The following is a 72089-nucleotide window of genomic DNA, read 5'->3' as shown; positions in this document are numbered from 1 at the left end:
TTGACACAAATCGATAAAATAATAAGATAATATTTTTTTAGAAAATTTTATGTAAATATATGGTCCAATTAAAATTATAAATTAATAATTTATATGTATACATATTTTATATAAGTAAGAACCTATTATTATCTTGTTTGTTTTATATTCACAATGAAATATATTTATATTTTCTTAACACTTAATATATTTTTGATGAAATTTAGTAATAATATATTTAAAACCAAATTTAACTTCTATGCTATATATATTATACACCAAATAATATAATAAAATTAATATAAATGTAAAATTTCAGAAAATAACAATTAATTTCTATACACTAAAATTAAATATTTTTATTTTAGAATAAATATATCTTAAAATAAAAGTCTAAATAAGGAATTTTTTTGTAAATTATAATCTCTATAAATTAATAAAATTTCAAAGTCCCAACGTTATTAATTTATACAGGTTCTACTATATATCCAAAATTTATTAATCTATATATATATATATATATATATTTGGAACATTTCGCATATCTAATTTATGGAACAGACTTCATAGGGGATATGAGATCCAAGATAATTACTCCTGTAATGTATACAAAATCAGTGGAAATAAAAAAATACCTTCCTTATTTTCTGTAGTGTGAATGGCCAAAAAAATGAACACTTGTAAACCAAACAGGTATATTTATGTTTGTGTATTCTATTATGGACCAAATCATCAAGAAGCTCAAAACATTAGTATAATATTGACTAATTTTAGACAAATTACCAAAAATATCACATTCATAATATTATTTTTCATGTGTACACTAACCATTTTTATCCTCACTTTTAATAAAGAGTAAAAGACTTTTATAACCATATGATTAACTAATCTAGACTTATGGTTTAGAGTTGAAAGGTGATGTAGGATTTTTGGAATGTGAAATTTAAGATTCTAATAAATACTTAAAAAATTCAAAAAAAAATAGTTAAAAAATAATTTTCGATTTTCAAAAAGAAGTTTTGAAAAAAAAAATTTATAAAAAGTTCGAATTTAAAAAAATATATAATTTGAAGACATCAAAAAAATATTTTTTCTTGTTTTTCTAAATTTATTATTATTATTATTTTTTAATAATTATTTATTATATATATAGAAAACAAAGTATAAGAGTTTTTAGCCACTTAATGAAGAAATTATTTTTGAAAATGTCTTTTTAACGGAGATAAATATGAATAATAATACAAAAAAGTGGTAAACATTAATATTTCTCCTAATTTTATCAAAAAAGTATATAATAATTGTTTTGTAATATTTTATGATGATTATATTATTTTAATGGCACAGCTCTCAGAGCTGGACTCTCTTCCTCTCACACGCATTTAGTGTTCAGTTTACGGTTGAAGCAGCGATGGTTACACTTCTCCCTCTCGGTGGCTTCTTCGTACACTCTTATCATTTTGTCCATTTTCTTTTCACTTTGTCCTTTTTTCTCATTTTTGGTTTACATCTTTATATTTTAAGTGATTTTCAAACCACAAATTAATCAGCATTCATGCCACGTTGGGTACGATACTGGTACTGTACAAATGTTACAGGCTTAGATAGGGTTTAAACTTCATATAAATGCCATGGGTAAAACATTAATCAAATCCAAAAGTTGGTCAAAACATATATGTAAGCTATAGTGTCAGGCTCGCTATTTAATGCATTGACAAGAAAAATCATCCAGTGTTTACTTTCTTGTACATAGTTGTTAATTTCCATGTTAATGTTTTCGCATCTAGTTGGAAGTTAATTTTGGCAAATAATCAATGCGTAGAACAGTTATTCACCCGAAAATTGTGTTCAGAATTATAGTATTAATTATTAAATAAGTTTGAGTCAAGTGCAAAAACTCGCCAGTACCGAATCCCTAAACCCTAAACAACTTTTAGCACTACTGCTAGTGCTAACTGCTAAGTGAGATTTGCAATATTTTCAACCTCGACTCGCATGTTGAATAGGCCAAGCTAATCATTTTATGAATCAACACGGTCTAACCAGTTGAATCAGATATACTGATTTTATGTTTCAAAATTATACAATTAATTACAATAAAGTATATAACTATTTCCCTTCAAAACTTAAAAGTATTTATGATTAACTTGATTAATTAATATATAGGTGCTAATAACGATAAATAATACTCCCTCCGTTTCATATTAAGTGTCGTTTTAGAGAATTTTTTCCATTACAAAATAAGTGTCGTTTTCGATTTTCAATGCAAAATTTAGTAATTTTATGCAAAATTTATTTTTCTATTGGTTGAAATATGGTTAGGTGTATAGGTAATAGTTGTTTTTTTTATAGGAAATATACAAAATTAATTTTTTTCTTAATCCGTGTGTCGAAACCTAAAACGACACTTATAATGAAACAAAGGGAGTACTACTAATATGGAAAAATATGACCTAGTCATATACCCTGGCTAGTTTTGACTTTTGAGTATATAACTATTCATTTTAGCTTCCAAAATTTTGGTGGTTAACTATCATATACTTTTTCTGTTTTAAAAAGTACGTTTTAGAGTTTTCACACATATTAATAAATTATTTTAGATTTTGATTAAAGATACATTATTTTTTGGTAATTAACTATTTATCACAATTTTTATTCAGTTAAACTTCAATAAACACAATTAATTTATTCGAGGTTTACAATATATTACCTAATAAAAATGCATTACAAAGGTAAAAATATTTTTTGAAATAATATTTATTCTAAAATATAGATCATTTTATAACGATAAGAATATAAATGATTTCTAAATAAGTTAAAATAGATTATTTAATCTTTAATCAATAATTATTTATATTTTATGATAGACCTGTATATAGTCCGTTCAAAACAACAAAATTCGCACATAGTACTAGCATTTAATATTTTATAAAATTTTCATTAAGATTTTGAATAAAATTAATTGCTATTCATTGATGATTCATTGTGTATATAGCCAAACAATTAATTTTAAAGTATAAAAACTACAAATAAAATTCTAAAAGGGTCATTATGTAGTGGTCAGTAGTCATTTATACTACATACATAATTTATTATGTATACATGAAGTTGTTAAAATAAGTCCCTTCAACATACATACGCACAACGGGCACATGTGTTCGACTTCTTATAGGATAGGCAGGAAGGTGGAATCTCGAAAGAACAGATTTGAAAGGGCTTAGCTTCATTTAACTTAGGTTTAAGCTATTATTTAAAACCCGAAAGGAGTAGAAACCCCAGAATATAGGAGACTTCTTTTGGTAAAATTGGAAATATTTTGGATCTTCATTGTTTGGTAGTGGATCTTCATTGTTTGGTAGTCAAAAATATTTTGGACGGCTCTCATATCACAAGATTCACAACAAAACTCAAGTTGACTGTGAAAAGAAAACCCACTTGAAATGGTATATCAATTACCAGAAAATGGAAAACACTTTTCAAAATTTGTTTCAGTTTTCAATCAATATTATTCATATAAGTATTTGTCAACACATGTATAAACAGCTATATCATCTTACAAACCGGGAAATAATAAGAAAGATATAAGTTGTTAAGTAAACAAATTTGTCATACTTGAAAAACTTGTATGGTACTATATATGTATTGATTTTAGTGTTCTATAATGTTGCTGTAAGCCTTTTGTTGAGAAAATGTTTTTTTTTTCTTACAGTGGTGCAAGTTTTTCAAAGGTATCAATATTGCATGCTGAGCTATCCGGTGCACATGTATCCCGAATTATCTTATGCGTGCATGGTCTAAGTTTACGCGCTGAGCCATAGGTCGCTCTATCCACTGTCACAATGGTCATGTATCTTGGGATGAGTTACGTTAGGAACTTAGGATACTTAGATGCATTCCAAATTTTCTATTTATATATTCAAGCAAAATTGCAGATGGGCTCGACGGATTTGTTGTAATCAGTGGCAGATCTAGGAGAGTTTATAGATGGGGGGCACCATCCAGTCTGGCACCATCATAGAATTTGAACTAGTTGCGGGCACTAGCATAGGATTTGAATGAGTTATAAACCATTATCGGGAAAACGGTAATTTCATATTTCATACCCAACATATTGCAATATGTTCAATTCATATCCGACTTATATGGCCGTGCTAAAACATACATGAACTTTCAAAAAATTCAAATAACATACCTGATGTTTATTTTCTTAACCAAATCATACCACAATTACCACATCAGCTGTCACATCATCTAATTTTGCTGATTTGGAGCTGACGAAAATGCCACATGCACATTTTTTTAAGTCGTTTTATAAAAATATTTTTCTTAGAAAATGTAAAATTTTATTATTTAGTGAAATTAACAAAAATAATTAAATAATTAAATTTTAATCTTATATAAGAGATAGATTTGAAAATGTTTCGATCATATCAAAATACCGTCCTTATAAGAGTTATATATGTGTTGTAATTATTCAAATTAAATGCTAGTATTGCAGTCGTGTTACTCTCGATTAATTATGGTTGTGTTTATTTAAAATATTTATGATATGTTAGTTTTACTAAATGATAAAAATTTATAAATTTTACATTTTCTAAAAAAATATTATTATAAAATGATTATTTTGCTTTTTCAAAAAAATGAACAAGTGGCATCTTCGTCGGCAAAATTAGTTGACGTAGCATCTAGCTCAGAAAAATTAGATGATGTGTCAGCTGATTAGCTGAGGTATGATTTGACCAAAAAATAAACATTACGTATGTTATTTGAAATTTTTGGAAGTTCAGGTATGTTTTAGCACGATCATATAAGTCGGGTATGAATTGAATATATCGCGATATGTTGGGTATGAAATGACCGTTGTCCTAACCACAATCACAAGATTCGTTAAGAAAATAAAAAATAAACCGGGGGCACGTGACCCCGTTGCTACCATACGTCCACCATTGGTGGTAATCAATACTTTATGGTAGTTAGAGCATCTCTAAAAAGACTCTATATTTAAGAGTTTGCAAAACTATATATTTGAAGTTTCAAAGTGTTTTTCTCCAAAAGCAAAACTTCAAATTTAACTTCAAAAATATTTATAATTTACACTATGATCTTCATATTTGTCAAAATTAATATAAATCCATAAAAATTTTATAAATAACTACCACATATATAAAAATATTACAGTAATATAAATTGATAAATTCTTACACTAAAATATAAAATTATAAATAGAAATACATAATTAAATATTAAAATACAAGTAAAATATCACATATTCTGCAAAATTATTTCTGTAATGCTCCATCTTCGGTTACACAAAATTTGCTTGGACAATATTTTTGAGGTTCCAGATAAAATTTACTAGACTATTAGTGTTGTTGTAATATTTAAATTTCTGCAGTAATTATGTCTTCAAGTATCTTTATTAAAAAAATTTATTAAGTTTATTTTGTAATATTCTTATTGTCCAATTCTAGTTTAAAAATATATAAATTTTAATTTAATTTTAAGTGTAATATTTTAATTTATAAAAATAAAATAGAAATATTTATGATATACAAAAGTTATAAGATTAAAATAATAAATGAGAAAATACTTAAGAATCATAAATATGATGTGTAATTAGTTATAAGGATCAAAATGAAAATAAAAAGATGAAACTTCAAATTTAGAGTTTTGAATATTGAAACTTCAAATAAGAAATTTTAGTTCTTAAAACTTTAAATATGAAGTTTTGAAATTTCTTTTTGAAAAGCAAAAAACTATATATCTGAAGTTATGAAATTTCTTTCGGAGATGCTCTTAGCCCGTCCGGTTTTTAATTTGTAAGACTTTTATTTAGTAGGTTAGGAATTTACACGTCGGATCATATACTATAAATGTTTTTGTAACCTCCAGTATCTTTTTTATTTTTTAAAAAAGTGGTCATCAAATCATTCTGAAAAAAAAACATATCCACAAAACGTTTCTTTTCCTCGATTATATATTATATACACTAGGGGCATCGCTTGTGGACAAAGTTTTTGTTTCATCTCAATATTTGCTAGGGTTATTGTAGTTGTGAATTTTGCGTTTTCAGTTGTTTTTCAAGTTGTTTTTCAAGTCTTTTTATTGTTATAGGGTTTGAATTGTGATGATGAATTCTGTATGCATTGTTCTCCACTTATGAAGTACTAAACTGTGTCAGTAATGTGATTGATATAGTTTGTGGTGTTGTTTGCTGTGTCACTGAAACTTATTGTTTGTTTGTCTTTTTAATTTGTTTCTTTTACTATTAAGAGTACATAAATTATATTAAAGTTGTTGAGAGTACCTTTTCTTTCTGGATATTTTTTCTCCAGTTTAGTTGTGTAAGTTTTATGTATTAAGTAATAATTTTTATTATCCTTATTATGTCTGTTATATGTTTCTTTTTTATTTTTAAACGTTTTGCTCTTACCGAACCTTTAAAACAAATACATGAAGACTTGTAGAAATAACTATAAAATGTGTGACAGTTCTGAGTATTTTGGCATTAATGAGTTTTAAACGAATTTATGTATTTCTCATAAGAAGACAATAACATTGACCTGTTGACATTGGACATGTAAGCTGTTTTTATAAGACAAGAGGAGTGAGCAGGTGGAGATGTTGTTGCCGTCTTTGTGTCTGTCGGGATTTTATCTTGTATCTTCTGGTTTGGTTGTGTTTGTTTCTCTTTTATTTGATGGGTAATATGTAAACAAAAATCATTGTTAGTTGTATTCATCAGAGTTCGGTAATCTACTCTGTTTTTTTGTTTAGATAATTTCACTGATCTTGGTTGTCGTCTTCGTCTTCTTCTTTGCGAAAGTAAGTTTATAAATTGTTAAATAGTTAGCCGTGTAGTTTGTATTTGTTTAGTTGACTCGATGTATGTGTTGTTGAGTTTTAGTTGAGGTGATTGATTTGATATATTTGTTTTGAAGTTTATTTCTAAGATTAGACAAAAAAAAAGAGGTGATCATTAATGATTTGTCTTTTTTGGAATTCTAATTTTTGGTGTTTTGATTGTTTGAGATGTTGTGGTTTCTTTTAAACTGTAAAATAAATGTTTGTGTAAAATTAGTTTGATAAGTAAGGAAGATAAATAGACAACCATATATTTTGGGTAGGAAATATTTTTGATTATTGATTTTAGCACAATATAGATAATAATATAAAGGGAATTGTGTGTTGATTGTTTCTTACGGATCAGATAACTACTCGGGTTGTTTCTTTGGTAAGGTCAGAGCCCTGGACAGAACGGATTTGCTCAACCACATCTGCGAGTTTAAAAATCAGTTATGATATCGAAACATAATATAAACTCAGATGCAATATGATAATATAACTGGGAGTTCTAGGTTTGTGTTCGCAATCACTTGGAAATTGTCAAACAATCTAATTATGACTGGAGATTGATCTTAGGAGCATCCGTGATGACTTCATCAATAATAGTTGGTGAGATGAAACAAATGAGGAATGAATGATCAGTTATCTTGTACATGCTTGAGCACCTATCAACCCCAAAACGATCGACTTACACAATGGAACCAGCTTTCAAAGATGGCATGTAATGATTAGCACGTCCGGCGGGAATAAACTCATGAATCACAGAATCTGCAAATAATATTATTCAACAAAGAATCAGGAAATTAATTCAAAATAATCTATATTATTTTCCTTCCCTAGGCCCGGCCTACAGAGAAAGCCGAAGAAATAAGGGTTTCCGACCTTCATAAATATATATTAGTTTCGACCATCAATGTACAAAGTATCCTTTAGTTTAGTGGTATAAATGTTGGTGTTTATATCTCAATAACCCGGGTTCGAGCCATAAACTTGACACTTTTTCACACTTTTTAAAAGTGGGACCCACAAAATGCTGACGTAGCGCGCTGAGGAGAGAGCAAAAACTCAATCATTATAATATAGACTAGGTAATAATCCGCGCCTTGCGCGGAATGTGATTATTAGTTTTGTTATTTTTAATAAAAACACATTAAATCTGTTTAATCTGGATATCGGTTTGTTTTCTGTTTTTTTTTTGGTTTTTAATCTCATAAAATATAACTATTATTTTAAATTAATATTTATTTTGGTTTATTCGGTTAGAATGTTTGATTTTTTAGTTTTTTTGGTAAAAACCAAAATTACTATTATTTTTTTATTTTCATGTTATGAATTTTAGATAATCGTCATATCGAACCAATCGCTTCATATCATCGTTTGTAAACGGATAATAGTTCAAGAAAAAGAAAAAAAAATTATTAAGACAAATCATTTCACTACAATTTTGTCAGTAGCGAAAGAAGCACTAAGAAAAAAACAGTTCACCTTCCAAGAAAAAATATACTTCAGTTATGGTAAATACTTAGTCACAAGTTGCTCACATCAAGGTGCTCACATCAAGGTGCACATGTATGTGTATGTAAAAATATATAAAAATATTTGACAAATATATAAAGATATTGTTAATTAATATTAAATTTCATTTTTGTTCAAAATAATACATGAAAGATAAAATTAAAATTAATTAAAAATTAAAAAGGCCTTGACATTAGTGAATTTTTTTCATATAAAGAAAAATAAATTGTATCTGTAAATAGAGGTGGGCACATATCGAATATCCGGATATTTTGAGGCATTCATGTCGATTCAATCTTTAGCCACATGGATAGTCGATGACTCTGATATCCGAAATGATTTAGAATTTTAAAGAATATCTGATTTGATCCGTAGATAAAATAAAATTTTAAAAATAAGTAAATTTTTTAATAATAACATTTTATTATAAAAATAAAAATAAAATATTATTTAACTTTTTAAATTTTAATACGTAATATAATAAATTTAATTCATAAAAATATTGTAAAACTTATATAAACTATAATATATATAACATATATATATATATATAACATATATATATATATATATATATATAATTCTGTACATATATGTATATATATGCATATAACAGATCGAATTAGATATTTGTTCTTAATAATATTGGTATTTGTGATTTGCTTTTTTTTTTATATTGTATTTTAGAATTTGATTTGTTTCGTAGAGGTACGGATATCCATTTTTTTTTGTTCAGATCAAAACGGATAACGAATCAAATCAAAATTTATAAATATTTTGCCCAATTTTATCCGTAAACAATAAAAATAATATATATATATAGTTTAGCTTTTGATTCGTTATTTGTTTTGATTCGAACCGAAAAATCCAAAGTTTTATTGGAACCATGCATGTGAGTTTTATATTAAAAAATACGAAATATATAGTGTAAACACATTTATGAATATAGTGTGAACGCATTAGCCTATTTATTATCAAATCATTGTGAGGTTGCCACGTGTCTATTATAGTGTGAATGCATTTATTACGATCATTCTTCTTTAGTATATAAGTGATTACATTTATTAGTCGGCTAGAATCGTTTACAAAATCACCCAACATCCATATTCTGATCATCTGATGTACATTAGCCGTTAGCCTACAAGAGTTAAGAAGACCATTTATCTTCTTTTTTTTTTTGAAACACTGAAGACCCTTTATCTATTCCACTTGGTTTATTGTTTATACTGTTTAGACGACGAACCAAAATATAGTCGTTTGTCAACTATTTTCAGGATAGCTGCTAATTGTTGTTTTTACGTCAGTAAATTCTTTTTAAATTTGAAATAGCAGTGTAATGTAACAGCGACAACTAACGTCAATGATATTTCTTCTATATATACTACTAATTATCTGTCCCAAAACTTCTAAAATTGATCAAATACAATTACGAGTCAGATAGATTACAACGAAACATGTAAATTGATCAAAGTGTTCATGGTTTATTGGCAGTACAAGAAGTTTATTTTCTTGTGTGTTTGGATTCTAACCTCCTTTAATATGAAAGATTTTTCTAAAATCAAAATCTACAAATGCTGACTCGGAATCCAATAGAGATTATAGATTTAACATCTAAAACTTTCAGTATTAAAAACGTAATTTCTCAAGTTTTCATACTATTAGTTGGTTATTGTTTTAATACGGCAATCATTTTTTCTGTTGTTGTCAACAGTCGTTTCCGTTTAAATCTGAAAGAAACAAACATCGTTATGTAATATCAATGATTAGAGTCGACTATTCTTATCATTTAGATTACTACTTGATATATCAGCTTTGATGACATTGCTACAATGCTACCACGCATAATATGAGTATATATGGGATTGTGTTTCTCCTAAATATGTTTACATTTAGATGCACTTACCGGCAATTTCAGTACAAGTCCATCATTATGCCAATGGATTAGTGTTAATTATTCTTATCCTTTATGTTAGTAATTGATATCAATATTGATAAGATTGAAATCACATGTAAGAGGAGTATTTATGGGTTAGTTCCCTCGTAAATGTGTAATTGACGTTTAACGACATCTGCACCAGTCTATCTTTCATTCGTAAATTGATATTAACAGATTGTGATTTCATATTAAGAGAGATAAGCAATAGTATCATAGTTTTTTTTTTTGGATAACTAGTAGTATCATAGTTCTCTGGTGACATATAGCGTCATATGATAAACATTTTGACCCCACACACTTTGAATTTATAACCTGTTTCAGATTGGCACGAAAAGTATGGTACCTCTCATTCTTATTTACTTTTTTTTTTGTTTGTTATCAAAATTCGTTTTTTTTTCTTTTAATCATTTACAAATATATTTCAATAAATTATTGATTAAGCGGTTATATCAATGTTTAAATTATTCTGAAAATATGGAGGATGTTATGCTAAGTAAGTGAAGTCTTTTTGTCCTCCAATATTAATCTACTCTTTGAAATAGAATCTTATTTTTATCTACCATTAAAGTTGTCATTTAAATTTTGGACTGTTTCAAGTTTGATAGTATATTACTTAATTTATAGACCATATCGAGTTAGTTCCAATATAATTATATTAGACATTACTATTACATTAAAACCGGACAACTTAAATTAAACCAACAATCCACTCTATCTAATCTATTAATTTAGGGTCATACTATTAATTAATATGACATATTTGATTATTTACATTAATAATAAACCAACTTTAAATTTAAATTTTTATTTTTTTAATTATAACAAAATCTGTTGAGAAATAATCTAACAAAATCTTATTAAACTTTTAAATATTTTATAAAATAACACATTAATTAATTTCGTAATTAGTTGTATAATATTATTATAAATCAATGTTAGTTACAATTTTATTATAAAACAAGAAAAAAAAGTCTATACTATTTTTATAAATTTATAAATATATTCTGTATTATATAAAATTAAATATAAAAAATTATATTAAATAGGTAAATTAAAAAAAATTCTTAAATTGTTTCATTTAAATAAATGACCACTCATCATTAAAATTGGTTAAAATTCGTAAACTATATAATCTTTTTATACAAAAATAAATTTATTAACATAGGTCAAACTTTTATATCTATATATATATATTATCTTTTCATTTATTTTGAAACTCTCTACAATATATTGTTTAAAAATGTTTATATACAAAAATATAATAACCTTTAGTTCATATACTATTTAAAAAATATGTTATTAGAAAACTATAAAATTTTAATAAATCATTCAAAATATTATTAAAATATCAATTTTTAATTATAAATGTATTTTAATTTTAATTATAATAAAATCTGTTGAAAAAAAATCAGAAAATATTACCCAAAATTCAATTTTTTTAATAAAATAATTTATTAATGTAGTAACAAAAACAAATTCCAAAGTCAAAAATAGTTGTGTAATTTTACAAAGTTTTCTTGACAAAATATACACTTTTGAAAATAAATATTCAAACTCAAAATGATAATATTTCAAATTTTACAAAAGATAAAATCATAGATAATAAAGAATAACTTTTTGAAATGCACCACGAAAAAACAAACTATATATGTTGTAAAAATTAAAGTAATCTAAATTTTTGAAATCTTAATTAAAAAAAGAAAAAGAAAACTTGATAGCATAACATGCAAAAAATATCCTATATCAATAAAATTTGCTAAAATAATATGATAGATGTTGATATGTATAAAAGTTACGAAAATAATAGGGCTATATTATTTAAACAAAATAGTGCTTTTACTTATAAATCTCGTAAAATACTAAAATGATATATGTTAAAGTATATTTTTTAACACAACATATAAATATTTATATTAAACATATATATTTTCTATAATATAAATAAATAAATTTTAAAAATGTATTATATGTAAAATGTATAAATTAAAGAAAAAAACATATTTTGCAGGAGGTTCTCTATTTGGTTATTTCAAATTGTTATTTTATCGTAACTAATGTATTAAACAAATCCCTATATATTAATAATACCGAATAAGAGATATAAACAATAATATTATAGAGTTACACAATATATAACGCTAAAACAGAAATATATATTTAAATATTTGTAATAATATTAAATACATTTATAAAATAAAAAATATTTGTACGGACGTGCGGATCAAAATATAGTCGACTCAATAAGTCTATGTAACAGCACCTCCAATTGGAGGTTCTACCCATTGAAGTTCTAAACTTGTATATACATATATGTTTGTATATATTATATATGCATATGTAATTATGAGGTTCATTATTTTAAGGAAAACCCAACCCAAAATTTTTAAACTTTCATGTTTTAAGAAACTTTGGATTGGGTTTCTCGTAAAGTATTAGATCCCACAATTACACACATATATATATATATAATATATACATACATATATATAAAAGTTTAGAACTTCAATGGATAAAACCCCTATTAAAAGTGTTCTAAGAGTACATGCTAGTCTTGAAATTTGAGTTTTACTATACTACTAAACAAAAATAGAGAAAAATGAAAAAAAAAAAAAGGACCGTTAAATGAGGAATTAGGAGAAGATGAGTGAAGTCTATGAGTTTCGAGCTCCCCAACTAGCAACTACCATCTACCGACTACTGTTATGATTTGACGGAGATTGATTTATAAGTTATAAGTCACATCGGGCCTTGTTGTATTGGAAAACGTGATAGCCTAGATATTCCATGTGGGTTTTATATATAATAAACATCCATGTTTGCATATGTATATGTATTGTTCCGGAAATTTTGTACACCATACGTATACACCAAATGATATTATTCTTTTGGCGATAAGAAACAATTTTGGTCGGTCTACAGATGTGCGAGTGTCTGTATTACATACAAATCGATAGGAGAGGTGTTAAATGGTGCAAGTGGGGTGCATTAGATGAACGGGCGCTTTCTGATCGTTTGGACTTGGACCCGATCGACGACAACAATCCACCATGCACTTCACTTTTGTCCGATTACCTACCAGCTTTTGCCACCGGCTTGCCCCTACAATTAATACATACTTTATGTATATGCATCCGTAATCCACTTTCGTATAAAGTAGATGCTTAAAAGTATTTTCATTGGATGGGATACTCTTTCAAAATATCGCATTTATGTAATGAACATGACTCTTTCAAAATCTCATTTATGTAATGTAATAATATTCATACTTTATATGTAATTTTACTATATAAAAAATTTAGGAAGAAAAAATTAACTTCAGGATGACATATATAAAAATAGGCTTGCGGTTATTTCAGGTCGGTAGAAATCTCATTGAAGTGAATCGAAAAGTTTAGGTTTGGTTTTTGGTTAGTTTAGTTTCAAAAAAGAAAATTGTGGTTAGTTCGGTTAAAATTTTGGTTAAAATTGAATAAAATTTGAAAAATTTGGTTAATTTTGGTTAGTTCGGTTTGGATTTTGGTTAGTTTGGTTCATAATTTTGGTTAAGATTGATATTGTTTGGATATTTTTTAGAATATCAAACTAACCGATTACCGAAACAAACTGAAAACCGAATTTCGTTACCTAAATTTCGAACCGAAGTAACCAAAAACCAACATTTTCGGGTCAGTTTGGTTCAGTTCGACAAGTTTGGTTTGGTTAAAAACTTCATCCATATATAAATTATATTTTAAAAGTAATCTTACGTTACCTCAAATAATATATTCATTTCAGTCATAATAAAGTTAAGCTCCACTTCGAATTGAGAAAATCGGTTCTATTTGATTTGCAAATTCTTGCCATCTTCAGCTTTTAGTGTTTCAAATAGATCTCATTTATTTTGTTTGTCGTGGGCTTAAGTATGGATGATTGGATTCACATATAACGGTTTTCATGGAGTTTAAAACGGGAAGTAATAGTAAACTTAATAGCTCAGCCTCAGAACAATAAACCAAAAATGTTTAGTTATGGGCTTACTCTAGGCCCATAGAGATCCGAACATTTACAAAACATGTGTGTTTATATCCAGAAAATATCTGTACAGCTTAAGTTCGGAAACACACATGTCGTTTCCTTCAACACCCATCTGTCAAAGCATCGTAAGACGTGGCGACACGTGTGACGAGACGGCCTTTAAGCCCTTACTTGTAAAACAAGTCCTCATCTTCTTCTCTCTGTCGTTCGTCGGTGGTATCACTACCGTTCATCGTTTTGCCGAAGCACAAGAGATTGAATGAACATGGAGGGAGCAAAGAGAACTCCACTGAGCGCGAGAAAGAAACACAAGAGGAAAAGCAAGAGACTTGTCAGGAGTATCGTCACCTACCTCAAGTCCGATGCATACTTGTACGCTCCTCTGTTTTCCGATTTGTCACCGCTCCCGCCGCAGATACATACGCCTCCACCGTCTAACTCCGAATCTTCTAAGGCGGAAGACTTGCCTGTTGCAGGTAATATAAGATGGTTCTTGAGTTAGTGTAGAATGTGATGTGATATTGTCGGGACCGGCCCTGAGCATAGGCTGGTGAGCATTGGCCTATATCCCTCAAATTGTTTTGGAAAAATTCACATATATATATAATCTCCAAATTTGTAAAAAAAACAAAAAACAAAATATATAAACATTTACTAAATTGTCTATACTCTAACTGTTGATGGGTGTCAGTATTGTGAATATTATATGTACAGACCGATGAACTCGCCTGGTAATTAGCTTAAAGATGAGAGCTTTGTAACACATTACTAGGCATCTTCTCTCTCTATGAGAGGGTATGATAACAACCACCGTAGTGTTAGTATATAGATAGGTGAATATATAAATTAGTTTTGTTCAGTATAGATTAGATTCTGCATTGGCTCTTAGATAGATTAGACTGTGAAGCAGGTACATCGAAAATCACGAACTTGGTTACGATGGAAGTATCAACCATGAGGGAAGATAACAGGAATCTCAGGTCAGACACTGCAGACCATGCATTGCATAACGGAAGGATCAGCTCTTCGAAACGATCACTTGTCATCTTAGACGGACAACGAACTGGAGTAAGCCGTTGAAACAGATCTGTCACCACTTTTTTTTGTCTATTCCAAGTATGTTGTTCGATTCCCCTAATAATGTTATGTTAATGGAACTTTACTGCTTAGTAACACTCATAGTCTAATCATTCACCAGTGTCTAGTGGAATATTTACATGGAAGAAACTTATGTCTTTATGTTCTGAAGACAGCCTCGTGCCTACTATAAGCTAGACTAGGATAAGAGCTGTGTACTTTCTCCAAATTTTGTTTAACATTAAACAAGACAAGGCTGCTTGTCAAAATATCTGTTAAGGCTAATGAGAGTAGTACTAAAATGTTTTTTTCGTTGTTATATGACAGAGGAAAAGACGGTGAAGCCAGATCCAAGGGGAGTTCCGATCAAGTGAGGTTAATGTGTAGACATAATAGCCAATGTAATCATTGTAAAATACAAATTTAATTAATTAGATGCGATAGTTACAAGAGCTCTTGGAGAGGAGAAGAAGAATAGGGTTTATCGTGTGATTGTAAAGCGTTTCTTGTTGATAAGCTTTTTAGGAAGTGATGTATGAATGAGGATGACAAAGATGTGTCCTGTCTGAACATATTGCCATGTTACCCTGTCTAGTCTTTCATAAGTAGTTGTATGTCAAGAAAACCGGAATAGTTTGATTTTGAAACAAACCATTTTAAATATATTTATAATTATTCAGATTATTGCACTTTCTTTTTCAGCGTCTGTTATTTACTGATATTGATCTACCAAAAACATAAAGTATTACGTGCAAAACTTACATTTTGAAGATGAATATCTATTCTTATCTTTTAAGGAGTTGAAACTAAAACAGTAGGATCCAGAACCAATTTTGTGAAAATGGTGAAAAGGACCGAAGCTGGAGAGGAGAAGAGGAAAGGGTTACAAGTAGTGATCGTGTGCACGTGAGGTTCATTCAATTTCAGTGTCCCACATCGCAGACCCTTCCCATCTGTCAATTCCACACGCATGCAAGAAGACTTATGTATGCGTTGCGTGTATGCATTACAATATTCATTACTGCAATCAAAATCAGAGTAACATCAGATCTGTCAATTTTACAAAGTCTCCCTAGTCTAGATTGTTTAGAAATAATGCAAAGCTAGTAGGCGGAGTAATCTGAATAGATAGGACGAGATATATCGAAATACTAATACACAAATGAGATGTCTATCATATGACACGATCGTGTTGGAACATGCCCATGGTTAGGGGGTAACCATGAGCCGGCGTTGACTACGAGCTAGTCAATCATGTGCTTGGGTCGACAATCTATTTAACAAATTAAGGGTCAGAATTTTGACAAAAACACTTGTGATTTTACTAGTTGTTGCATTTGTTACAGCATCTTTATCCGTGCAAAATGAAGGGTCTCTTAAGCAAAAAGTACCGGGGAGCCCACAAAATAACAAAAATTGTATGCCTACGAGCATGATTATCCGGGGTCCTTAGTGGGTTTCTTAGTGCGTGGACCCCCACAAAACCATTAAGTATCGGTTACAAAAACTACTAATTAAGAACCGATCTTAGTGAATTTGTTACACTGTTCGCGGGCCCCACTGACAAGTGGCAGCCCGCGATTGGTTTGCTTTTTAATTTTTTTTTTTTTTTTTTAAAAAAAAACTAAGATTAGGGATAATCATGGCCTAAGTCACCAAATAAGAGACGTTTTCGGTGGGTTTTTTCAACTGTTTGCGGACTCCACTGACACGTGGCAGTCCGCGATTGGTTTTTTAATTTTTTTTTAATCAGACAAAAACGAAAAGAAAAAAAATTCATTAAGGGTTTGTACGATAATGATGCTCTTAGAGCACCATTATAGCTAAAATTGGTTTGGGTTTCTAAATTTTTTTTTTTTTTTTTGTCTGATTAAGAAAAAGGAAAAAAAATCAACTGCGGACCGTTACGTGTCAGTGGGATTCGCAAACAGTACAAGAAACATGACAGAACCAATTCTTATATTGCGACTTCTGCGACCGGTTTTAGTGAAATCCGCGGGACCCACTCCTTAAACAAACTGGTTTGGGGACGGGGATGATCATGGCCTTAACACGTTTAAGGTCACCGATTCAATATTTTATTTTGGCATCCACCGATTCAATATTTATGATGGGATTTTGAACTTTTTTACAAAAACTAACAATTACCACCCAAAACATTTTTTTGTTTGGGGGCCCAAAAAGTTAAATCGGCTCTGGATCCTGAAATTTTCAAAGTTATAAATAATTTAATTGAAATTAATACAAATCCCCTATATATTAACCGAAGAACATTTGAAAAGATGTAATCTCAATTTTGTTATAATTAAAAAAGACCTCTTGTTTATGTGTCAATCAATTAGGTAGTTAAGTAATCCTACGTGTCACTCTCACATTGAAATTGAAAAACATGTTGGTCCAATTCGATTTTTATATCTCATTAGAAACATTTAATACAACATGATATTAACTAAAGCAAGGTGGCTATTTATTATATATTATTTTCTTAAATAAAACGTATGGAATTACATAATGTGATTAAAATATATATAATTAATGATTTTAAATAGTGAAAATTTGCTAATAATCTGTATGATTTTTTTTTGGTTTTGAATACCCTTCCCTTCTTGGTCAATATGTTATATTTTTATACTCTTTAGAAATTGATTTAATTTTTATATTGAATAGATTAATGGAATGCAGAAAGAAAATAAGTAGAAGTCAATCTACATCATATATATAACTACGGTAAGCCAGGGTAAGCCCGGGCTACGCCCGAGATTTTTGCTTAAATTTTAATATAATTTTATTTTAATAGGTGTTTATTTTAATATATATATATATATACTTCATATCGTTTAAATTTAATTATATATCATATACGATAGATAAGATTGATTGTTTTGATTTATTTATTCTAAAATGATTGCGAATAAACAAGAGCGATCATTTGATTTATATGTACAAGCCAATTTATTACATAATAGTAACTGATTTCTTAGTTATATTTAATATATAATTATTATTTTATTATTTCATATTATGCAGAAAAGTATAAAATAAGTATAAGATCTGCACAAGGTGCAGATCTTAACGTAAGTATGTATCTCTATAATAATTTTTAATCTTAAACATTTTCTAAATCTTAGGCCAAAATAAAAGAAAGAAATGAGAATAAACTCAAAAATCAACATTTATATCGAGAGATAACCAAAATGACACAAAAAGAAGAAAAATATCGAAGATAGATAGGATTGGCACGTGAACGTAAACTTCTCATAACCATAATTAACTTTTAGTTTGCTAAATCATGATATAAAACCGAGCTGATATAGTTTCATTGTAACCAAATAGTAGGCATGAGATTCTTCGACCTAAACGTTAGGTTTTTATGCGATAAATAATTCTTTGACCTAAAATATTTTTAAAAATGAGATCAGTTTATTAGTAAACAAATTATGTAATTAACAAAAAAAAGTTTTTAAAAAATTGTTTAAGGGTCAAATATATTAATTCGATCAATAATTTAAATTTTTTTTCCTTATGATATTTTTAAAATAATTTTTATATAAATTTACTATTCGCAAGGCGCATGTTTATCCTAGTTTGTTGTAATAGTTTGGAGGCTTTATGTTTATACAAATTAGTTCTTACAATCTTGAGGGTCGTACAATATTTCACTTGCACTTGCATGTGCACATGAACGATCATGCGCATGGTCCCAAGAAAACGGAGATGATTTGTATAGTGTGTGGGGTGGGGGGTGGGCTAGAGATATAGACGTAGACATAGCACACGTGTATGTACGCTCGCAAGATCGTAATCTCATATTATTATTATGAATGTGAGAGAGAAAGAGAGCGTGGAAACAACTCAGCCAAGAGAAAGACGTGATGTGTCTTTTTATATGTATAAGAGACATGCATGCATGGGCTTCACTTCACCCACCCTCCTCTCGTTTAAAACACGGCCGTATACGGCTGTTTTTGAATATTGTCGATATTAATAGAGTTATTAACACTCCAGGAAACTTTATAAACTAATTTGGGTGAACAAGATCAACACTACTCAGCGGATGCATAGAGAAAATAACATTAATTTAGCATTTCTACAGTGGCATTTACTTTAGATTATATTTAAGGTTTTGTGGAAGCATCTGACTAAGTTTAGTTGAGTAGATCCTAGAGCGGACGAATTATCTGCAAATTATACCACACATATTAAACATACAAACTCAACCCTTAATGACCAAATGGTCCACACATTTGCGCACAATAGAACAAAACTTAGGTTATAACAATATATATACACATGTATCCATATATCTAAAAAACCATTGCTCCACTACGCATGATTAAACAATGGCTTAGATGTCTACATGGCCCTTTTCTTTTTTTCCGTTTAAATCCTCTTTTTTTTTTTTTTTTTTTTTGGTCAAAAAAGTAGGCATGGCATCCGGATCTTCGGGTCGGGTATTGTCGGGTCCGGGTCTTTCGGGTCCTAGCAATTTAGACCCATATATGTACCTATAACTTTTCGGGTCGGTTCCGGGTCGGATCTTGTCGGGTCCGGGTCGGGTCTTGTCGGGTCCGGGTCGGTTCGGGTCCATAATTTCAATATCCGTAAAATACCCAAAATTTTCGGGTATATTTCGGATCCGGGTCGGTTCGGGTATTTAGGATCCGAAATAGACCCGAAATATCCGAACTGGACCTGAAAATTCTAAAAATACCCGAAGAACCGCAAAAATACCCAAAAATTTATCCAAAATCAGACCCGAAGATCTAAAACATACCCGAATTTTACCCGAATACCCAAATTATATTTTCTAAAAATCTAAAATTTCACCAAAAACCTACAATTATACCCGAAAATCTAAACCCGAAAATTAAAAAAAAAATCCAAAATACCAAAAATATACCCAATCACCCAAATATACCTAGTATATACAATTATTTGCGGGTACTTCGGGTACCCGAACGGCTCTCGGGTAGGACCCGGACCCGAACCGAGACCCGCGGGTCAAAAAAAAAAGATCCAATAGGTACTTAGCATGGACCCGGATCCGGATCTGAACCTGTATTTTTGGGTCGGTTCCGATTCAGGTCTTCGGGTCCAGGTAAAATTCCCGGGCTTACAAAAAAGCATAGCTCTTTTATTTCTTAATAAATGTGATTAAGCACCCTTCAAATTGCTGACAACATATTGCGAATGATCCATGAAGAATAGTGCAGCCACTTGTTGCAAAACTGTTCACATTCCAATGTTATATGGTCCCTCTCAATTTCGTTTATAATCATAATTAATATAAATAGCTTTCGGACACTGAAGAAAGAAGTCAAGTTTTGATTGGTTATGGGAATAAACCCATTTAATTGCAATCTTTTACAACGTTATCCGCTAGTCACTACTGACTACTACAGTCTCTACTATACATACAACAAATCAACAATACTATTTGAAGAGAAATCTACCCATCCAATTGTTTGTCGTTGAAATAATAATTATCAATAATGTGAGACGAATTTTATTAGTCTATTAGAATTATTTGTTGGTTGGGCTGTGGAGGTAAAGCTTATAACGTGGAGCGACTCATAGTCTTCCGAATTTGCTATCCACTTATGGATGTGTTTTGGTCAATACGGTTGCCTTGTTTGTCGTATATGTAGACCAATTAATTACCCATTAATTATTCCTTGTATTATTTGATCAGCCTAGCAACAACAATTTATACAATCAGCATTCACATGTTTCCAAGACACAACATCATGTAGCTACTACCATCACCATTGTCCATATATAATAAAACTTAATTCACATGCATACTTGAATATTCTTTTGAGAAAATATTTTAAAATTCAAATATGATCAACCAATGCCCTAGGTAGTTTTGTCTGAGTATATCATGGTGCGTTTGTTTCTATATTATTATTATTATTATTATTTTTGATAACCGAGTGTCCTGATCCTACCGTGGTGGTCCACACTAGAGACATGGGGGTCAGGACACTTACCCGAAGATGGGTCATGACCAGGCAACGGTCTTCGGACGCCAGAGCAAATCCACATGTAAATTTTCTGGTGGCCAGTGCGAGTCGAACCCGGAGCCGCACTTGCAGCCGCAGACCGTTTACCATCAGACTAACTCGTGGTGTTGTTTGTTTCTATATTATCCGCGTTACTAATATAAATCCATAACTAATGTCTCACACGTGTGCATACGAGGACTGATCGTATATCAAGCGTGAGAGAGTTGGTCATGTCTTTTTTCGTTGAGAAAAAAAAAATTTATTTTTCATCCAATTTATCTATAAAAGCACATCGTCTCATGTTGTTTTAATCCACAGATCATTTCTCTAACTATCTCTCTCTCTCTCTCTAGTTTTGTTGTGATACCGTATACGTACGAAGACGACCGTTCGTGTGCAAAAAGATGAGGTGTAGAGCGCTTCACGTTGGAAGAAGAAAGAGAGTGATGGTTAATGTGAGCGCGAGGAAGCATATGAGCCGTCTCCGTCGGATGGTTGCTCCAGAAACGAGTTTTTCTGATGAATTTGACGGTGACACACTTTATCGTCTCACGGCTGATCACATTTTGCTCCTCCAAGCAAGAGTCCAACTTCTTCGTCGTATTTCTTCTCTATATGGTCTATAGATCGAAGATCCATGGCCACATATATATGCGTGTGTCTAAAATAGTATAATTATGGAATAAACGTCTATTTTCTCTATTTATTTCTTCAATTAAACATCGTAGTAAGTCGTATATTATGATGCCGAAGCTATAATTTAATGTAATGATGATGTTGATTTATGTTTGTGTTTATTTGATTGTGAGCAATCTTTTTACATGCATGCAGCTTCGACAATATTTTATAGAACGCCGCTACACAATATATTTTATATTAATTCGCATTTGGTGTATATCCAAATTTGATTAAACGTCCGACTAATTAAAAGATGAGCATTTGGTAAATCGTTTCATACAAACTCTACACAAGCTAGTAAAACACTCGAACCGAAAGCCAAGTCGTTTACACATGACATGAATTTTGCGACACAACTCCTTTCTTCATATAGTTAATAATACATGGTTAATTACGAGGGTTGGTGGTTATAATCGAATTGACTGAAGGGTATGTAATCTGTGTATGACACATGGATGTATATGTGGTCCAATGGGTCAATCTTTTTTTGTCAACTTTGTAATATCGAAAGCCTGAATATTACAATAGCCAAGTAGTGTGCCAGGATATTACATAATCCTGATTTGTGATCCTCGCACAGTTTGCTAACTGATCAACATTACATGTAAGAGACATTTTTTTCTTGAACATGTAAGACCATTTCTGATGGTGCACAAATTTTTTCTCTATATTTCACTCTGAAATAGAGTAACTCTATTATAGAATTGGATTTTCTTCAATGGTCCACTCTATAACAGAGTTACTCTATAATAGAGTGGAATGTGTGCCGTTGGAGATGTCCTAAGAGACCTAGGAATATATCTAAATGGGTGAATCTTATTCCATCTTACTTATATATTTTTGATCAAAAATTTTGAAGGCATTTACCAACCAGTCTATAACACTAATAGCTAATTATATATCTATGCTAATAAAGTTGAAGAGAAAGACTCCACCATGCGCCACGTCATCCTTCATATCTCCATTTTGCGACAAGTGTTGAGCAGAAAGACAACTTCTGTTATTTTTTTCTTCCAATTAGCGGATCTTCTTCTTCTTTTCTCTAATTGGTGTTTCAAACTTACTGATAAGCTGAGTTTTATGATAATTTATTGGACATTTTTGTTTATTTATTGGCCCATGACTAACGCATGGAATCCATAAAAAATTTAGCTTTAAAAATGGTTACTCAAACCGATCATCCTTCATATAATAATATAATTTGTTTACGATATCCACACGCAAGCCCCATTGGTATAACTTATATCTATATATTTAAAATACACAACCTATACATTTCGTATTTCTATTTTCATTATCAAATCTTTAAAAAAAAATCCCCTCATTCTATTATACTAGAAAAACCTCATTATGAGAATAATGCAAATACAAAAGAACTAATATTATCCAGCTCTCATACAAATACACACTACACATCATTATACATGGTATTCGAAATAAGTAACAACTCAACGTAGACAAAACAACAAACTTATCACAAACCATTGACTCAAAATGTTAACGCCCTTGAATAAATGGACCTTTGAACTAAACGGTTGAAGAATTAAAGTAAAAAAACTTAGACTCACCACCTTCTATAAGACATATCTAAACAACTTATCCTCACACAAAATACTACACCATGAATAACAAGCCACTTCTATTTTATCAGTTCTCACACCAAACAGTCTACATGAGCAAATCCACGGCAAACACAACAAGTCTACATCCACATGCTCAATACACAACAATCCATCATTGATTTTCAGCTACCGTCTATCATTGACAATCAAGATAATTTAAAAGACTCAACAACTTAGTACATGGAATTCATGCTAACATACCATCACATTCACCACCCCGACTCAACCTTGCTTATTCAAGAGACTACTGGATACGTGATGAATAAACTACCAAACGGCTACAATACCATAACTAATGATCTCCAAGTTACTCTTACCATCTGGAACTACAACCAAAATGTGACTGCAAGACTTGACGTTGATCTTATCATCACAGATCTAGAGGAAACAAATAGGCCTCCAACTACAGAAGAAAAAAACGATATATGCACTATATGCTTTGGAAATTACAACTATAGAAACAAACTTTGTTCTCTTACTTTCGGTCATAATTTTTATTTGACATTCATTGATCAATGGCTTCGTACAAACAAAAACTACCCAATATGTAGGAAAAATAATCTATGATTCCACCCACAATATGATTAATAACATGGAATATCATGTTTTAATTTCCAATTTTATTTGTGTAGTATTTTCTACTTTAGTTTTTCATTTCCAGACAAAATAATCAATAATTTATCCTTATTAATAAATATTTTCCATCCACACCATTATTTTATATATAAAAATAAATAACATTAATAAAGACAAATAATACGTGATACACAAAAAATTTAAGTTTACTTTCTAAAATTAAACTACAAATGCCGAGACTATTTTATACAATTCACAGCTTTCTTACTATCTACCTATAATACTTAAACCATAAAACCATTAGCAACACCATGGATCCAGGCATTGCTTCATCATCTAACATATAACTCAAACTTTCAAAATACCATCCACTAATCAAGATATGCTACATCAAGAAAATTCAAATTACTGTCGTCCTGCGCGCAGCGCGGACAAACCACTAGTAGTCAAATAAATAAGACCTCAACACTACTCCATGCCACGGTCTTCATTTAATTGAAGATGTGGTATTTTGTTTTTTTATGAAGCATTTATCTATACTAATAAAGTTGGGTTTAGTCCCTCCTTATGCTGCCACATCATCAATATGCATAGGACGTTTTTCGCCACGTGTCAATTCATTAAATCTTCAAAGAAATCAATTTTTTTCCATTCTGAAAAACATCTCGAAACCCATTATGGGCTCTACAACACGAAGACTTCTGTTCGGACCTATATCATGTTGTTTTCCCAGGCCCAGGTTTTGTGTGTGTGAGCTTATGATCCCTTTTCCGCTTCCTGTAATCCAAAATTAGGGTTTCTGTAATCCAAAAGCTTACCATCCCTCTTCCACTTCCTCGGCCAAGTAACGCTCGGGAGTTATGTCATTCAATGAGGAAAACCTAAAAATCTCATGAACTTTTCTTCAGTGCTGCCTTTATTTGTTGTTCAGTAGATCTCTTCACCATCAATATATACTTTCGACGTGGCCTCCCCGTTTCCCATAGTTTCCGCCTATTACTTCTGGACTGAATCTCTCAGACAAGATCTTCAAAAATGGCAACTTCCAGCTACACCTTTCTGAGTTGAAGACACACCAGTGAAAAGATATTGTTCAGACGAGACTTCTCCGTTTTTGGGCGTCTCAGAATGTGAAGAGAGGAGGTTAATTGATGAGCGTGGATATGCTAATGCTTGATGCCAAGGTATTTTGTTTAACTGAGATCTTTTTTAATTAACTACATTATTATCGAAGTTGTGTTCAAGATGTTGTCTGGGTAACTTGCTTTCTTCTCTGGTGACAGTGGTTCAGGGCTTCAGGCATCGATAAATGTATACCGGTTGAACATCTTCTAACACTTATTGACTGAAGGGTCTGTTTATGAGCTGGGTGCTTTTGATGTAACAAGAAGCAACCAGGACGTCTTTATGGTGATATCCGAAACAGTTCAAACCATTCCCGATGGAGCACTTCAGATTTATCATGTTAAATTTAAATTCACACTTTTAATACTTCTCAATATATCATTTTGATATAATACTTACTAGCTTTGCGTATATTTCTACCACATATATTGTTGGGCAAGTAAAGGGGACTAGAACTTCATACAATAAAAGAGACTCAGAGTACAACGCATCATGATTACCATAAGCATCAAAAGGTATAAACTCATACAGTTTTTTTTTATTAAAGTTTAGCCAACTTTCTTTATCATGCAACTAGCTCCAATTCTTAAATATATAGTATGTCCATCTATACTGAAAAGTAATATTCTAGCTGTCTTCACTATTTCGTGATTTGGTATTACTATATACAAACTGCTTTTGGACCAAAGCAAATCAACATCATATCATATATCATATGTATGTTTTATGGATAAACGTGAAACCATCTCTAAATAAAACTCTTAGTCTTACGAATGCAGGTTCCAAATAATTAATGAGCATTATTTCTGTAAAACTCATATATTTGTATAGATTATACGTTCCTTTCTTAATAAATAATTTGAGCTGTCATCCTAAATTATAATTTGATCTTATCTTCACTGCTTCAAGCAAATGTAGAAAGCAACTAGGTCCATGTGTTGGCATGTATAAAAAAATTTGTAACTGTCGTTCAAGGAACTCAAATGTATGCGTAAGTGCGTTTGAAGGATTGGCAAAGCCCTTAATGAAATGAGAATTTCTGAGTAGAAGTATTGAACCGAAGGTGGTGGTTGCCACAAACTTCAACCCTAAATTGGGAGTAAGAAATTAACCACCATTTCTTAAGCATGATATATATGGTTTTAAAATGTTAATTGACTCAAGTTCTTTTTCAGGTCAGCTCTTCCTGAATGCAACCTCTGCAATCCATTTCTATTTTAATAATGAGAGTGGTGCATGTAAAAGTTATCTTGAAAGGTAATGAAACATAAGGAGAATACCTTAATAGTTCAAACCCACTGACTAAAAGCGGTTCTTATTTAGGACATGTGGCATTGGCAAAGGCTCGACCTCCGGCCCTACAAAATATGGGGGTGTTAAGAAGATTGAGTGAATGACAGTAGCAAAGCTTAATGACCATCATGAAATCTCCACCGCAGGTTTGCCGTTAAATCAAACATAATTTATTTTACTGCAACATATCTGACCCGTGTGTGCCTCTAATAAATCAAAATAAATTCAGTCAGAAGAATTTATTTGCACTGGCGTTGTAAGTTGAATCAACACATCAAATGGATGGTGCTACATTTCTTGTTCCAAGTGCTACCGAAAATTGCAGCGTGAGTTTACATCAGTCACATGGGCTTCCTGTAATGAGGTGAATGCTGTTGGAGTCATAAGGTAAGCCATCCTTAACGAGACCACCAATTAAAGTTCCATTTGTCAATTCTCATCCCGTATATGTTTCAAAGTAAGACACCATTCTGGGAAACTATGCTAGGTACCATGTGCAAATGACTGTTTGGTGCAACCGACACTAACACATTTGTAGCTTTTGACACTGAAATAACTAAACTGACCAATATCCGGCCTGCAGGCGTCTCCCACCAGCAGGTTCTTTTTTCTGCTGACTAGCACTTTCAGGTCCTTATTTTTTTAGGAAACATCTACTAATATTTTCACAGTCTTTCGCTTATGAAGGCTACAGGTCCACAAGACCCACAGGATTGGGACCTTCCACAATGCTTACAGGAGATTGTTGGGCGAACTTTAACATTCTATTTAAACCTATCTCACTTCAACTTCACTGCAAAATAACAGAATTTCACTCTTGCATTCTTGACAACAAGTCAACAATCAATGTCCTCCCTAGCATAATTTTAAGGTCCAGTTGGTCAATATAACCAGCACCAAATTATTAACAATTTAAAATAATTGGTTTAATTTTCATAGTCATTTGTACATTTAATGTTAAACTTAGATCAGTACATAAATTAATTAAAAAAATTCATAAAAAAATTCTTCACACTGAAGATATAATAATCTGCTATAAAAAACAAGAAAAAAATAAATGAGATAGATTCATATAGATTGTTTTGAATACTGATGCAAGGTCACGAATATATGTTCTCCCTCGGCCTTCGTATATTCATCATTCGAAATTAAATCAAATCAGTTAACTAATAATCTCAAAAGGTTCTACAATCAGGTGAACCCAAAAAGAACAGTTGAATATATAACATATTTTTTCCAGTAAGAACGATCGACCTATTATTATTCTTCACCACACCCCGGGCACCGAGGTTTCAAAGAAACAACTTGAGCACATTAGAGATTCTCAACACCTTCCCTTTCACAACTAACATATTGCAGCTCCTCTCTGTTAAATATTATCAGCCACTTTTGCTGTGTAGGAACACCAGCTATTCCTTGGCAAATGGCAACTGACTAAGAAGAAACCATCACAAACTGATGAACGTAACACAAAGTCTCTGGTGGGCTCAAATCGAGAGTTAGGGAACGCTCTTAGAGTAACAATAACCCAGGTTTACAATCCACTAATAACAGAACAATGTGACCAATAGGGGTGGGCGTTCGGGTGTCCGTTCGGGTTCGGATCGGGTATTTCGGATTTTCGGATATTTCGGTATAGAGGTGTAGAACCCGTTCGGGTATTTCTGTACTTCGGGTCGGGTTCAGATATTTTTTGTTCGGGTTCGGTTATTTCGGATCGGGTTCGGATATTTAGATTTGGAAATAACAAAATTAAATTTTCATTTCTCAAATTTCTTGTATTTAAAAATATAACTTTGACTTAACTAATTTTTTATTTTAATAGATTGAATAGTTAATAGATTTGGACATAACATTTTGAAACTACAAAGACATTAATTTGGTTATTGTTTTTAAATTTTGGATGTAACTTTTTGTTAATTTTTGAAATAAAAAATTTGACATGCATTTTAAATGGGTAACAAATTGTTTTCTCCGTAATTGTATGTATATCATATGAGTTTAAAATATGTGTAGTATCAATATAAATATTTTATATAAAATAAGAGATGTAAACTATAAATATAAAGTTAATTATACATATGTTCGGTTATTTTCGAATATCCATTCGGGTTCGGATATTATCCGTTCGGGTTCGGATATCCAATCTCTCATAATTTAATACCCGTTCGGATATTCTGCTACTTTGGTTCGGATTTCGGTTCGGGTTTTTCGGATCGGATTCGGATGCCACTTCGGATATCGGGTAAAGTGTCCACCCCTAATTACCAATATAGAGCTATCTTGCTACACAAGCAATCTCTATCACAACTTAATTGTTTTTCCTTAACACAAGTTCCATGAATAAAAAATTCTCAAAACTTCTTCAAAGTTTAAAACATCGGTCACGGTAGTAAAGAACACAAACTTACTCAAACATGTATGAATTACAAAAAAAAATTCAACAACAAGTTTTACAAAAAAAAAACAACGACCCATTAAAATAATTTTATATATAATATTTTTTCAAAAAAAAAAAAATTTCATATATAATAACAACAACATACCACATACACAAACCAGATACCAAACACTAACAATTCTCAAAACACGAAATTTTAACTTTATAACAAATTAGAATACGCACCAACGTAGGTAGCAAAAACATAACCTCCACTTCAAATAACACAACAAATCAACAACAGAATTTACAAGTTTGAGTATCACAAAGGTCAACAATCCGCGAAACACCACTAGTGTATATATATATAAGATACTCCAGAAATTAATTAAATGTGCTGCACGAGTGTCATATCCTAATTTTAAGCTTGGTTCGAAGTCTTCCTCTTATTATAAAAATATAAGTATGTTATTTTAATAGTAAATACAATTATTTTAAACTGAAAATAATATAGTACAAAATGACAAAATGACCAAAATGTTGCTTTTGTTGTTTGTGTTTAAAGTCAAAGATAGATTAATGATTAACTTTCCTTTCACATGCAATTGGTGTTATGATTAGAGGGGAAAACATTTTAAAATATAGAAAACATTGGGAAGGTATAGGTGTAAGTGTACGAATTTTGTTGGCTTCTATATATAAACCATAAGAATATCTCCGTTAATACATCATTTTGAAGAAAAAACATCAAAGATTAAGAGAAAACTTATTTCAATGATAAATTATTTTAAAGGAAAAATAAGAATATAAATAGTAACACATCAAATTTAAGAGAATGCTATTTACAATTTCATTTTGATATTAAACGTTTTAATTACAAATTGCTTTCTAGTTCCTTACCTAATTTTTTTATATCTAAAAATATTAAATATATGTGTTTTATACTTTAACAAAATTGTTAATACTTTCATAAATACAATTATAAACTCATATAAATCACTGTATATTTTATTAACAACTAAACTTATATAAATAATAGCGTTTTAGTTGAAATAAAATTATTATTGGATAAATTTTGTAAGTTTTTAAATAAAAAGCATTATTAAAATTTAGTAATATATATTGATAAATAATATATTTGGGAAAATGAGGCGAACCATTAAAATAAAACTTCAATTCATTTTGAATTTACATCATTTTTAAGGAATGAGGATAACCATTGAAAATGAAATAGTTTAATTTTTCCCTCTTGTTTTTGTGTGTTTTTTTCATGTGAGGAGGAAACATTTTGACTCTCTAAATATCCCAACATTTTACTTTCCACTGTCCAACATCTGTTAACCTTTTCTACATTTCAAATATCTTAATTTCCAAAAAAAATCCTATTTTTCTTGATTACGATGGAGAGAGGGATGAATACATTTTTGAATCTAATTCGCAATATAAAAATATATGCATGGGTTTTGTTTTGATAATTAATCACTAATTCTAATTTATTTTTGTTATTAATCAGAAATATTCTCAAAATTAAAATATTTGACGCTGTTCATTTTGACCTAATATTTTCCTATTCAACAATCAAACAAAAATATATACAATCAATTTGAGTAATGCACACCAATATCTCATTTTATTTTAGGTACTATTGAAAAAGAGTAAACATAGAAAGGAGGAAGCAGTGGGCTGACTGGTGAGAAGGAAGTAGGCTTCTAAAGAGCATTACGGGCCCATGCACGTGTCTATGGGAGCTTGTTTTATGCTGCTTCGTCGGCCGGCGCGTGTTACATAATTCCTAAATCATGGTCAGAGCATCTCCAACTTATTACACTATTTTAGTATCAAAATCATACTATTTTAGTGTAATTTTAACTCTAAATCTTTTTTATGTCTCCAACCACAACACCAAATGTTACACTAAAAAGAAATATTTTTCATTATTTTACTATTATCAAATTCTTTTATTTTTAATAATTTTGATAAATATTAATAGTTTTATGACTAAAATATATTAACTAATATTAAAATTGTAACTAAAATAATAATTATATATAAATGTATTTACATTATATAATAACATTATTATTAATACATACTGTTATATTAATTAATTAAACACACAAAAAAGTTAAATTATAACGATCTAAATATTATAATATTCCAACTACAAATGTTTGAATTAAACTTTGTTATGTATTTAAAAATTAATTTTATATTTGTTTTATAAACCCTAATATTTTATAACATTTAAAATATAACAAAACAATGGTGATATAACTAAAAATATTCATTCAATTGTAAACTAATCATACAAATCAAATATAATTAAACAATACATAAATAAACAGTTTTAACAAAAAAATCAAAAAAAAAAAAAACTTTTGCCGTCTGCTACAGTGTTGCACCAAATATGGTGTGACACTGTAGTAAAAAGGAAAATGGCACTAAAATTCAGTTTGATATACCGTTATGTTGGAGAGAGGAAACATCAAATCAACCTACTATTTTGTTGTTTTACCGAGTGGTTGGACTTGGCTTTAGAAAACTACCTGCCTAGTAATTTTCATCTATTTTTTTTTTTTAAAAACGAAAAGGTTAAGCCTGGATCTATTAAAGACACAGACTTAATCCCGGGTGGAGGTATAGTCTACAGATAGATTTTCTCTTGGGCATTCAAATGAGCCGAAAGCAATAGCTCATATCCGTGTGGCCAGCAGGATTCGAACCAGGATTTGCCGTATTAGGTATATTTCCTCAAGTGCCACTGGACTACCGCCACCGATTGGATCTATTTACGAAGAAAATGATCGTATAGTCTGTAAATAGTATTTACTAGGTTAATTACAATCTCGCATCATAAATTTACACACGGCGTAAAAAAGATGATCTACACAGTTTTTAATATATGAAAAAAATATCTAAAATAAAAAGCAATGTGCTAAGAACGATTGGTTTACCACTTGCCACAATCCAATTATTCATCTGATAACTTTTCGGACACATCTAGCTTCAAATTCAAAGTCTAAAGAATCTCAAATGCAATATAAACCGGTTAATAACGGCTTAACAGAATATCCAAAACATGAAAATTATTTTTTAAACTGTATATTAAACACATGAATGATTATTAATCAAGCCATATATTTTTAATGAGCTGAGATTGCGCCAAATGGAAGTCACATGTTTTTTCACAGAAAAATAAAACTGTACATAATCCAGTTATTATGTACTACTATTATTATACCTTCTAATGTAATAAGACATCATTTTGAGAAAAGTTGGTTGTCATTCATCTTTTAAAGTTTATGTATTTTTTGCTTAATTTAATTGTGACTAGAAAAATAATTTAAATGAGAATTCGGCTTAGAAATATTAATTTTAAATAGAATTTTGATTTTTTAAATTAGGTAACGTGATAACTCGCTCCCATACCAAGACGTCGCATTTTTGGCACCTATTTTCTCTCCATGTCCTTTCTCTACTAATAACAATCATCGATTTGAAACTTAATTTTAAACAATATTATTAAAACAAACAAGTGGATACGTGCATTGGTAAAAATCAAGATATTATTCACACACCATACAGAAAGAAATGATCCAAGTATGAAGTCAACCCAATTGAATATAAATAGACGTCCATCGAAGCCATGTGCAGACTAATGACACGTATTTAAGTTGGATCAACTTTTTTCCTGATAGTAGGTCCATTGCATGAAAAGTCTTGAGAGTTCACCATATTTCCCGGGCTCATGCTCATTCGTGAAAAGCATGGGATTCAAACTCGTGGTAAATATCTTAAATAATTTAACGTTAGAATGATATACTGTTATCCAAAGATATCGTCAAGTCACCAACACTTCTGTTGTAATCATGGTCCGTTCTCAAAGCTGGTAGAAATATCAAAACATACAACTTTGAAAGTCCATGTGATATAACCATATGTTGGACTAAACTACCGTTTTATGGCCATGGGTTTGTGAATAGAGTGTACATATAAGATATGGAAAATGGTTATGAGTCTAAAAAGGGACCAAAATAATTGAAGCTTAAATGATGGTGAGTATAAATGAAATTTAGGGTTGGAGAGAAAGTGGGGTATATTAAGCCATGTGCGTCCATGTGGTATGTCTTTCTCTCTTAGGCCCACTCTTTACTTCTCTTCTTTTTTCCTTTGATCTATTAAATGTTTCCACACTCTCATTTCCTCTATTAATTCTCCACTTCATCAATCTAATCTGTCTCCCTCTCTCTCTCTCATTCCTTCCTAGCTAGGGTTTCAGCTTCAGACACAGTCGAGCTACTTGGATATTCAAAAACAGAAACAAGCGTAAGGTAAGTATTTATTGCTTACATTAAGGTATGACCGGTCATAATCAAAAGTATGTCAAATAAAATATTCCGACGAAGCTAGGTGCAGTATATAGGATAAATACTTTAATATGCTGATGAATTCATTATTACACAATATAGCATCCATTAATTTTGTTTAAATATATTAGGATGAACACGTATAACATGGTAAAGCAAGAATTTATCAAGAAATGGATAACGACTCTCCACATGTTAGATTCTTCCGTTGAACACCCCATGAACGTAACCGAGAGGAAAAACGCGATAAGACTATCATCGGACATAGCGATGGCAGCCACAAGAAGCGGCGCAACCATATGGAGCCGTGCTCTCATCTCTAGGACCAGAAAGTACACGACAACCTGCAAACCCGTGGCTCATAGAATACTCAAGAAAGCTCGGAACCGGATAAAGAATCGTTGTACTACTATTACACGAAATGGAATTTTTGGGGCGAAAATGAGAGTGAGAAAACGTACGGAATTGCTCAAGAGTCTAGTACCAGGAGGCGAGTTGATATACGACAAAGACTACTTGATAAGAGAGACACTTGATTACATTGTTTACCTCCAAGCACAAGTGGACGTAATGCGAACCGTTGCAGCCATCGATTCAGTCACCAGAGACTTATCGAAAAACACGTAATTGTGTTTATGTGCATGCATTTCGCACACTTGTAGTTATGAAGTAGCTAATGATTAAGATGTAAGTCCATGTACATAAATAGGATAACACTATCTACAGCTTCCGAAGTGTACTTGTTTAAATTTATGGCTAATCTCAAAAATATTTTGAAGGCCCTTGAATCCTGTAGAATCATTTTACAAGATATGGTAAACCAATAGTACTAACGGATATTGTTTAGGTCATATAATTAAACTTACCGATCCGAAAATTCTACATCTAACATCTCGTTTAAATATTCGTTTTTTTTTAACAAACCAGACTTCGTACATATAATTTGTATGAAAAGTCTCGTACATATATGTATTCATCACAATTAATTTTTGTAAATATATAAACTTCTAGACTGGGCATTAATTATCAAATGAATATAATCCATACATTATAAATTATATATTAATTGAGTTATGTATGCATATATATAGAATTATTTATTTCACAATATGTAATAGATTGGTGGGGATGACCTCCCGAACAATTAATAAGATATCAATCTAGAAAACTAGAATCCTAATATTGTGTTAGGACTTGCAAACAAAGGGACGGTTCCAAGTAAACAATACTTTTGAGGCGTAGACCTGCCAAACAAAATTGGTCTCGGCCATGATCTATTGAAACGTTGGTCGTTACCAGAAACCAGATGTTTGCAAACTTTTCCATTAACATACTGTAGCAGTTAAAAATGGTTTAATGTCATTACAACACTTGATAATTATGTTATCTTAAACTATGAAGAATACTACCAATGATTTTACAACCGAATATTTTACCTATTTTACGAAGATTCACGTACATGAACTGTTTTATGAGCACAATGTTTGACGACACTTCTTCTTCAAGATCATTTGTATTCTAATTTGCATAATTTTGTCTTTTCTGTAACTCGAAAGTCAGTAAAAACACTAATGAATGTAACTCGAAACTCAGTAAAAACACTAATGAACATTTAATGGAACCACTGAAGTTGGTTTATTTAATATATACACTCACTTTAATAATTAGGCTTATAATGGGCCTAATGAATGGGTTATGTTCGGCCTATTATGGTTGCTGTTTTCCTTATACAACTCAAAATGACATTAGAACGGGTCTAATGTGAAGCCCAATCGATTAAGATGTAACAAATTTATTGGTCTATCCATTTCGATCATACTCGATATAAAGAAACTAGCATTGAGATTTGGAGTTATGATTATAGTTGGTACACAAATTCTGTTCAGGTTGGCACAAGTGTACTCGAGTGGTTTTGTATCGGCCAGTTAGATTCATTGACCCTAAATAAATTTGCTTTAGAGTAAGTTGACGACATCTTGATATGCTTAATTTGTCACTAATTGGTTAACCTGTCAATATGATTTCTATTTTCACAAAAAAAGTCAATATGATTTCTATAATACATACTCTCTTTCCGTCGGTACACACATACAAATCTCTTGGCAGTTTGCATTTAAAGTAAGACTCACATGCTCAAATGATAACCTCTTTAATTAAACCCACCTTTGATTTGATCAACACGCGATTTTGATTATTAATTACTAAACCTTTACTGAATACTGGCGCGGAGTTAAAGTATATAAAAAATAATCATATGTAATTTATATTTTAGTTCATTATATTTCAATTATACAATTTTGTTACGTTTTATTTGATTTGAGTAGTAAATTTTGTATACAGTCACTCGTGGGGCCTTAGATATGATTAAAAATAGTTAGGTACAGTAGTAATTAATAAATTTCTATAAATTAATAATCTCTATAAATTAATACTCGATAAATTAATAATCTCTATAAATTAATAAATTTCGTCGGTCCTAATTTGGACCGGTTCAAAATTTGACATAATTCGATAAAATAAGAAGATAATATTTAAAAAAAAAAAATATCTATCTAAATATATGGTCCCATTAAAATTATAAATTAATAATTTATATGTATACATATTTTATATAATTATGAACCTGTTATTATATTGTTTGTTTTATATTCACAATATAATTATATTTATATTATCTTAACGCTTTATATATTTTTGATAGATTTAGTAATATTATATCTAAAACCAAAATTTAGTTCTATGTAATATTTATTATATAGACCAAATAATATAATAAAATTAATATAAATGTCAAATTTAAAAAATAACATAATGTCTATACATTAAAATCAAATATTTTTCTTGTCTAATAAATATATTTTGAAATAAGAAATCTAAATAAGAAAACTTTTGTAAATTAATATTTTTATAAATTAATAAAATTTTAACGTCCCGACGTTATTAATTTTAAATTTCAAAGATTAGTGTTTAAAGATACTAGTCTTTGATTAAAAAAAGTATCGACATATTGTCCCTTTTCCTTGTTTGTTAAAGCTAAGAGCCTAAGACCCATTGCATGCTTATGTATGATTAGTCCCTCTTATCTATCTATAGAATGTCGTTTCCTTATTAATAATTATGATTTTCAATTAGATATATGATCATCATTATACTTCTTTTTTTCTTCATCCAGGAAGTTTTATTATCCATCTCTCCTTAGATCCTAAGTATTCTCGGCCAGAGCCGGCCTTGAAAACCAATGTCCCAATTTTAACTTGTTTAAATCACTTACCTTTCAGTATATGAGCTTTATTCTTCTACTTTCAAATCAATAGTGTATACTAACTATAGCCTATTTCTGTGTTTTCCAAAATATGTTTAATTTAGATTATTTTTTGGCTCATCTAGCGATTTCATTGGAATTGAACATGAATGATTATAAAACTGGAGGAAATAGGTAAATTCCCATAAACTAAGCTAGCAGAATACAATAATTTTTCAGAGACAAAACTCTAAACTAGTAAAGCAGACAAAATTACAAAGACAATCTGATAAAACACAAAGCCATAAAAGTTTATGACTACTTATTTTCAAAATTTTACATCAAATAAATATTCTGGGATTCAACTCCAGCTATAGATCACTTATGAAAGCGTGACAAGCGGCGAAGAGGTCTAGATATTATATATAAATATATCATTGTTGTTATGTGATTAGCTTGAACCTATGGTTTCAATATAAAGATATATGAAAAGAGATGCAAGAGGGTCCAATCCAGTGTTGTCAATAATTTTGGTTCCATAATGGTTCGCAAGTTAGCATCTAATGTATATTCATTTCCTCTACGTTAAATTCAATTAGGTAAAATGGTTAACGTAACTGACACCACATCAAATCTTTATTCCTTTTCAATAAATACACAAAGTATTTTCAAGTAAGCATAGAATATATCATGAATAATGACGTAGTTAGACTTGTCATCTTATATATATATATATACATGGTTAACTTCGATTCATATATAACCTGAATAAAAGCAATTGTATATCCAGGTTATCCATGTTTTATTTGATCAGCTACTATTTATTTTTGATCGGAAACCAACTTCTTAAAACTAAGCGATATTAGGATTTCATGCTTTGACACGAAATAATGGAATATTCTAATCCATTTTAGTTTTGCTAGTACTAAAAGTAAATTAGTTGAATAAAGCTCAATTTTGCATAAATTTGCTATCAACATTTTTTCGTGTAGAATAGAATGGCTTAACACTATTATGCTTATTAATCAAACAAAAATTAGTACTAGATAAAACGACATTATTACAGTTATCTAATTCCCATTTTGACAGAAAGTTGAGACTACCCCTCCATATCCTTTGTGATATAAAGAAAGAAAATATGTTTCAATAATAATCACTTTGATCAGGGCCCAAATCATTCCCACCCATGGAAATGATGTTCATCATCAAACTTTTTTTTAATAAAAAAGAATACTCATAATAAGGCAGACCCACATCAAACAAAAAAAATAAACTAACTAATAATTTCCTTCTTTCATAGCAATAACATAAATATTTGATCAATCAACATTCTGAAAGTCACAATCTTTGAACTAAAATAAACACTATGGAACTAGCATTAACATCAACAGATCATCATGTTCAGTTGAGCAATAATCCATCGCCTTCTGAGGCACATCCAGACAGTATGGACTTTCTATCTCGAGAATGGTGTAATTTTGCGGTTCAATCGCTTCAGCCTGACCATATCATCTACGACCGTTCCATTGTCCCCGTAGAGACATCGATCGCCAAGTTTCAAGGCGACTCAAGTCCTGTTTCTTATTCTGTAAGTAACCAGATATCGTTTTGTTTATACGTGATTCTTTCTTCAAGTTGTTTTGGTTAGTGTTTAATTAATGAAGAAGATTGTGAAAGTAGAAGATGGATAAGAGTCTGAAGATGGACGATCCAGATATTAAGCCCTCGATGCCTTCATGGAAAACAAATGATGTCAAGGTAAACATATTATGTTGGAACTTATAATTTCCTTTCTAGAAAATTCATATAACAATAGGAAAATTATTACAGGACACTCCAATTTCTCAACATATCATTTATTTTTAAAAATGTTTACAGTTTCTGTTTAGTGTTATTTGGACTGATCAGTGACGACTATTTGGTTGGAAACATATAGAAACTGAACAAATTTGTATGATAAAACCCCTGATCGAAAACGCGGCCGCTTAGCCGTCTAGGCGCTGTTCGGAGGTTGACCGCGGCGATTATGCCCAAATCGGTGTAGCCAGGCGTTGATCCGCGTTGACCGCGTAAGACCGCCTAATTTCCGCGTTGACCGCCTAAGTTTTTTTTTTCGGTCCGTGTAAGTAAAAACACGGTTGATTATTTTTTACTCATTATTGATAGATTTTGTGTAATTATTTATTACTAAATAATTACAAATAGCTTCAAACCCAAAACAAACACATACATACTACAATTAGGGATTTTTTTCGTACCAAACCCACAATTTACGAATCAAAAAGAGACTGTTTAAAATTATATATAAAAAATTATATAATTATGTCTAAAAACTTGTATCATGTTTAAAATTAGTTAAATATATTATAAATATATTAAATTGTATTTAAAACTAGGCTCCGCATAATCTCCGAGTACTCCCCGATTTTTTGGTAACTAGCTAGGCTCGGGTAACCCGACTAGCGCCTAGCGTAGTTCCGAACAGGGGATAAAACTGACATAAAGGATTAACAGAAATAAACTTCAAAGATTATGTTATATTGGCAATATTTCTGTTGAATGATGTGAACAGTCATGGATATGGATGCAACAAGCAATGCACCCGGAACTGAGCTACGAAGGCTTCTTCCGCAAGAAACTTGTAAAACCCTATTTAACTATTTCATTTAATTTGATTTTTAAATAAACATATCGTTTCTCTAAATCAAACAATTACGGAACTGTAGAAACTTCCATGGAAGATTACGCCGTCGATAAAGAAATGGTGGAAAGAGATTAAAGCGAAACGAAAGGAAGAAGTGAGGCTACAGAGAGCTGAAGTCCACGCCGCCGTTTCGTTAGCCGGTCTGGCCGCCGCTCTTGCCGCCGTAGCTTCCGAGAACGCTGAAAAGGACGGTGGTAATAATCGACCAAACACGAAAGAGACAGCCGTGGCGTCTGCGGCCGCTGTAGTGGCAGCGCAGTGTGCTCAGATGGCAGAGACAATGGGAGCAAACAGAGACCAGCTCAGTACAGTGATTGGTTCGGCCATGACTGGGACAAGTGTCAGTGAGATACTCGCTCTCACTGCCTCAGCTACAACTTGTAAGAAGAAGGTTTAGGGTTTTGTAATATGTGTTTCTAGAAGGATGTTCTGTTTCTTAGTCATTGTTTTTTATTTTTGGTAAATAAGCTTTGAAAGGTGCTGGGACGCTAAAAGCAAGAAGAAGTTGCAATATCAATAGATTGAACGGCTCTGCGCCTGTGTTACCTATTGAAGAATCTTCTGAGTTGCCTCCTGAATTTGAGAAGAACAGATACCTTCTTTCTCAAGGAACCGATCTCTTTGTTGAGACACCATATGGTACAAAAATCCTTTATCTTTGATAGTTTACTCTTCTGTTTGATGGAGAAACTAAATAGATATGGCTATGTTTGGATTGGATTGGAGCAGGGGATTTCAAGGCTAGGACAGTGTCTATAGTCTTAAACAAGGAAGGGAAGGTCTGAATTTTGCTCTAATACTCATATCTATTAACCAATAATGGTCAATAATCAATGATATTGGGTTTGTTTTCCACAGGTGATTCTTAAAATGAAGAAACATAACTTACTCAGGACTAAGAAAGAATGTAATGACCTAGCTTCTTAATCCCTTGTGTTTTAACCTAACTTAATCTTCAGGCTAAGGTTTCAAAACATTGAGTTTTTTTTTTTTTTGTGTGTGTGCTAATTAGGTGTTGTGACGAATGTTCATGTGGAACTTTATAAAGACTCGGAGAGCGAAAACAACAACATAGAAGACACTTGTTATCTCATTGTCCTGAAGACAAACAGAGGAGCTATGAAACTAGACATGGCTGATGATTACAGTCGTTACAAGACATGGATCACAACGATCCAACGCATGCTCGCTCTCTCCTCTTCTTCCTTCCGTTCAAAATACGATCTCACTTTCTACAACAAAAACTAAATATTTTTTTACACTTGTTCTTCAATATCTATATTTAATTTGCATTTTTATTTTACCTCCTCCTTTGTTGTTATAATATGATGAATAAAAACTTGAGAACTTACGTTCTTCTAGACTCCACAAACATCAGCTAGCTTTCTAAGTAAAGTAACCTGAGATTTGAGAAGCATGAGATGTTGAATTGACTTGAGGATCAAGGCTTCCTCCTCTTCTACGTCTTCACAACCTGGTATAGTCCTACGAAGAATCCCTAGGTTTCTTCGCATAAAAGTTTCAAGGAACCTCGGTTTCCCCTTTCGCCCCCTACGACCACGGTGCTTCTTGACCTTCTTGCACGTCACCACCTTCATCATATCTTACACTCCAGACATATTTTGATACAAGGCGTTATATATAAAAAAACTGTGAGGATGGCGAGAATATGGAACATAACAAGTTGTCTGGAATAGAGGACAGGATGCAAGGAACCCATATCAAGGCCATAACCACTGAACCTGTCCCTGTCCCTGACAATCAGTCCTTTAGTGTTCAATGGATCTATCTGTGGTCCTCATGTGTTTGCATTATGCCATTATTGTTTTAAAATTTTCAGAATTGTCTGGTATGTCTGTATGTGTGTGTATATGAGTTGAGTGATGGCAAGAATACAGGCTTCACGTTAACTCAATTAAGCCCATCATCACTTGAGATATTTCAAAAGCCTTCACAAATTAATTCAAATTTCATCATGCCTCAAGTAATTTGTTTCTTCTCAAAGCGGATAACATAAAAATTTGCCAAGGAAAAGAATTTATTCGCCAAGTTTCCGATGATGATTTGCCTCTTCAAAGAATACCAGTTAATGGCCGAGGAGGAAGTTGTGTCTACACGAAGGACATGTTGATGAGTTTGTGAGGAGTGAGGAGTGATGCGTGGGCGTGGCTAACGTTAAGCTGGGATGTATACAGTTAGAGAAATTTCCAAGAGAGCATGAGCCACTGGAGTTGACACTGAGAGGTCCTCCCTTTTGTTAATCAAAACTACAAAAAAATAATGTTAATGCATATTCAGTCGGGTTTTTGTTTTGTTGTGTTTAGAAAATGCCAAGTCAAATGAGAAAGTTAGACTAGATAGAAGATAATTGACCTTTGGAGAAATTTAAACCGGGAGATAAAAGTTGACTTTTAACAAAAACTAGACGATAACTCGCTGGGGTGAATTCTTATAATAATGTTTGTTTATTAAATAGTTTTAATATTTTTCAACACTACAATATTTATCGATTATAAAATGACGAATACAAATATTAATCTCTTAAATATATCATCGTTGTTGAAGATTAAACGTATTACATCTCCTGTTCAGAAACTCGTTAGGCGCTACGCGTGCGGCGCATCCGGGCCTAGCGATTTATCAAAAAAGTGGAAAAAATCGAGAAGTACGCGGGGAAGAATTTTCTGTATTTTATACGTATAATGCTCTATTTATATGTCTATTACAGGATAATACATTTTATGTAACAAGTTTTAAAGTCCTAAAGATATAGCTTGGTCTAGTGGTTATAAAATATAAGTGCAGACTCGAAATATAAATGTATGTCTAGTATATATTCACCACATCGGTCTAGAAATCATCTAATTAGAACAACAAAACAAATTACTTATTTCACTAGTTCGGGTAATATCTGAATCCGAACGGGTAATATCCGAACCTGAATGGATATCCGAAGATACCCAAACATAAGTATACTTAACCATATATTTCTAGTTTATTTTTCTCGTTTAATTCAAAATATTTATATTAATGATGCTTATTGGTCAAAATTAGATAATATACATATAATTATGGACAAAATCATTTGCTACACACTTAAAATACATATCAAGCTCTTGTTTCTTGCATTGACAAAAGTTGCATCTAAAATTTCAAAACAACAACTAAATTAGTGTCTTTCTATTTTTAAAGTCTTATCTCCAAACCTATTAATAGTTTAATCTTTTAAAAATTAGAAAACCAGTTAAATTAAAATATATTTTAAATACAAAAAAGTTAAAAATGAATAATTTATTTATTTTTCTTCAAAATTTAAATATCTGAACCCGACCCAAAATATCTGAACCCGAACATAAAATACTCGAAACCGACTCGAAATGTAGAAGTACCCAAACGAGTTCTATACATGTATACTGAAATACCCGATACGAACCCGAATGTGTATCCGTACGTCCACCCCTATGATATATGATCATTTGTATCTTGTTTAAACAAAAAAAAAGTTAAACCATCACAAAATTTTCAATGCGAAACTTTTACTTTTTTTAGTAATTTAGTTATAGTCATTTTTAAAAATTCAAAATATAACATATAATAAAAAAATCTATTTTTTTATTATATGCTTAATGAGATTGTTTAATTTCTTTAATATTATAAAATTAAACAAAAGAGAGAGGTTATAATTTTTTTTATCAAATATGTATTATTCATAATCATTAATTGTCATATATATGTTAACCATATTAGGTAATTCCGTAGCTTTTATTTAAAGATTTTTTTTTTGTACACTACTAATTAATTTGATAGTTAGTTTAATAAAAACATAGTATATGTGTATATGGACCAACTTATTTTTCTAACAATTTTAAGAATCATTTTTGTAATGATACGTGAGTATAAAAATATGTCGTAATGCTGATTAATATGTAGGGGATTGGAAAGAGATATATTTAGAAAGTTTGGATTACATGTCCCATTCAAATTGGCTTGGACAATTTAGATGAGTCGGTTTTATGAATGGGTCACGTGAAGTTTTTAATTATGAGAATGGGTCACTTTAAGTTTTAATTGGGAAAAAACATACCTATATGTAAGAGAAATAATTAGTGACCGTTCTAACTTTTTGACCCTATAACTTGATAACTTTTGACCAAAAACTTAAGAAATGTGTAACTTAAAAATGACCCACAAACTTTGTCACTTTATTCTCTCTCCTCAAATCTAACATCCATTAACGTTATTTTTGCCTCCGGAAACATCGAGTTCGGGATGGAGCTTGATCTGAGACGAGAGCGTGAAATATATATATAGAAGCCATGTTCAAATCGGAAATTTAGTTATGGATCTACAAGTTTTGGACATAAAAAAAAATACAAAAATACAGCTCGATGACACTTTTATCAGTCTGGTGGCCATTGAAAAAATTGCAGAGAATCTTTGAAGAATATGAATAAAATTACATTAATGCAATTACAAAAAAAAAGGAAAAATATACATACAGACAGTGTCGTACTCTGGTTGTTAGCGTTAGGGACATCAAGAGTTTTCCAAAAGACCACTATTGTTTTTATAGTTCTTCATAACACATTTAGTATATCGCTCGGTTATTCAGTCAAAGCTTAAACCAAACATTAATAAAACATAATATACACTATAGAATATTTTATAATTAGTTGACACATTATATTTGAATATATTATATATTTCTAATAAAAAAACTCAGTGCATAATGATGATTTATATGATTAATTTTTGTTTTTTAATCTTTTTACAGATATAAAGATGGTCACTAGAATTGTCGCTGTTAAATTTTATAAAAACATAGAAACATGATTTCGTAATTTGTTTATTTATGAGACATTTTTATATTAAACACATTTATATCTTCCAACCTAGTCTAGATGATTGACACAATATTTAATTTATAAAAGGATGTGGTTCATATGCTTTTGAGACGAATTATTTTAGAGGCGTTTTAGAAACGAGATTTTGTAAGCTTTCATAAGGTTTCAATTCTGATTCCAATTTTAAAGTAGGGAACAGACATCCTACGAAGCTTTTTTGCAACATAAGTATATATTCCGGTGTACATAAGAGAGTAGACTCAGGTGTACGCGAGGGTATCTGTCCCGGTGTACGCAAGGGTGTACACTCAGGCGGTGTACACGGAGTGTACACTCAGGTGTACATTCAGGCGTACACTACGGTGTAGACCCTGAATATACATCTTAGTGTATATCGTAGTGTACACTACGTCGTAACCGTAGAGTACACTATAGTTAAATTTGAAAACCTTGCGTATACAACCACCACAAAATCACTTACAACCATTCAACTCATGTCTTAGCCGCAGCGTCTCTCAATTCTCAAGAAAACATGTCCAACTCCATTATCAAAGCCAAATTTAGATGGATTTAAATTAATGAATCACAAACTAAACGTTTTTCAAACAACTAGCCTAAAAGATACAGTTTCTTTCATTATTATGATACAATCTAAGCTTCCTTAGATACACTCTTTCATAATAGAACAATGGAAGTAACTTACATGTACTTAGAAAATTTGGGATCTGACACCAAGTCTTCAGCAAGACTTGTTTATTTATTCTTATTTGTTGGTCGATTATATAACTCTTGTGCTGGTTCAATTACTGTACCAACCTGCTTTTTTTATAACACAAAGAAAACAACAAGAGTTGATGTTAAGACAGAACAAGACAGAAAAAAAAATTCTTGGTCTTGATAAAGTTTGCAGAGCTCAGAGACTTGCCTGGAAATACTTTCCAGCTAAATTTGACTGGGAAGCAACTCTCTTGTAGTGTGTCTTAGGATCCATTACATCCCTCAACTGCCAAAAGAGATTAAATTAGAATTGTGAAACCAAAACCAAGAGAACAACATCAACAACAACGAAGAACACATTACCTTAAGCAACTGAAGGTCTCTTTTCAACTCAGGAGTCATTGTTGGTGCAGGCATATCAAACCAATCCACAAATAGCAGGTACAATGTGAACTTCTGGCCAAATGATTTCATATCAAAAACAAAAAAGGGTGGTATTGTAGCAAAGTTTACCAGTTTGATCCAGTGTTGTCTTTGCGTTGCTTTCTAATCATCTTGTTAACTTTCTTTGGATCCGTAGGTGGAAGACAAAGACCATCAACGAGCCCTGACTTAGACGTCCAAAGAGAACCACTTTCATGTCCTTTACTTGAACTAGAACCAGTTTTGGAGTGTAAAGCTAGGCAAGGAAGCTTAGATTCCCATTTAAGACCGATCATGGTTTAACCTCCACCATTAAATCTAATATTGTAGTTGGTGGTCTGAACACGGCACATGTTCAAAACGGCCTAGACGATGGAATCTTGTACAGCCAAGACGATGGAATCTTCAGTCGCTTCGCTTCCTCACCGACGGTCGCATCTCCAGACTCGAGTTTCCGGTGCACCGACGTTGGTTTAGTCAAGCTCCGGTCCGACATCAGCTCCTAAAACCTCCGGTCAAGCTTGTAGATAACAGGGGGTTCGAGTTTGTAGATGACGGAGGTTGTGGATTAAAGCTTGTAGATGACGGTGGCTTCGAGTTTCCGGTGCACCGGCATGGAGAACAAGACGACGAATGGAGTTTAGTCGACAAGGTTTAACAGAGGTTTTGGATTATTTACCGCAAGCTCCGTTGTCACCGTCAATTACACGGCATGAGCTCCGTCAAGCTCCGGTCCGGAATCAGCTATGTCATATTCGTAAGGAGTCTTGTTCAACAGAAGATTTTGGTGCCATTGAAGGTGAAGAACCAGGAACAGAGGAGGGAGAAGATAATTTAGGATCTGAGAGTTTAGTCGAATAAAGTAGATGAGAACACCGGGAACCTAAACTGGGGAGGTCCGAGTAGGGTGCATGGGAAGACTATGACGTTTGTAGCAAATGAGAAGGAAGAGAATCAGGCCTCAATTTGATTGGGACCTAAAGTAAGGAAAGCAAGTAATGAGAAGTACACAGTCCCAAAAGCCCAAATCAAAACTGATTGGGCCTACACGTGGACTGGTATACGGTCCAACTACAGAAGGGATCGACATGTCTGCTAGTGGAAAGAAACTGAGAATAGAGAAAGAGAGTATCGGCCGACCGGGTGGAGTCTTCACCGGAGTTAGTGACGTAGAAGGGAAGGAGAGGAATCCCGACCATGCTGAGGAGCAGAGGAGTATGCAGGTGCAAATTGCACAGATGGAGACCCCCCAGATTGCTACATCGGATTCCTGTGTGGAGCAAGTGGGAGTGGCGTTGACGGGTACGGAGGCATAACGATTTGCCCCGGTGATTCTAGGTGTAGACTATAGAAATCTGATGAAGTGCATTTTTTGGAATTGCCGGGGAGCAAATAAACCCCTATTTCGTCGATCGATCCGATATATGGTGAAGAAATTTAATACTGATATACTTGCAGTATTTGAAACGCACGCTAGTGGAGCAGCTGCGGGTAGAATTTGTCAGAGATTGGGGTTTGAGAACTCCTTTAGAGTGGATGCGTGTGGCCAGAGCGGTGGTATGTGGCTTTTATGGAGATCGGAAGTAGGAGAGCTGGAGATTGTTAAGTCTTCTGATCAGTTTATCTATGCTCGAGTAGGAAGTGGGACCGAGGTGATCAATTTGATTGTCGTGTATGCTGCTCCTACGCCGAGTCGTCGAAGTGGTCTATGGACTGCTTTGGGAGAGGTGATTCAAAATGTTGATGGCCGGTGTTCGTTGGGGGTGATTTCAATACTATTGTGAGATTGGATGAGAGAAGCGGTGGGAATGGGAGACTATCTGAAGATTCACTAATTTTTGGAGATTGGATAAATGAGATGTCGCTCATTGATATGGGTTTTAGTGGAAACCAGTATACATGGAAGAGGGGGAAGACAGAAAGTACCTTCGTTGCCAAGAGATTGGATAGAGTTTTATGTTGTGCTCAGTCGAGGCTGAAGTGGCAAGAGGCAAAAGTATCACATCTACCGTTCTTGGCCTCGGATCATGCCCCGTTATATCTACAACTCACGCCAGAGACCAAAGGGAATGCATGTCGACGCCCTTTCCGGTTTGAGGCAGCATGGCTACAGCATAGTGAGTTCAAAGAGTTGTTGCTAGTCTCGTGGAATCGGGATATCGACACCAGAGAGGCGCTAGAGCGGCTGGGAGTAAAACTGAAACAATGGAATAAGGAGGTTTTTGGGAATGTTCAAAAGAAGAAGGAGTCCTTGGTTTCGCAGATTACGAGAGTTCAACAACAAATTGATCTGCAACAAACAGAAGAGCTATTGGTAAAAGAAGGTGAGCTTCTGAAGGAGTTTGAAATAGTTCTGGAACAGGAAGAACTTATCTGGTTTCAGAAATCACGGAAGAAATGGGTTGCTCACGGGGATAGAAATACCAAATTTTTCCATATGTCAACGATCATTAAGAGAAGGAGGAATAAAGTGGAGATGCTAAAGAATGATGAGAACAAGTGGATTTCGGAGGCTCGAGAGCTTGAGGAGCTTGCGGTTAGCTATTTTAAAAAGCTATACTCGTTGGAAGATGTGGAGACTGAGCCCCATGACCTACCTATGAGGGGATTTGTGCGTATCACTAGCCAAGAACATACGGTCTTGAATAAGAGATTCTCTGCAGAGGAAGTGGAGAAGGCGATTAGAGATATGGGAAGTTTCAAGGCGCGCAGAGCGATTTCGACGTCATCTAAGTGGAACGGATGTTTGCCAGATTTGCAAAGGAGGAATCGAAACCATCTTGCACGTGCTTAGAGACTGTCCTGCGATGTCAGGAATTTGGGACCGTCTCGTCCCAACTAGGAAGAGACAAGCCTTCTTTTCAATGTCATTGTTTGAGTGGTTTTATCTGAATCTAAGTGATACTCAAGAGGGTAGTGGAGTTCCCTGGGCTACGACGTTCTCCTTAACTGTTTGGTGGGGATGGAAATGGAGATGTGGAAATGTGTTTGGTGATAACCGACTTTGGAAAGACAGAGTTAAGTTCTTACGGAACTTGGCGACAGAAGTGATGGCAGCAAAGGATGCGGAGAGCAGGAAGTGGGACAGAGGTGATCGAACTGTAATCATGATAGGTTGGACGCCACCCCGTGTGGGATGGATGAAGCTGAATACGGATGGGGCCTCTCATGGTAACCCGGGACTGGCAATTGCAGGGGGTGTTTTGAGAAATGGTGATGGTGAGTGGTGTGGTGGATTCGCTAAGATGGTGGTGGAGTTCCTTACAATGGGAATTGGTGAGACTCACCCGCTGTCTTTCCTGGTACGGCTGTGCCATGGCTTTTTAACAAGGGACTGGTTAGTCCGAATTCTTCACGTGTACAGGGAAGCAAATCACTTGGCTGATGGTTTGACTCACCTTGCTTTTTCTTTTCCGTTTGGGTTTCATAGATTAGATACTGCACCTTTGGATGTTTTTAGTCTTTTGAGAGAAGATGTGGATGGACCTCTACGGCCTCGACAAGTTCGTTTGTAGTCTGAAGTTTTTTTATTAAATAAATACTGGGAGTCCTTTTCTCCCAGGTTCCTACCAAAAAAAAAATAAAGTAGATCTTAGATCACTTTTTCATTATTATTTGATTTTTATTCTTTTTTAAATATAAATGGCAACCCTGTAAATATCTATTTTTTCATAAGGGCTTGAGAGACTTTCACAACACTTTTGCATAGGATCAAAAAATACTGCCACCCAGTTTGCAAATATAAACTTCGGCTGACCCAAAGCTCAAATTCCAAACTCGGCCACGACCCACTGCTCCAATTTTTTCCAATACATGAGATTAGCAATGAAATATGAGATATTCGGATTCAAAGCAAACACAATATAGAAAATATAGGACTCTACCACTCAAAGGAACCATTTTTAAAATGTTATTAAGCATATAGAATATTGATTGGAGACCAATAATAAGATTTTTTTTAAAGAAAATCATAATCTTAACCATAAAACACGCTTTTGATGGGGGTTTTAACATAAATTGTTTCTTTAATGTTATTAGGCAGAACATAACATGCTTTTTTTTTTACAAAAAAATGTATTTTCCAGCGCTTCAATCCATCATCACAACTTTCCAATATATCAAGATTTTCATTTGTATCAATGCAACATAGTTTCTTAAACCTCTAAATGTGTGTTATTGTCAACAATATCTACCATCACATACTTAGACATTTTATCTCTTTGAGGTAAAAAACCAAAGCCAAAGAAAATCTAATCTGATTCTGATTCTGATTCCGATTCCGAAGTAAGATCAACCTTACAACAGAATGAAGAAAAGGTCAAGTTACATTGTGTGACAAATCCATAAATCAAAATTTTGTCAATTTTCATCATAGATGGTACAAACTTTAGACAAAAAAATCAATTTGGTTGAAGAATCATTTTCTTAAGTTGAGATCTATCGTATCTGAGCTTTTAAAGCATCAACATTGTTCAAAAAATAAAATTTTAAAACTAATTAGAAAACCAATAATTTTGTGACATTTGTTGATTGGGTTTTTCAAACCCTTTTAATTGTATCTTATAGGAAAGACGGTATTTTCAGATCTTATGCACTCTTATTTTTGTCTTTTCTGATTTTTTATTTATTTTCAAAAAACTTTTAACAACTTCTCATTAAAAGATGCTCTTAGTCCTTAGCAAAACATCTATGCATGCTAATACTACCTCTTATTTCCTTTATGGAGTACTGATATAAACTCTAATGTTCAATAATGTATCTACTCTATTAATTTAGACTCCTAAATTTTATCTACTTAAGAAATTATCATTTAAGTTTCGATCTATTCACAGCTCATTAGAAATAATTATAACATTTCTTTTTATTAGTTTATATAACTCCCGTTTAAGAAAAGTATATTCTTAAGTTTGATTCTTCTGCTGTTCAAACAATAACAAATGTAACAATAATTTACAGATCAAATTATTATCCCTAACCAATTCTAAGTGCATCTCCTTCTCCGTTCCATTTTTTCCTCTAAAATAGAGTAAAAGTGAATATGTAGTAAAGAATGCTTCCATCCAACTCTATATCTCACTCCATAATGGAATTTACTCCATAAATGGAGTAATCTATTGTTTGTTTGTTCATCACTCCATTATGGAGTTGAAAATATAGTAGGGTTTGAACATTTTTACTCCATATTCATTTTTACTCTATTTTGGAAGATAAAATAGAGTTTTACATTGGAGGAGATGCTCTCACCAAATTAAATACCAAAATTAGTATAATGACATGATTTGTTCCGCGTGATGCATTGTTTTGAGAAGTGAGCCAATATATTGTTATGGATCAAACCTTTCTTAGACATTGAATTATATAATTCAGTAGATTTTAATACATCTGGTCCAACTATTTAAAAAATACTAAAAGTTTATATAATTTAATAAAATTTTATAGTTTTAACATTTTAGGTGTTTACACATTTACACGTATACATATTTTAACTGCATAGAACAAACACTCTTGATAATATCTAATCACTTTTTGTATAACAATATATTAACTATTTACAAAATTCTGCAAACATATAATAAATTTAAACTATATCACATAAAATTTTTCGTTTTTTTAACTTTATTTACAAATATATCTCATGAAAATGTAAACAAATGGTATGTCAAATATACTCATCCAATTATTTATATAATTTATTTGATTAATAGATGAGTTGCATGATTAGAAAAAGTATTAAGATTTATTTTTATTATATTTTTTTAAAATAACAAAATTTTATGAAATATATATATATTTATTATGTTTAAATCAAATAAAAAAATATTTTTAGCAAATATTTTATTTTCCTTTTAAAATATTTCAATTTTCTTTCAAAATTTGAATCTTAACAAAAACAATTATCACAAGATATTTATCCATTATGTAGTTGTAATATATATATATATATATATATATATATAGTATGTAAATTTTAAACAAAAATCTTCAAAATCATCTCAATAGCAAGTATTATTTTAAGAAATAAAATATACATTAAACTTACATAAAATAAATTTTATAATTACTGTTTTCTAAAAAAATAAAAAATTAAATATTATTGTTAAATTATGATTTCAAATTTAAAACTTTTGTTAGAAGTTAAAAATAATATGTGCTATAATAAAATTTTGCAAATTGTATTGGTTTACTCTTCATATGATTAAGAATTAACATATTTAACATTTTAAAATATTTTCAGTTTATGTTCACAAATATAAAATATTTTTTAATATGGTAAAAATAAAATGATATGTTTAATATATTATTTATCATTACACCTTAAATATTGTAAATTTTAAATTAACAAAATATAATATTTGATTATACAAAAGAAAATTAAACAATTTAAATAAGTAAAAAATAATTAAAATATATCGCGCGTTGAACGCGGATTAGAATCTAGTTCTATTTAATATTTAGTTCTCTTAAAAAAATTATGGAAAATGGTTTGGTTAATGTACATCTAAATGAATTGAATGGTTTTATCTTTCCAAAATAAGCCTCATGATCTTATTCCACTCAACCATATATTTTTCTTTAAAATCTCCCTTAACCAAAGTTTACCATATTAAATAACGAAACATTTTGACCAGTCTTCTTATATAGAAAAACAAGAGTTTTGAGAGAGTGGAGTGAGAGAGGGAGGGATCATTCGCTTACATATTATTCACACATACAAGAGATTTGAGGATACACCAGCTCATCAATGGTTGGAGTTTTTTTTGGATTAGTTGAAATTTGATATCGTTAATGTGCGGGTTACTCTCTGCATTATGCAAAAGGCAATTATTCCCATAACGTGACACGACCCACATGCTCTCCCACATTTCATTATTATAAGCTTGTCTTCATTAAGCTCATGTTACTCTTGAAGAATTTATAAACGGATCATTTGTTGACAAACAGGAAAACTATACTATTAATTTTGTAATAAAGATTAAATTTGATATGAAAAGTTGAAAACAGAGAGAAAAAGCTAACTTGTGAATGAAGAGGAGAGAATGTGTTTCTTTTAGTTTAAAACGAAACGCGCGAATTAAGGCGATTGGTTTGTCGGTTTGGAAGAAACCTCTCTGGCCACAACGTTCGTTCTCCTCTTTTACCTTTTTTTATTTTATTTTTGAAAATTACAAAGTCAATTAAATTGTCACCATCAAATATTATTACAGGTTCCTCCACGGTCAAAAGAATCATTCTTTTCCATTTTTGGTTTGCAAGAAATAATCGCCAATTTGTTTGCTGTTTCTGTAATTAAAAAAAAAAAAACATTTTCAAATAAATTTCTCCATTCTTTAATGTAGGCCTGGATCAAGTATTATTCTCAGAGAAGTTTTCTTCGTTGATGATCTTTCCTCCAAAAGTTTTGTATTTTTATTGTTAAAATCTCTAGAATTATCTTCTTTCTAAATGCCGGTGATGATCATCATCTGTGCATGACTTCAATCATTTGAATTCAATTCAACTTCTTGCAATTTTGTTATTTTTATAAAACTTTGAATCTTTCGAGCTGATTTTACCAACTGGGTTCCTCTCAAAATTTCGAATTGTGGATCCAATTGAATTGTTCTTTTTGTGATGATCGGTTAAGGGTTCTTCATCGTTTGATTTGAATCCGATAAAGATTTCACCTTTATATCGTAAAACGATGAGGTTTCTGAGCCTCGTCGGAAACTCATTCGGTTGCTCCGCGTCCGGCGAACGATTAGTATCTGCAGCCAGAGACGGCGATTTACAAGAAGCCAAGGCTCTTCTTGATTACAACCCGAGGCTCGCTCGCTACTCCACCTTCGGCGTTCGTAACTCTCCTCTCCATTACTCCGCCGCTCAAGGCCACCACGAGGTAACCAAAAGGAAAACAATCTTTACCATCTCAAAGGTTGCGACTTTACATTGTCTGTTGTTTGTGTGCACAGATAGTTTCTCTGTTGGTGGAATCAGGTGTTGATATCAATCTCCGGAACTACCGTGGACAGGTAATAACTCTCTTGTTTCCTCTCTTTACATTGTCTTTAATCTGAGTACAAGGGATGTTTGGAAACAGACGGCTTTGATGCAAGCTTGTCAACATGGTCATTGGGAGGTTGTTCTGACTCTCATTCTCTTTGGTGCTAATGTAAGCTTTTCCATCGAACTCTTCTAGAGATTGAGATCATTGTTTCTTGATTATTCTGGTTTTTATAGATTCACAGATCAGATTACCTAAACGGTGGCACTGCTCTGCATCTCGCGGCTCTTAATGGTCACCCTCGGTGTATCAGGATATTGCTTTCCGAGTATATTCCAAGTGTCCCCAATTGCTGGAGCTTGTTGAAGAGTAACAAGACCTCTGTTTCCGGATTTGATCGAAGGTTATAAAAGTGTTTTGAAAAGCTTATGGCTTCAGAAGCTGAAGATGTTTTTTTTCTTAAATGTGTGTAGTGTTCTTCAAGAAGTGATAAACAGAGCAGCGGATGGAGGAATCACACCTCTTCATGTGGCTGCTCTGAACGGACACATAGAGACGGTGCAGTTACTCTTGGATTTGGGAGCTTCCGTTACTCAGGTCACTGTGGAAGATGGAACCACAATAGATCTTATAGGTTATTATCAACATTACCCAATTGATGCTAACATTCTTTAAGAGAGAAACTTAATAAGTAGTTTGTTGTTCGCTTTGGCTCTTTGGTTTTATATTAAAGGTGCTGGGAGTACAGCTTTACATTATGCTTCATGTGGAGGAAACACTCAGTGTTGCCAGGTATATATACTTTGCTTAAGACTCAGATTTGAACTCATTTGACATTTGTTTTTTTATCAGCTTTTGATCGGCAAGGGTGCCTCTTTGGCTGCCATAAACTCTAACGGGTTAGAAGATCTTCTCTCTTTTTTTCTTCTGCTTACATAACAATACCACCATTGTCTTTATTCCTTTTGTTTGTATTGGTTTTAGATGGATGCCATTGATGGTTGCTCGCTCATGGCACCGTGACTGGCTTGAAGAAACCCTGAACCCAACCACAGAGCAGCAGCCACAAAGCCATCCACCAAAAGTCCCTTCTCCTTTCCTCTGCCTTCCTCTAATGAGCATTGTCAAGATCGCTCAGTAAGTATAAAACCTTTCACCTAAACTGAATATGATCCAAACAATCTCTAAGATGTTCGTTTGTGGATTTCAGAGAATGCGGCTGGCGAGAAAACGACTGTCTAACTCCATGTCGTGACCCTTGCGCCGTTTGCTTGGAAAGAAAATGCACCGTGGCTGCAGATGGATGTGGTCATGAGTTCTGCACGAACTGTGCGTTATACCTAAGCACCACAACCATAACATCCTCAAAGACGACATCACAAGCCACACCAGGCTCAGTCCCATGCCCTCTCTGTCGCGACGGCATTGCTTCTTTCACCAGACTTCCGGGAACAACAGCAACAACAACAACAGTGACATCATCGAGAACAAGCATCTCATTGTCCTTCTGCACTTGCTCTTCCTCCTCTGATGTATTAGATACAGCTCTTCTTACCACCAACACTCAGTACAGCTGTAATAAACCGGTGGTTTCAAGAACCGGTTCTCGAATCTCACAATCCGTTGGATCATCATCGTCATTTCGGTCACTTAGCTGCCATAGGTTTCCTCCAAGTCTCTGCCTCGGTGGCTCAGATGTTGATGAACCGCAGAGACGGTTAATGAATGGATCGTATTCAAGATCCGGTTTAGGGTTCAGGCGGTCGGCGTCTCAGGTTGAAGGAAAACGTTCTTGGTTTTCTGCGTTTAACCATTGTGTTACAGCCGGTGCAACTGCGTGCTAACGCAAACGCCATTTTTTCCCTCTCTTTTTTTGACAAATCTTTACTCCTATTTTTGAGGAGAAGAAAATGTGCTAATTGGTTCTGTGAATGGTGGTGTGGTTATTATTTTTTTTGTAACAATTGAAAATGTTGTAATAAATATAATTAATTTGGTGTGTATATGATGTGAGTACAGTACATTTATTGATATTAAGATAGACTTACTAGAGAAACATAACAATTAAGAAAATGATGGGATTATAGAAAATTTACATAAAGCTCGAGAGGAATAGATAAGAGAGAACAACACAAATGAAAATACAGAAAAAAAAACAAAAGATCAGAGAAGACAAAAGAGCATTACAAAACTAATAAGCCTTGCAAGGTCAAGAAAAAAAAAATTCTACAAAAACATCGTAGAACTTTCTGTTGATGATTTAGTAGAAATAAAACAAAATTATTTTGTTTTTTGTTTGAAAAAAAAAAAGCTCAGCAAGGATAATGCCAGTAGAACACTAATATCCAAGAAATCTTCTTCTTCGTGAGATGCTTCTGCGTTCCAAAGTATATGGAGAAACAAAAAATCGTTGACAGAGAGAAATGATCATGGTTATGATCATAAATACCATGCTAATTATGATAATGATGATCATCTCATGAAATAAAAGAAGGAGAGGAATGATATGATGCTTTTTGCTCTGAAGTGATGATGTGAGAGGGCAGGTGAAATTGCGTTTATATAGGGAAACAAGAGGATAAAACTAACGGAAAGGAGTAGACCTCTATTTTATTCCAAAAAAAAAAGAAGTATATAGAGCTAATAGAAGCTAGGCTTTTAAGTTTTAACTGAAAAACACTGGAAGCGAGAGACGTAATAAAAACTAATAAGTTCTATAAACAAATATTTTTGTCAGCAACAATTTGTTAATATAGTTTCGGTATGTTTTGTTTTTGAGCAACATATAGTTTCGGTATGTAAGTATGGAGCATAAAGAGTCTAACAATATAAATAAATAAAAATCACAACAAAATAAAAAAGTCCTTATACAAATGATAACTGAAATTACACGTCAAACGAATTTCGAGTTGAGAAGCACTTTAAAACCACAAAGGCTGTGGTTGTTAAAGAGTATGAATGGACACACAGATCATATGTCCTGCGTAGTGGTAGATGTCCTGCATATTTGTATACTGTAAACACTGATCACAATTTTTTATGTTTCTAGGAAAAAAATGATAATTTTTTTGTCTTTAGCAGACTACATGCCTTTGTTTCTAGCGCCCACACTTTTGATGCAGTTCAACGATTCTACCATTTATTCAGCCAATAGAAACTTTTTAATAAAATAAATTAGTTCTCAAAATATTAATTTATCACACTATAAATAAAACCAGTTACGACTTTACTAGTTCTATACTTCGATCAAAAAAAGTTCTAAACAACAAAAAAAATACTCTTATGCTGTGTAGTGTGGCATTTAAAATAAAAAATAAAATATATATATATATATATATATATATATATATATATATATATTAACATATATATATATATATATATTAACTGAAAATGGAAAATTTGTCATATTTTAATTCAACATATTAAAAACAAAAAGTGTGTGTATATATAGATATATTTTAAAAAAATAAATTTAATGTAAAAGGAGATATTTAAAATAATAATTTTAATGTAAAATGGTTATTTAATGTATAATATATTCATGTAAATTATTAGTATAATAGTTTATAGATGTATCAATTGGAAAAAAGTGTTATTGTAACAATATATTTATTCAATAACACAGTAATACATATACTATTTCTAAATTTATCATTTCTAAATTAATATGATTCTGTATTATAAACTTAAAACTGAAATACAATATTGTAAATGTTTCCGATATGTGTTACGGTTAGTTTATTGTTCTAGTGTTTTTAGGATGGGAGAAAAGTTATTTTAAATATTGCAGAGTTAGTAAGTGAATTTGCATCTATTATAAAAATTAAAAGAGAAAAGGTTTAAACATTCTCCATTCAAATGTATTTTTATTTTAGGCCGTAAACCTTACTTAGTTATAAAATTGGGGACATTGATAAATAATAAAGACACTCAACTCCCTTTATTATTTAAAATAATAGTATTTTATATCATATATGTTATGTGTTTTAATTTTTTTGGTGTAATTTTTATTATTTAAATATATGATCTGCTTTTTTGAACTACTTTTGTCATTCATAACTTATAAAATTATTTGTTCTGCTTGATCTGCATCTCTCCTGCATGATCCGCTTGATCTGTACTTGTTCCGTTTGATCTGCATGATATGTTTGATCTGCTTTTTCCATTCGAAACCAAAAGCACATACAAACTATAGTTATGCTACTCGTTTAACACGACCCTACAAAAAGATGGAACAACATATTCAACTTTAAGTTTAAGGAGCCCTTAATTCAAAAAAAAAATAAACTTTAAGTTTAAGGGATTGATATTTTAAGAGGTTTTAGAGCAATCTTTACTGCAGTCTCTTAGGTTGGATCTCTTAGCGTAATATAAAATACGGTCTCTTAGCTTTTAACTAAAAAAGCTAAGAGACGTTTCTTAGAGCATGATTATTGGAGGATTCTTAAGATGAGATTCTTAGCAAAATATAAGAATCCGTCTCTTAACTTTTAACTAAAAAAGCTAAGAACCGTCTCTTAAAACTCTTATTTAAGAGCCGGTTCTTAGTTTTTTTAGTTAAAAGTTAAGAAACGGGTTCTTATATTACGCTAAGAACTCACCCTAAAAACCTCCCAATAATCATGCTCTTATATCTCTTATTTAAGAGACGTCTCTTAGGTTTTTAGTTAAAAGTTAAGAGACCGTATCTTATATTACATTAAGAGACCCGATCTAAGAGACTTAAGATAACCATGTTCTTAAGGGTGATATTTTGAAGAAAAAAAAATATTTTTTAAAAAAGTAGGCTCATTTTTCTTATCAAGATATGGCCTCTGTTTAAAGATTTTCCTTCTAGCTGAGACTGTTGATTTCTGTCACATTTCTTTTACCGTCTGACTTACGAAATTTGTTTTGGGTGGAATAACTTTAGATATCTCACCTTTTGAAATTTCATCTGTTCTCGTGTTACGTACTACTTAAGAAAATTAGGGTTTCCCGTTCTTAGAAGAGTAAGTGAAGACAACACAAAGGAAAACATTGAAATTTAAACCGCTAAGCACAAAATCAAAACTTCTGATTTATATAAAGCTAGACAGGACATTCATTGTGTTTTCATTTTGTCCTTCTTTACCTTCTGTCGTGTAAATATAATCAATAAACGCAGCAAACATATATCCTGTTTTTGTTCTATTGTAATAATATTTTTGTATTTATATCATATTTTAAAAATCTGTATATCTTCAAATAAATTAGTGTTTTATACTGCAGAACTGAGTTCAAACGGAAAGGCGTAAGTAGATGAATACACATATATGATTTAGTGGATGAAATACTGATTCATAGTTAGTTGTAGACGATTTTAAACATTCAATAAATAGTTGATTACAACATTATAATGCAATAAATTTGGTTACAAAAGATCATATAAAAGTTATAGGAAATACTCCACTTGGTAAGATGTACACTGGTTTAGTTCAGGGTAGTATTTCGTTTTATTCCCGGGATTTAATTCCGGCTAACCTCTAACTTCGTTTCTGGAGTTTAATCTATTTAACAGCCAATTTTAGTTTTGGATGTCGATATAGAATGTTCCAAAAAGAAAACGATGTTGATATAGGAAGCCAGCTTAACTGTATCAATTTTGTATTCACTCAATCGAATAATAATATCTTTGTTGAGGAAAAATAAGTAAGATATGGACAATGGTCGAAGCTCTTATAGTATTTTTCTGCCCAAGTAAAATGATGTTATCCTGTTGTTCAAAAAAAAAAGACGATGTTATCTTTTCACATGAAACAAATATCATGTCATTACAAAAAAGATGATATAAATAAAGTCAAATGTGAGAGACGGGTGAGTAACTGTTGTAATTCAGTTTGTACTGTGTTTAATGGCGTTTTATACATGTAAGAGGAGAACAAACAAAAAAGCTGCAAATGTATAAATAGGGGTAATCATCACAAACTATGGGATGTGACAATACATTGTCAAGCTTCTGTCTCTTTCTCTATTCTTTACTCTGGTGGGCTTTTAATATTGTTATTACTTCTTGATTATAACAAGGGGAAAAAAGTATCCCTTCCGCCTCCCTTTTCAACTTTCTTTGGTTTCTCCTCCGACCAGCGCGTGGCGGCTCTGTCAGCGCCGACGCCGGTCCAAATCTCCTCCATTGTATGCTATTGTTTATGTTGTTCATTGGTGGGTTGCTCTACTTTTGTTTTGGAAGGAGATTCGCTTTCTCCAAATCGCATGTGCCCCTCAGATCTGAGATGGATTCTTGTTTCAAAACCTCCGGATCTGATGATTGACGGTGTGGCTTAGCTACAAAAGTGTTTTTTAATCGAATCTCGTTCTAGATCTGTGTTGACTGGTTGATTTTGCGTATCCCCTTCGCTTCTGGTGTAGTCTCTTTTGCAGGTGTCGATTGTCCTCATGAGTTTGTTGTGGCTTCTATCTACTCCACTCTTTTGCCATTCATGGCATGTTCTTGTCATCCGGATTAGGTGGACCTCACTCCTAGTTGTTTGTTTCAGATCTGGTGGAGATTTGTTGGTTATGGCGCTTCATACCTAGGCATTCAGTGGTCGTCGTAGATTAAGCCGCTTCCGGGAGTGTTAGTATAAATCTTTACTTGCCGGTTTATGAAGTTATTGTTACTTGGTTCTTGAGGTGATGCTAGGAGGAGGTGGCTTAGCGGTGGTCTGGCCGAGGGCATTTCCGCTAAGCAGCTGTCATAGATGCTCGTTAAGGTAGTTTTCTCTGTAATTGTTGGACTTTTGCTAGTGGGTTGGAAGTTTAGTTACTTGTTTTAAGATTGTAATCTTTATTGTTCTTCTATGTTGTCCCGTAGTGGGTTCAAGTGCCGGGGATATCTATGTTTTCCGTCGGTTTAGTTAACCACGGAGAGTATTTTATCCGTTGGTGTTATTAATAAAATTTGTTGGCGGAAAAAAAAACAAAGGGAAAAAAGTAACTTTTAAAAAAGTAGTAGCCATGCATGCTAAGGCTTCGAATGGTAAAATCAGTTCAAGCGGGACAGATCAAGTAGATCATGCAGATCAAGCAGGACAAGTGCAGATCAAGCGGATCATGCAGGAGAGAACCAGATCAAACTGATCAAATAATTTATTATAACTTATGAATGACAAAATCATTTAAAAACTATATATCATATATTAAAACAATAAAAATGACACCTAGATATCTAAACAAATATCTTAGATGTTATAGTATCGCCCGAAATACATGTAAATGTTTTATAAGATACTTATACTTCTTTTATTTTCTTATTTAAAAAAATTAAAAATTATATGACTAAAAATAATAAGTAGAGAATAATAATTTTGTATTGTTAAAGTTGTAAATAAAATAAAATAAAAATATTATATTCATAAAATAAGATAAATATATTTTTAAAGTTATGTGTTGTAACAAAGTTATTTATTAACCAAACAAAAAAAAGCAGATCAACACTATCAAATGTTGGCGGATGAGATCATGCAGATCTCCTGCTTTTTTCCACAAAAAGACAAAAAATATTGAACTGCATGCAGATCTCTTGTTTGAACTGCTTTTACAAATAGAAAATAGTGAATGGTAAATGCAGTGCGGGAGAACTGCATGTGCAGGAGAACTGCACTTGTCCCGCTCCTCCATTTGGACACTAATGCTATTACCGATTCTTCAACGTTCAGATTGTCTAAGTCAAAGAATCTCTTATACCAATATAGAAAGTGGGACAAGACGACTTTGATCGTCAAAATTATTTAATCAGAAACTACTCTTTTGGTCAATTTGGAAAAAAATATATTACTCATGCAACTTGTTTATGTTGAAGATTCGAGGGAATACATGGACGACCCTAGTAACTAGTCCTGGGCATTCGGCCTGAACCGAAGTGAACCGAACCGACCGAACCAATTTTTTTCAGTTCTCGGTGTATTTCGGTTGAAGACTGCAGACCGATCGGATCTTTTTCAGATTTTACTTCAGTTCTCTGCTCGGTTCGGTTCGGCGACGGCAAACCGATCGGTTCGGCGGCGGCAAACCGATCGGTTCTTCGGTTCTGTTCTTCATTGCTCAGTCGACTTCTTCCTCTCTTCTACCTCACATATCTTCATTTTATTCTCTTCCCCGACATAGAAACAGCCGTCATTTTCCTCTGTCAAAACTCAAAACCTAATTAATTTTTAACTAGATTTGTAACATGTGGCCTTTAAATAGACATTTACAAGTTTTTTTACATTTGGATACGTTTTAATATGTTTCTTCAGCCCAAGTTATCAAAGGTCCATTTAAAAAAACAAAACCCAATAAGTAAATAAACTAACCCACCAACTAAAGAGAAAAATCCTACACCAACGTCGCCTATTACGGATCGCTCTTGGCCAGTTTCTTACACTATTTTGCAGACCCCACGACACGTGGCGACCCGCGATTAGTTCCGTTTTAATTTTTTTTTTTAATCAGATAAAACAAATAAAAAAAAAAATTAGAAACCCAAAATGAGTTTCACCCGATAATCATGCTCTAAAGACGACATGATCAGTTTTCTCTTTGCTCGCCGTCGAACAACTCGTAATAATATCTCTTCTCAATTATCACTGTGGTGCTTTTTTCAACATCAAACCCAGATCTTCTTTATCCTTTGCTTCTCGCCATTTTGTAACATTTCCAATCGCCTTACATTCGAACCGAATAAACCGATTCACACAAATGTTTCGGTTCAGTTCGGAATAGATTTTTCATTGCACAACCGAACCGAAGAAACCGATTTCCGAACCAATCCGACCCGAATTTTTGATCGGTTTAATTCGGAAATGTTTTGGCCAAACCGAATAAACCGAAACCCGAACAAACCGAACCGTATAACCCGAATAAACCGAACGCCCAGGACTAATAGTAACATTTCTTCATTTTTTGTCAACAGTAACATTTCTTATTACATGGCCGTTAGGGACTTGCTAAGCTCAAGACCCTTCGAAATGCGTCTCTATTAATTGCTTTTTTTTTCTTTTGTTAAATACCAGGAGATTCCAAACTGAAACTATTAATCTTTTGGGTCTGAAACCACATCATTTGACATTAGTTTCGTTTTAACCGTTACTCAGATTACGTGACTTCTATGCTTTGCCTACAATATTTTTCAGCTGAGCTAAAGACACTTGGTATATGTATGAATTGCTTTCGACTTGTGTGATCCATTGAATTTTCATTTGACAAAACTTTGGTTTGTGATTGAAATAAAAATTTCATGTCTGATTTGAGACTGCATAAAGTATTCATACATTCTATATTATATCATAGAATGTCTTTACTAAAAGAACCTTTTAAACAAAAACAGTGACCAAAAAAATATATTTTATAAACTGGTTTTATGCATAAGCCGGCGGCGTTAACGTTAATATAATCTTGGTGTTTAAGAAAAAACAGTATTATGCTATTCCATAATTTTATAGATCTGTATTTTGGAATTTTCTACCAAAATCGTATTTTTTTAACACTGTTTAGTTTCAAACCATAAAAAGACAAATATCAAATAACCAGTTTAAAAAAAAACTAAATAAGTTAAAAAAAATCACGAGTAAGTGAATATAAAGAGTCACGAGTAAGTGAATATAAAGAGCTCAAAAGAGCATAGTGACATAAAGAGCTCAAAAGAGCATCGAGCCCGTGCTCGATTCAATTCAACAGCAATAGAATTTGATTCCATGATCTCTGAATCTACACGTATGGTTCCCAATAAGCTCAGGGAAAAAGGTATATTTTTCTTCTTCTCAGGCTTTGAGTTAGGCTTCTGGTTAGCTTAAGTGTGTCTAAACATTATATCAGCTTATGTTTTTGGAGTTGTGCATCAACGCTTATGATTTTATAGTTGTTAGTCTAATGTGAACCATCGCAAAGCTCTTTAGATTGCTTTATACAGTTTTTTATGGAGTAAAATGTGAATCCTCGCAAATCTAATTAGTTATAATGTTTGACATTTTCATCGTGTACACACTCATGATCTACACTCATGATCTACCTACACTTTAGTTTCCATGTGTATAATCTCTACCCACAATTTTTTTGTATTCACAAGTTTCAATGTCCACAAATATTTTTTTTGTGTCCATGTTGACGAAACACAATTTCGGTAAATTATAATTTAAAAAATTTAATAAATATTTAATTATACCTATATGGATATCAAAATGAAAAGAAAAAAAGCATATGCATTTTTATACATATGTTATATATGTATTTACATATTAGCAAACAGAAAATAAGGTATACAATATGTTGAGATAAAAAAGTTTAAACTAATAATAAAATTTTCATATTTTTTTGGTAACTCTCGGAAATAAATTAAGTACTAACTAGAAACCAAAATATCTCCTAACTAAACACTATCTCAACCCAAATACTATAAGTTTATCCATTAACAATGGAAGAGGGCATTTTCGTTTTAGATGTGCCTTAGTTTCAGGAAAAAGTGCTCTTCCAGCCCATTGTGTCTCTTTGTGTAAAAAAAAAGATGAAAATATGTCTGATTGTGTGTAATGCACTCAAAAAAAAAAGTTTTCAACTTCATTTATATTTTGTGGCTCTACTATTGGGGATTCTTTCGGCCCATATAACTTATATGACCAAGACCCATATTTGGTTAACGAATATGTTTACGGTTGGGCCTCCCTTTCTACTAACTATTTTATTCTCGTGAACTTATTATTAAAATGGATTAAAATTTTGATTTGGTACAAGTTCCACTTTGGGATAGACTGGTACATAAACTTTCAAAGCTTCTATCACTCACGAATGTCAGTATGCTATATATTCAGAAATGATGTTTCAAAGGAACGCCTTACGAACATGACTTGACCGGCTAGGGCATTTTGCTAAATGTCCAATTCACTCTCGACGACTTTATACACACTCACACGTCAGAACCAAACACCTTTTGTGTTTGTATTTACTTACTTCTTCAAAAGCAAAGTTTGAAGATTCAAGAAAAAGCTAAAGCTTCTTCATCTCTCTGAAATCTAGATACAAACGAGAGCTTGTTGTAGTGACGAAGATGGTTTTTACTCCATACCCAGATTTACTCATAATCTACAACTATCTCAGGATCTTTCTCTTTCTCAACGTTTGGAAATACACTTTCTTCACTCAACGTTTGTGGTTTCCTGGAATAGATTGGAACTTTCTTCTTCAAACCATGTTTTGTTTATATACTGTAAAAATTGTAGATAATCTTGATAAGATAACTGGTGGCATGTTTGTGTGTATTATTGATAATGTAATGTACAGCTTTAAATATTGCTTCTTCAGTTCTTTATCTCACTTGGTTTTGGTTCTGCTTTATTCAATCTTTTAATTATTTTACTGTTTTATTTAATTCTTAATTTTCCTCCACTCTTTCTTGATGTGTTCAACATTTACCTTCTTTTCATTCATCTGTTTTTTTTTTATTTTATATATCTTATGGTTTTGTTATGTTCTCTATTTCGATTATGTTTCCGGTCTCTGAGGGGTTTGTGTCTGTTGCTGGTTTATTAGAGTTTGGCTGTGTTTGCTCTCTTACGGAATCAGAATCAGGGGTTTGGTTCTTATTAGCCTTTGGTTTAGTTTAGTATTCGGTTCAATTGTAAATGTAATTTACTACTGGTTTAGTTCGGTACAGAGTAGAGTATATATACATGTAAATAACCGTAATGTAGCTTTAACGTGAATAACAGAATCATATTCATATCATATATGTTTTCTTATATGGTATCAGAGCGTCTTTCAGCCCGTGTTCTCTGAAATTCTTCTTCGAATTTCACCGTAGATTTGTGAAGATCTTGTTGAATATGAGCTTCGATCGAATTTCGGAACTTGATTTCGTCACTATTGGCGAATCTAAGTTCATCGATCGATATTTTCTCAGTTTTTGAATCGAATCTTCATCATGGCGGAGCAAGGAAGGAAGATGAGGACTCAGAACACTGTTTCAGATTCAGAAACATCGGCGATGCGGAATCAGAATCGGCAATCCGAGCAAGATGAACCAGAGGTTGTTGCTGTTCAGCCTCAGATCTTCACGACTAATCGAGCTATTGCAGGATCGGCTTATTCTGGTATATAATCGATCGACACTCATAGTCATTTTTCTTGTATTCTGCGGATCATTCTGGATTGTGTATTGCGAATCAAACTTTAGACGGAACAAATTACAACAACTGGTACATAGCGATGAAGATGAGTCCTGATGCTAAGAATAAGATAAGCTTTGTTGATGGAACGTTACCAAGACAAGCTGAGAGTGATCCAATGTTCAAGATTTGGAGTAGATGCAATAGCATGGTGAAGTCGTGGTTGCTTAATACTGTGAATAGGGAGATATATGACAATATCTTTTACTATGAAGATGTGGTTGAGATGTGAAACGATCTTCACAAGCGTTTTTCGTGTGAGTAATTTGCCTCGGAAATATCAGCTTGAGCAATCTATTGTTACTCTGAAGCAAGGTTCTATGGATTTATCTGCTTACTACACCAAGAAGAAGACTTTTTGGGAGCAACTATCCAACACGAAGATCACTACAGCTAGAAGATGCAATTGTGATCACGTTAAGGAATTGCTAGAAGAAGCAGAGACCAGTATCATTCAGTTCCTTATGGGACTCAATGATAACTTTGCTAACATTAGAGGGCAAATATTGAGCATGAAGCCACGTCCGAGTTTGACTGAGATTTACAATATGCTTGATCAGGATGAGAGTCAAAGAGTTGTAGGATTGCCTCAGAAACTGAGTGCTAATCCAGTGGCATTTCAAGTTCAAGATTCTATTGGCTTATGGAGGTTTTCACAAGACAAAGTGTACGTACTGCTCGAGACCTCGACATACCGTGGACAAATGTTACAAGAAACATGGTTATCCTCCAGGAATGTTCAAAGGGATGAAGCCAAATGCAGTTGCTTCAACGAACCTTGCAGTCACACATTCTGGGATCACAAGTGAGAAGGATCACCATGAAGAAGTTTCTTGTGAAGCAATGTCAAAGGATCAGATTCAATCAATGATTTCTTATCTGAGTACTCATCTCCAATCAAGTGGTATCTCGTCTACAACTGATAAAACAAGTGCTTCGACTTCAGCTTCTGCTCCGGTGGTTTCACAGATCACTGGTAGCCTTTCCGGTAATTTCATTTCCCTTTATGATCATTCCTTTCATGACATGCTCGTTTCTTCCACTTCAAAAGAAACAGATATGTCTCTTAGAACTTAGATTATAGACTCAGGAGCCACTCACCATGTTAGTCATGATAGGAACCTTTTCACAGACTATAAACCTTTAGACAGAACATATGTTACCCTTCCTAATGGTTTTACTGTTACAATAGCTGGCACGGGTAGTATTCATCTTACTAGCACAATTACTTTGTTTCATGTATTATACATTCCAGATTTCAAATTTAACTTGTTAAGTGTGAGTGTATTAACAAAAACATTGAACTCAGAAGTTTCTTTCACTGCTGATGATTGTTTTATTCAAGAAATTACTCAGGAATTGATGATTGATCGAGGTATTCAAGTGGGTAACTTATATCTGTTGGATGTTGATATTAAAATTCATAAGTCTCTTTCGTTTAAAGGTATGTCTTGTGCTTCTGCTGTTGCTGATTTCAATACTTGGCATAAACGTTTAGGTCATCCATCTTATGAAAACGTGGATTAGTTATCTGATGTACTGAAAATTTCTCATTTAAAGAGTAAAGGTTATTCTGATGTGTGTCATATATGTCATCTGTCTAAACAAAAGCACATCCCTTTTAAATCTAGACACAATATCAGTAAAAAGGCTTTTGATCTGTTACACATAGATACTTGGGGTTCATTTTCTGAACAAACTGTGGATGGTTTCAAATATTTCTTGACAATAGTTGATGATTTCAGTAGAGCAACTTGGTTTTTTTAATGCTTAATAAGTCTGATGTTCTTCACATATTCCTTGATTTTATTACAATGACTGAGAACCAATATAACACTACGGTTAAGGCAGTAAGATCAGATAATGCTAATGAACTAAAATTCACTGACTTGTATGCATCTAAAGGAATTGTCTCTTATCATTCATGCCCTGAAACTCCTGAACAAAATTCTGTAGTAGAAAGAAAACATCAGCATATTTTAAATGTTGCTAGAGCATTGTTGTTTTAGTCAAATGTTCCATTGAAATTTTGGGATGATTGTGTTTTGACTGCTGTGTTTTTGATAAATAGATTGCCTTCTCCAGTGATAGGAAATAAAACACCTTATGAAAAGCTTACTGGCAAACAACCTGAATATGAATCTCTTAAAACTTTTGGTTGCCTTTGTTATGTTAGCACATCAACTAAGAATAGATTGAAATTTGATCCTCGTGATAGAGCTTGTATTTTTCTAGGGTATCCTACTGGGTATAAGAGTTATAAGCTACTAGATATAGAGACACATTCTGTTTCTATCTCTCGGCATGTCCTTTTTCATGAGGAAATCTTTCCTTTTGCTTCATCAGATTGAACTGATGTTGTCAAATCCTTCTTTCCTCATTTTTCTTCACCTGCACAACATGATACATTTTCCTCTGAGAATGTATCCTCTGATGTACATCCCTCTGATGTGCCATCATCTTCTGGTTCACTTCCCTTTGGAAGTAGACCATCTCGTTCAAAGAAACAACCCGCAAACTTGCAGGACTTTCATTGTTACAATGTTAAACCTACCCACACTACACCTTTTCCTATTGCAAATTTCGTTTGTTATTCGTCTCTCTCTGAACCTTTTCAAGTTTCATAAATGCTATCACCAAAATAAAAAAAACCACAAAAATATTCAGAAGCCTTGTTGGATAAGTTGTGGATGCTATGGGAGACGAGATTGGTTCTCAGGAAAGAACTTTCACTTGGAGTGTCAGTCCTTTACCCCCTGGTAAAGTACCTATTGGTTGCAAATGGATTTTTAAGGTGAAGTATAATCCTGATGGTACTGTGGAGAGATTTAAAGCAAGGTTGGTGGCTCAGGAGTACACACAAGAAGAAAGGGTAGATTACAAAGAAACGTTTTCACCAGTTGCGAAGTTGTCTACAGTTCGAATCCTTATTGATCTTGCAGCTAAGATGAACTAGTCACTGAAGCAAGTGGACATCTCAAACGCTTTCTTGAATGGGGAATTGGATGAAGAAATATATATGAAGCTTCCTCCGGGTTATGAGGCAATAACAGGAGTCTCTTGTCCACCAAATTCAGTATGTCGCTTAAACAAATCACTATATGGGCTCAAGCAAGCCTCCAGACAGTGGTATAAGAAGCTTTCATCTACTCTCTTGGGGATGGGGCTCAAAAAGTCTCATGACGATCATACGCTGTTTGTGAAGAGCCAATGGGAGATATTTGGCTGTGTTAGTGTATGTGGATGACATATTGGTGGCGAGTAATAATGATGGAGCAGTGAAGGAATTCATAGATGAGTTGGAATCACATTTCAAACTCAGGAATCTAGGAGAAGCAAAGTACTTCCTCGGATTGGAAATTGCGAGATCGAAGCAGGGGATATATGTTTGTCAAAGGAAGTATGTACTAGAGTTACTAGATGATGCAGGCTTTCTTGGTTGTAAACCATCATCTATTCCTTTGGATCCTACGATCAAGTTATCGTCTGAGACAATACGGAAACCATCTGATGGTTCCAAAGTGATTCATGAAATGGGAGAGTTACTTGAAAATCCCAAGGTTAATAGAAAGTTGATGGGAAGATTGATGTATTTGGCGATCACAAGACCCGACATGGCTTATGCTTTAACCAAGCTATGTAAATATTCATCTAAACCACGTGATTCTCATCTTGCGGCTGTTCACAAGCTTCTGAGATATCTTAAAGGGATTATTGGTCAAGGCGTTTTCTATGAAGCTAATGGACAGTTGACGCTACGTGGTCATGCAGATGCTGGTTGGGGTTCTTGTAGGGATACTCGCAAATCTATAACAGGTTATGCGATGTTCATTGGTGATTCGTTAGTATCTTGGAGGTCGAAGAAGCAACACATAATATCAAGAAGTACAGCATAAGCAGTGTTTAGAGTGTTGGCTGAGGCTTCTTGTGAGATTGAGTGGATCATTTGTATTGATTTATGGTGTTTTAGACATCTTGTATATATGCTTTTCAATTGGTTATCAAGTCTTTATCGAGTCTTCCTAGTCCTTTTCGAGTCATTACAGGTCTGGAGTTGCATAGGATGGGAGATGGACCAGCTGGAACAAAAGAGGCAGAAAAGAGTGCAATTTGGTGATTTTCACGCAGAACAGTCTTGATGGTTGTTCCTGGTCGCGTGTGGGAACCGAAATTCACAACGTTAATTATTGTAATCGAAGGAAAGTTTCCTAACTTTCCCTGAGGTCCTGGATTCTCTGCAGAGCCAACGACAAGTGACCAAATAGATGCGAAAAATATGAAAAGATAACAAAACAAATTTATAGGAAAGGTAGATCTTATTTCGAATCCGCGTAAGAGCGTTGCGATCATTACAAGAGATTATAAAAGCTTTGGCCGCAAGAGCTGTCAGCGAATTACCTAGCTCTAGTAATCTAAAACCTTAAACCTAGTTGAGTCGCAGCTCGATAACAGAAGACAGAAAAGATATGAAAATGGTTTTGATTGATTTCAGACTGAACCTTATGAAAGGCTGCCTACGTACCCTTTTCGAGGATCAAGCCGAACGTAGTTCAAGAATGAACCAAGAGATCGAACTGCTTGTGCGCGTTCGTTTGGTAATCGGGTGCCAGTCATAGAAACAGAGCATGTCAAGAATAATGCCTCAAAGTTTTTAAGTGCCGAGAGTTCTCTTTTTGTGCCTCTCGCCTAGGACTCCTTATATACTCCTCCAAGGTCGGTTTTAGCTTTTCCCTTCCTGCCCTTAAGCCGTCTTAAGTAAAAATAAAATGGAGATATTCCATTTTTTCCGATCTTCATGTTTATCCGCGGAAACTTAACATTTTTTCTGTGAAAACTTATCTTTATATTTGTTTTTATAATAAAAACATAAACCGCCATAGTATCTACGAGATCATTCTTAAAGAATCGTAAGTGGGCTTGTAGTCGCGTTTTAGACCTCGTTGGGCCGTCTTTCGACATGAAACGTTTGTTACGATTTTCTTTTCGACAAAAACAAGTTCTCGCGGTTTTTATCGTAAAGTTTCAACGGTAACTTTGATCGGAATGATATGAGAGATGATATGGCTGCGGTACATGGGAGCTAGCATTGAGGAACAGACGAGAATGCACGGATTTGGGTCGTACCCGTTGATCGATGTCCGAGAGAGTTAGGTCGCTACGTAGCAACTTGGTCCGTGCTGGATTGGTCGCTACGTAGCGACCGAATGAAAGGTTTGGCCGGTCGCTATGTAGCGACAGACCGAATGGCTTGATCGGTCGCTACGTAGCGACCGACTTGTTTGTGGGTCGGTCGCTTTGGTCGGTCGCTACGTGGCGACCGACTCGTTTCCGGGTCGGTCGCTACGTAGCGACCTACCGAGTGGCTTGGTCGGTCGCTACGTAACGACCGGCTCGTTTGCGGACCGGTCGCTACGTGGCGACCTTGTCTGGATCTTTATCTGACGTTTCATGAATGTGTTCTCTATTGGTGTTTAGTTTCGACGAATCAACCGAGATTAGTGCAAGATTTTACCGCAAAGTTCTCCGTTGATTTCGGACTGAACCTTATGAAAGGCTGCCTACATACCCCTTTTGAGGATCAAGCCGAACGTAGTTCAAGAGTGAACCAAGAGATCGAACTGCTTGTGCGCGTTTGTCTGGTAATCGGGTGCCAGTCATAAAAACAGAGCATGTCAAGAATAATGCCTTAAAGTTTCTAAGTGCCCAGAGTTGTTTTTTTGTGTCTCTCGCCTAGGACTCCTTATATACTCCTCCAATGTCGGTTTTAGCTTTTCCTTTCATGCCCTTAAGCCGTCTTAAGTGAAAAATGGAGATATTCCATTTTTCCGATCTTCATGTTTATCCGCGGAAACTTAACATTTTTTCTGCGGAAACTTATCTTCATGTTTACACACCGGGTGTCTGTTCCAGCGGCAGAGATTTTAAGGAAGTTTCCAATTATTTCGGGATTTTACCTAGGGCTTCCCCCTTTTTCTCCCAGCCGCCTGTGGCTTCTATATAACTTCTTTTTATGTTTTTCTATATTTTTCTATGCTATTTTTGGGGAGAAAAAACCAGACTCTAGAGCTCCATTGTTGGGATTTGCTACTTTGTAAAGGGAGAATGATCTCTACACTTTTGAGAAGAATCATGAACCCTATCTTATTTATTTATTGATTCAACATGTTTTCTTCATCTATTGTCTCTGTGATTTCTTTGTTCATGGCTGAGTAGTCTCTTGTTAGGTTTAGGGTGTTAGGGATCATGGATCAATGAAGTAGACACAAATAGGAGTGTTATTCCTTGATATCTCTGTCTATTGCTAATCTTAATGCTTGTGTTAAACTGGCCATTTATCATCTGATCATAGGTTTAATCTAATCATCAAAAGTGTTTTAGATTGCTAGAAAAAGTATAGATAGGCGATTTGTCCTTAGCCAACGAAAGCTGATGTAAGGGAAATCGTGAACCAATTGAATCTGAACTTAATGATTGTCATCATTCTCTGATCCAAACGACAGTTTAGGCATTAGGATTGCTTGATAAATTGGTAGACACCACGACAGTGGGTTTATCTATTCTTGGTGTTCAAGTTCTAGATTGGCTCTTATTGCCTTCCTGAATAGTTG

The 72089-nt window shown here is 32.8% G+C and overlaps 7 protein-coding genes and 2 pseudogenes across 12 annotated transcripts; 7 read left to right on the top strand and 2 right to left on the bottom strand.

Moving 5' to 3' along the window:
• Positions 1 to 14503: 14503 nt before the first annotated feature.
• Positions 14504 to 15988, top strand: LOC106316835. Of its 6 annotated transcripts, none has more exons than XR_001264989.1 (3): positions 14504 to 14763; positions 15198 to 15403; positions 15692 to 15988. XR_001264989.1 is itself a non-coding variant. In XM_013754699.1 (3 exons), the coding sequence occupies exons 1-3, from the start codon at positions 14547 to 14549 to the stop codon at positions 15704 to 15706; spliced, it is 390 nt and encodes a 129-aa protein (XP_013610153.1). In that variant the 5' UTR covers positions 14504 to 14546; the 3' UTR covers positions 15707 to 15988. The 6 variants fall into 6 exon arrangements, 3 of the variants coding, with proteins under 3 accessions (XP_013610153.1, XP_013610152.1, XP_013610151.1); XR_001264990.1 differs by having other exon boundaries at positions 15195 to 15403; XR_001264988.1 differs by having other exon boundaries at positions 15186 to 15403.
• A 5688-nt stretch (positions 15989 to 21676) lies between these two features.
• LOC106316598 lies at positions 21677 to 22192 on the top strand. Its single transcript, XM_013754486.1, has one exon. The coding sequence runs from the start codon at positions 21777 to 21779 to the stop codon at positions 21996 to 21998; it is 222 nt and encodes a 73-aa protein (XP_013609940.1). The 5' UTR covers positions 21677 to 21776; the 3' UTR covers positions 21999 to 22192.
• Positions 22193 to 33242: 11050 nt separating this feature from the next.
• On the top strand, positions 33243 to 34224 carry LOC106315960. Its single transcript, XM_013753813.1, has 2 exons — positions 33243 to 33377; positions 33545 to 34224. Exon 2 carries the CDS (start codon positions 33546 to 33548, stop codon positions 34038 to 34040), a length of 495 nt encoding a protein of 164 aa, XP_013609267.1. The 5' UTR covers positions 33243 to 33377; position 33545; the 3' UTR covers positions 34041 to 34224.
• Positions 34225 to 37884: 3660 nt separating this feature from the next.
• On the top strand, positions 37885 to 40631 carry LOC106313715 (VAN3-binding protein-like). Its single transcript, XM_013751611.1, has 8 exons — positions 37885 to 38242; positions 38335 to 38412; positions 39227 to 39295; positions 39381 to 39738; positions 39827 to 39997; positions 40088 to 40137; positions 40217 to 40265; positions 40371 to 40631. The coding sequence occupies exons 1-8, from the start codon at positions 38021 to 38023 to the stop codon at positions 40604 to 40606; spliced, it is 1233 nt and encodes a 410-aa protein (XP_013607065.1). The 5' UTR covers positions 37885 to 38020; the 3' UTR covers positions 40607 to 40631.
• Positions 40632 to 40633: 2 nt separating this feature from the next.
• On the bottom strand, positions 40634 to 41045 carry LOC106313716. Its single transcript, XM_013751612.1, has one exon. The coding sequence runs from the start codon at positions 40957 to 40959 to the stop codon at positions 40717 to 40719; it is 243 nt and encodes an 80-aa protein (XP_013607066.1). The 5' UTR covers positions 40960 to 41045; the 3' UTR covers positions 40634 to 40716.
• Positions 41046 to 44901: 3856 nt separating this feature from the next.
• Positions 44902 to 45655, bottom strand: LOC106315020 (annotated as a pseudogene).
• Positions 45656 to 46700: 1045 nt separating this feature from the next.
• On the top strand, positions 46701 to 48136 carry LOC106315019 (annotated as a pseudogene).
• Positions 48137 to 52639: 4503 nt separating this feature from the next.
• On the top strand, positions 52640 to 55326 carry LOC106315688 (E3 ubiquitin-protein ligase XBAT32). The gene is made up of 9 exons (XM_013753487.1): positions 52640 to 53218; positions 53292 to 53351; positions 53420 to 53491; positions 53560 to 53726; positions 53797 to 53957; positions 54057 to 54115; positions 54176 to 54222; positions 54308 to 54460; positions 54534 to 55326. Exons 1-9 carry the CDS (start codon positions 53024 to 53026, stop codon positions 55165 to 55167), a joined length of 1548 nt encoding a protein of 515 aa, XP_013608941.1. The 5' UTR covers positions 52640 to 53023; the 3' UTR covers positions 55168 to 55326.
• A 12850-nt stretch (positions 55327 to 68176) lies between these two features.
• On the top strand, positions 68177 to 69377 carry LOC106315018 (uncharacterized mitochondrial protein AtMg00810-like). The gene is made up of 2 exons (XM_013752800.1): positions 68177 to 68319; positions 68687 to 69377. The coding sequence occupies exons 1-2, from the start codon at positions 68177 to 68179 to the stop codon at positions 69375 to 69377; spliced, it is 834 nt and encodes a 277-aa protein (XP_013608254.1).
• The last annotated feature ends 2712 nt before the right edge of the window (positions 69378 to 72089 follow it).

This window comes from Brassica oleracea, chromosome C9 (genome assembly GCF_000695525.1).
Source record: "Brassica oleracea var. oleracea cultivar TO1000 chromosome C9, BOL, whole genome shotgun sequence".
Classification (NCBI taxonomy): Eukaryota; Viridiplantae; Streptophyta; class Magnoliopsida; order Brassicales; family Brassicaceae; genus Brassica; species Brassica oleracea.
The sequence above is the reverse complement of the archived record's forward strand: the minus strand, read 5'-3'. Positions and strand labels throughout refer to the sequence as shown.

Bases quoted from the DNA above. Each gene is read 5' to 3' on its own strand.
- LOC106316835 (XM_013754697.1), top strand. From the start codon at position 14,547: ATGAACATGGAGGGAGCAAAGAGAACTCCACTGAGCGCGAGAAAGAAA. The intron at 14,764-15,185 runs GTAATATAAGAT...TAGATAGATTAG, and splicing joins GGAAGACTTGCCTGTTGCAG to ACTGTGAAGCAGGTACATCG.
- LOC106316598 (XM_013754486.1), top strand. From the start codon at position 21,777: ATGAGGTGTAGAGCGCTTCACGTTGGAAGAAGAAAGAGAGTGATGGTT.
- LOC106315960 (XM_013753813.1), top strand. From the start codon at position 33,546: ATGAACACGTATAACATGGTAAAGCAAGAATTTATCAAGAAATGGATA.
- LOC106313715 (XM_013751611.1), top strand. From the start codon at position 38,021: ATGGAACTAGCATTAACATCAACAGATCATCATGTTCAGTTGAGCAAT. The intron at 38,243-38,334 runs GTAAGTAACCAG...TTGTGAAAGTAG, and splicing joins CAAGTCCTGTTTCTTATTCT to AAGATGGATAAGAGTCTGAA. The intron at 39,296-39,380 runs GTAAAACCCTAT...ACGGAACTGTAG, and splicing joins GCTTCTTCCGCAAGAAACTT to AAACTTCCATGGAAGATTAC.
- LOC106313716 (XM_013751612.1), bottom strand. From the start codon at position 40,959: ATGATGAAGGTGGTGACGTGCAAGAAGGTCAAGAAGCACCGTGGTCGT.
- LOC106315688 (XM_013753487.1), top strand. From the start codon at position 53,024: ATGAGGTTTCTGAGCCTCGTCGGAAACTCATTCGGTTGCTCCGCGTCC. The intron at 53,492-53,559 runs GTAAGCTTTTCC...TGGTTTTTATAG, and splicing joins TCATTCTCTTTGGTGCTAAT to ATTCACAGATCAGATTACCT. The intron at 53,958-54,056 runs GTTATTATCAAC...TTTATATTAAAG, and splicing joins AACCACAATAGATCTTATAG to GTGCTGGGAGTACAGCTTTA.
- LOC106315018 (XM_013752800.1), top strand. From the start codon at position 68,177: ATGGGAGACGAGATTGGTTCTCAGGAAAGAACTTTCACTTGGAGTGTC. The intron at 68,320-68,686 runs GTTGGTGGCTCA...CTGTTTGTGAAG, and splicing joins GTGGAGAGATTTAAAGCAAG to AGCCAATGGGAGATATTTGG.